This window comes from Sapajus apella, unplaced genomic scaffold, assembly GCF_009761245.1.
Source record: "Sapajus apella isolate SASKATOON/1434 unplaced genomic scaffold, GSC_monkey_1.0 scaffold46, whole genome shotgun sequence".
Classification (NCBI taxonomy): Eukaryota; Metazoa; Chordata; class Mammalia; order Primates; family Cebidae; genus Sapajus; species Sapajus apella.
In genome coordinates, this window is record NW_022436986.1 from 17995670 (window position 1) to 18067758 (window position 72089).

The following is a 72089-nucleotide window of genomic DNA, read 5'->3' on the forward strand; positions in this document are numbered from 1 at the left end:
TGAGACCCCATCTCAAAAAAAAAGAAAAAAGTTAAAAAAAATTGTATATATGTATATGTCTTTTTTATTTACAATCATTTTTCTCATTTTGGTTATTCATTTCTTTATATAGCTCCAGATTTCCATCTGACATCATACTCCTTCTGCCTGAAGAAGTTCCTTTAGCAATTTTTAATGTGTAGGACTTCTGGCAATAAATTATTTCAGCTTTTGCTTACCTGAAAAAATCTTTAGTTTGCTTTGTTTTTGAAAAATATTTTGGATGGGTAGAAAATTCTGGGTGTACAACTTTTTTTATTTTTTATTTTTTGAGCTGGAGTCTTGCTGTCGCCTAGGCTGGAGCCCAATGGCGTGATCACCGGTCACTGCAACATCTGCCTCCTGGGTTCCAGCAATTCTTCTGCCTCAGCTTCCTGAATAGCTGGGATTACAGGCAACTGCCACTGTGCTCAGTTAATTTTTGTATTTTTAGTAGAGATGGGTTTTTGCCATGTTGGTCAGGCTGGTCTTGAACTCCAGGCCTCAAACTCCCGGCCTCAAGTGATCGGCCCACCTCAGCCTTCCAAAATGCTGGGGTTATAGGCATCCAGCTGCACTTTCCTCACTCTTGGCAATGTTTTAGTCTTTCTTCAGGACCCAGGTGACCTTCTCCATGAAGTCTTTCTAGACTTTCTGAAATAAAAGTAATCACTCCCAACTCCCCCCAGGTTTTTCTCATACCTCTATATCAACACTCATTGCATTACAATAATACATATTTGCATTTCTCTTCCACAGCTGACCATGAACTTCTCCAGGGGCAAAAAAAGATTATTTTTAACTTTGTATCCAAAGTATAGAACACTGTGTACTTGGAACATCACATATTTTATTTTACTATTTTTTTTTTTAAGATGGGGTTTCACCATGTTGGCCAGGATGGTCTCGATCTCCTGACTTCGCGATCTGCCCTCCTGGGCCTCCCAAAGTGCTGGGATTATAGGCATGAGCCACCTTGCCCAGCCCACTATTATTTTATTATTTTGAGACAGAGTCTCACTCCGTTGCTCAAGCTGAAGTGCAGTGGTGTGATCTTAGTTTACTGCAATCTCCACCTCAGCCTCCTGAGTATCTGGGACTACAGGTGCAGGCTAATTTTTGCATTTTTTTGTAGAGGTGGAGTTTCACTATGTTGCCCAGTCTGTCTCTAATTCGTGGGCTCATGCAGTCTGCCAGACTCAGCCTCCCAAAGTGCTGGGATTATAGGCATGAACCACTGTGCCCAGCCTTATATTTATACATATGTATACATGTATGTGTGTGTATATATATGTATAGATATATGTGTGTATGTGTAGATATATATGTATGTGTGTGTATATATACTAAACAAAAAAAAAAAAAAAGAGAGACAGGATCTCACTATGTTATCCAGGGTGGTCTTAAACTCCTGCATTCAAGTGATCCTCCCACCTTGGCCCCCAAAGTGCTAAAATTACCACATGAGCCACCATGCCTGGCCACCTGGTATATTTCAATATTTGTTGAGAAATAAAGGAAAGTAAATAACTAAATAGAAAATCCATTAATTTGTTTACTTTATCATCTTAATAGTCTTAATAATTTTGCTCAGTGTTCTCCATTACAGAGCAAATGACTGTTAATAATGGCTCCCAAGTCCAAGGGACCCCAAAATAGTTAAGGTGGGTGGGCAACTGAATTTAGCCATGGGCTTATGTTATAGGGAAGGTCCTAATTATGGTTTCTGTTTCCTTGTATTGTAAAATGTGTTGTTTCGTGCTTTTTCATGTTTTCAACTTTACACCTACAATGATATAAAAGGCTAAAAACAATCAGACATGATTTCCAAACTATAAAATTACTAGACTAGGGGAGGATGCATCTTTTTCACAAAATCATTCTTAGTTCAGTACCAATTTGTGCAAATGTTATAACATTTTTTTTGCCAATTCTGAGCTTTAAAAAATAATACTTTTCATGTCACAGGCTTTGGGGCCAGGTTAAAAATAATAATAATAATATTTTTATGTAAACTGGACTCTGAAAACTTTGCCTCATGTTAATCCTGATGCATTTTATTCTATTTTATGAGGTATTTATTGCCAAAAATAGTTTAAAGACTACTTGATATCAGTTTCATAACCTCAGAATGCTAGTTTGTGTACCTTTCTAATATTATGGTGACTTGTAGGGAATATTTTCTTTCAAGGCCAGAAATTAATTTTTCTCATGGAATAAAAGTATCTTTGTTTGCTCTTTACTATTTAATTATATTTCTCCTATTTCTTACAATTGTCATCTAATTCCATTTGTTTCTGATTGACTACAGCAGATCTATTAGTAAGAAGATGAGATCTACAATATATTCTGGTTTGTGTAATAACTAAGAATTATAAAGTATTGTATGCTTCTGTCACAGGGACTAATCTGCCAAAGATAAATCCTTCTAATAGCTAATTTTATTTTTTTATGGGTTGAAACAGTAAACGGAGAAATAGAGAAAGCAAAAATTAGTAATCTAGATGAAATGAGACAGGAAGAATGTACTTTCTCTATTAAGGAATAATAATAAAAAAAACTTGATATCCATGTTCCTGGAATTGTTATAAATATTTGACATATGATAACTTGTTTAGTCCTCACAACAACCCATTTATAGACAAAGAAACTTAGGCAAGAAGCTGGGCACAGTGGCTTACACTTGTACTCCTAGCTCTTTGGGAAGCCAGGACAGGAGGACTGCTTCAGGTCAGAAGTTCAAGACCAGCCTGGGCAACATAGCAAGAGCCTTTCTCTACAAAAAATAAAAAAACTAAGGCAAGAGAGGTTAAGTGACTTGCTTAGGTTACACAGTATTAAATGGTGGAACTAGAATTCAAACTCAGTCAGTCTGACTTTCACAGTATTCAGGTTTAGCTGATGATCTACACTGCATCCTAAAGCAAAGCATTCTTAAGATAGAAATGGTATTTTTGTACAGATTCTAAAGTCAGGAGGTCTAGTTTATCTTAACAGCCTTTGTTTCTTAGTAAATGTTAAATTCATGTTTTAATTATATTGTTGGTAATTCTGTAAAATGTTACAATAAGAAACAGATTTTTTTGGAATTTTCCTGAATTATGTTGTGAGAAAAAAGCACTTACGAAAAAGATTGGTCTTTTAAATTCTTGTTGTTGTTTTAAATTCCACTTGTTGTTTGTGCTGTTAATGAATAGTTCTGCAATGACATTCTGTTTCATAAAATTCCTCTTAACGGAAGCAAATGATACGGTGAAAGGAAAGAGCAAGATGTTTAAAATCCCAGCACACCGTAACAGAAAAACATGATATACCTTCCAAAGTCTCAGATGGTGAAATTGACTTTCCTAAATTTCAGATGTCAAAGTATACATTACAGTGGTTATCAAACTAAATAATGCTAGACCAAAATCTACTTTGCAAACTGAATTTTGAGAGTTGAACATCTACTATATGTTGTTTAAATTAACTCGGTACTGTACTTGCTTACTTAAATAGCATTGACTTTGGAGTCTGACAGAGCCAGGTCCAAACTCCATTGCTCTCACTTAATTGAATGTCATCTGGGTATTTAACTTAATCTTTTTGGCATCTAACTATACATTTTATGACTGTTATGAAAATCAAGTTAATAATTAAATAATTTCCCAAGCATTCCCAAATATATGTTTCCATGTTCAGTAAATACTAGTCAATCTCTCTCCACAGTAAACTTACCAAGTTTGTTTACAGACACATGCAAGCTGCATACATAATCTAGGTGAAGATTTTAGCATTATGAACTTAAATAAACTAGAACAAGTCATAAGTATCTAAAAAGAAAGAAATTTCAAAAAATATTTTTAAAAAGATAATAGTTGAGGCCGGGTACAGTGGCTCAGCTTGGAATCCTATCACTTTGGGAGGCCAAGATGGGTGAATCTCTTGAGTCCAGGAGTTTGAGACCAGCCTGGGCAACATGGCAAAACTCCAACTCTACAAATAATGAAAAAATTATGCAATGAGCTTAGATCATGCCACTGCACTCCAGCCTGGGTAACAGAGTGAAACTCCATTTCAAGTAAAAGAAAGAAAGAGAGAGAGAGAGAAGAAAGAAAGAGAAAGAAGGAAAAGAAAGAAAGAAAGGAAGAAAAAGAAAGGAGAAAAAAAAATTAGGCTGGTGTGGTGGCAAGTGCCTGAAGTCCCAGCTACTTGGGAAGCTGAGGTGGGAGGATCACCTGAGCTGGGAGGTCAAGGCTTCGGTGAGCCATTATTGTGCCACTGCACTCCAGCCTGGGTGACAGAAGGTGTGTAAGTGCTCACAAGTTGCTAAACCCTGGGATCAGATGGCAAACTAGTAATTTTTTTTTTTTCTTTTTAAGACAGAGTCTTGCTCTGTCACCCAAGCTGGAGTGCAGTGGCACGATCTTGGCTCACTGCAACCTATCTCAAAAACAAAACAAAACAAAAGAAAAAAAACAATTGATATTTACACAGGGCATATTTGAACATCTTTTGAATTTAGCTTCCTTTAAGAATGAACATTAGGTCAGGCAAAGTGGCTCACGCCTGTAATCCCAGCACTTTGAGAGGCCAAGGTGGGCGGATCACGAGGTCAGGAGATAGAGACTATCCTGTCTAACACAGTAAAACCTAAAACTACTAAACTACAAAAACTGCAAAAAATTAGCTGGGCATGGTGGCACACGCCTTTAGTCCTAGCTATTTGGGAGGCTGAGGCAGGAGAATCTCTTGAACCCAGGAGGCAGAGGTTGCAGTGAGCCAAGATCATGCCATTGCACTCCAGTCTGGCCAACAAGAGCGAAACCTCAAAAAAAAAAAAAAAAGAATGAACATTAATCGGCCAGGCGCAGTGGCTCATGTCTGTAATCCCAGCACTTTGGGAGGCCGAGACGGGTGGATCATCTGAGGTCAGGAGTTTGAGACCAGCCTGGGCAACATGGCAAAACCCGGTCTCTACTAAAAATACAAAAAAATTAGCCAGACATGGTGGCGCACACCTGTAATCCCAGCCACTTGGGAGGCTGAGGCTGAAAAATTTCTTGAACCTTACAGGAGGAGGTTGCAGTGAGCAGAAGACATGCCATTGCACACCATCCTGGGCGGCTGAGAAAGACTCAGTCTCAAAAAAAAAAAAAAAAATGAATGAACATTAGTGGTTTATCCTAGGAAATTATGGACTGAAACAAAATTAAATATAAAATTTTAAAAGAAAAATGAGTATGTGATTTTATTTATTTGAGACAGAGTCTCACTCTGTTGCCCAGGTTGGCATGCAGTGGCACATGAGCTCGGCTCACTGCAACCTTTGCCTCCCAGGTTCAACCAATTGTTCTGTCTCAGCCTCCCGAGTAGCTAGGATTATAGGTGGGCACTACCATGCCTAGCTAATTTTTGTATTTTTAGCAGAAACAGGGTCTCACCATGTTGGTCAGGCTGGTCTTGAACTCCTGACCTCGTGATCTGCCCACCTTGCCCTCCTAAAGTGCTGGGATTGCAGGCATGCCCAGCTGAGTATGTGATTTAAATATATATATATATATATATATATATTTTAATTAGGCATTTGGATATGAGTTAGCATATCAGGGGATAATAACATGAACTCTAGTAAACTCTAGTCACTCCCTTGGACCACACCCATCTATATAAACGCAGGATACCAGCGGTTTATCCAGATCAGGTTCTGAACTGATACTTTGCCTAGAACCTTTGTATCATTTAAAAGCAATTTAGGGTAACACGGTATCTTAGGATCTGAAGGCTTTTACAAAGTTACCATTTCATGCATAACAAACCAATGTAAGTTAATCACCTGAGCTGATAAACAGTTCAGGTATTTTTTTCTACTTAATTCCAAACATGCTTGGCATTAGCACCACAAATTTCATGTCAATTGATTCTAACTTTGTTTATGAAACTTCAAATTTACTCCATTTCTGGAGGATCACCTTGTTTTCACCTTACTTTTTACTTTTTTATAGGGCTGAAAATTTATGGTATACCTATCTTTAAAAAATAACACATTAACCACAGAAAATTGAATTGTGATTTTTTAAATGTTTATATGAAAAATTATTTATAATAATGATAAAGATGGAAAATGCATTTGATATTGAGATGAAAATTAAGCTGTTGACTGTCAAGTAGAGTATACACTTTGGAGTAGGTCTTTGGGGTGTGATTAGTTGAACTATGTAATTAACTCTTTGGCTTAATTTTATAAGATAAAGGAGGAGGTATGGGAGTTAATGTGTATTCTTTCTTACAAATAAAATAACATTTAAAAATATTCACAGACAAAGGAGAAAGCTACGGAATTTTCTCCAGAAAATTTCAGAAGTCACTGAAATTTTTCCAGTGACTTTTGTCAATAGGTAAACATTTTATTTATTCATTAGTCAACAAATATTTATGTGCCCACAAGGTACTAAACCCTGGGATCTGATGACAAACTGGTAATTTTTTTTTTTAAGACAGTCTCACTCTGTCACCCAAGCTGGAGTGCAGTGGCATGGTCTTGGCTCATTGCAACTTCTGCCTCCTAGGTTCAAGAGATTCTCCTGTCTCAGCTTCCTGAGTAGCTGGGATTACAGGTGCCCACCACCATGCCCAGCTAATTTTTGTTTTTTGTAGAAATGGAGTTTTGCCATGTTGCCCAGGCTGCTCTCAAACTCCTGGGCTCCAGCAACCCTCACAGCTTGGCTTCCCAAAGTGCTGGGATGACAGGCCTGAGCCACCTCGCCTAGCCACAAACTGGTATATCTTATTCAGACATTTATAGCATTTCCAATTTTATACACATATTTGTATAAATATGTATGTAGAACACCTTTAGTAGTACACTCTTTAATTTTTTTAAGACTTTACTTTTCAGAGTAGTTTTAGGTTTACAGCAAAACTGGGCAGAAAGTACAGAGGGTTTTCATATACCTCCTGCATTCCCTCCACCAGCCTCCTCCACTATTAACATCCTGCACCAGAGCGCCATATTTATTACAATTGGTGGACATATATTAAACACATCATTATTACCTAAAGTCCATAGCTGACATTAGGATTCACTCTTGGTGGTGTATTTTCTATGGGGTTTGACTTACATATGACATGTATACACTATTATAGGATCATACAAAATAGTTTCACTCACGGCCCTAAAAATCCTGTCATCTATTTGTCCCTCTTTCCTCTGCTCCATAGCAACCTTGGATCTTTATACTGTCTTCATACTCTTCCCTTTTCTCAAACTGTTGTTTTAAAACGAGGTTTGGGTAAACATAGTTTAACCAAGGTCAAGTATAATATAACTGATCTTTACTGATTATATTCAATTTAGCAAATTTGTCAACTCTTAAGAATATCTACTTTCACATTTTTTGGCCTCATTTTCTGTGTTCTTATTGATCATACTGTATAAAATCTTTCGTTGTAAGGTTCCAGAAAACATTTTTGAAAAAAAAGCAGAATATAACAAAATGCTTAAATTAAGCAATTGGTGTAGTTCCTCAAATCTAAGAGGGCATTTAATTATAAGATGTAGCACTATTTTATATATCACTAAGATGCACTATTATTTTATATTTGAGTAAGAAAAAACACATGCCATTGGCTGGGCGCAGTGGCTCTGGCCTGTAATCCCAGTACTTCGTGAGGCAGAAGTAGACAGATCACCTGAGGTCGGAAGTTCGAGACCAGCCTGACAAACATGGAGAAAACTCTTCTCTACCAAAAATACAAAATTAGCCTGGCGTGGTGGCACATGTCTGTAATCCCAGCTACTAGGGAGGCTGAGGCAGGAGAATTGCTTGAACCTGGAAGGTGTAGGTTGTGGTGAGCCAAGATTGCGATATTGCACTCCAGCCTGGGCAACAAGAGTGATTCTCCACCTCAAAAAAAAAGAAAAAAAAGAAAGAAAAAGCATAAATAATGTAAACTCACCTAGGCTGAAGAAACAGTCCCAGCATCTTCTTGGAATGACTTAAAATGAGGACAATTAGTTACCTTAATACCCAAAGTGACATTTCTTTCCATTTTAGAGCTGTGCAATTAAAAATTTCTAGTAGCTAGCCACAGTTAAAGTATTTAAAAAGAAAGGCCAAGCGTGGTGGCTCACGCCTGTAATCCCAGCACTTTGGGAGGCGGAGGTTGCGGTGAGCCCAGATTGCACCATTGCACTCCAGGCTGGGCAACAATAGCTAAACTCCGTCTCAAAAAAAAAAAAAAAAAAAAAAAATTAGCCTGGTGCTGTGGCAGGCACCAGTAATACCAGCTACTCAGGAGGCTGAGGTAGGAGAATCACTTGAACCCGGGAGGCGGAGGTTGTCGTGTGCCAAGATTGTGCCCCTGCACTCCAGCCTGGGTGACAGAGTGAGATTCCGTAACAAATAAAAAAAAAAAAAAAAGGAGAAATTAACTTAGTGATTTATCTAATTTAATGTAATATATCCAAAATATTATCTATTCAACATGCAATCAATATAAAATTTACTAAGTAGATGGTCTTCCACATCTGGTGTACTGTTTATACTCAGCTCCAAAGAGGGGCAAGCTGCCTTTCCAACCCTCACTTAGCCACACGTGGCTACCGTATTGGACAGCAGTCTTAGGGGATTTCAATATCAACGGATTCTTTAATTCTGAGTTTGAGAATTTCTTTTTATAATACACACGGTTGCTAAGGCGCATGAAGATTATTTTACTCTCGGGTCCGTTTTGATCCAAGATACTACTGAATTAAAAGCAGTTAACAGGGAAGGCAATGGGCAACCCTCGCGCCCAGGAACGTGGCCTGGAGGAGGGCCTGGCTGCTCCTATCAGTGCCCGGCGGGCAAGCTGCAGATACGGCGTTGGAAGTTGGATTTCGAGACGAGCTCCTGCAGTTGCCCGGAACCCGTGTCTTTTTCTGGGGTACTCGGGAGCAGCAGGGCGGGAGGCAGGGAGAGCAGCCTCCTGGCCAGACACAGGGTCCCGAGCCGCCACTGCCGCCGAGGCAGCCGGGCACAGGGCCGCAGCGCTTCCCGCCTTGGTGGGCGGCAGCGGGAGGCGGGAGGCGGGAGCAAGAGGAAGCCCGGCCAGCGTCCCGCGGGCAGCAGGACACACTCTCCCCGGCGCGCTCGCGCCGGCGCCGCAGCGGGCGCGCGGGCGGCAGGGTGGGCGTGGAGCGGTGGGGGTACCGCCCCTGGGAGAGGCGGGCGCCGCGGTTCCGGGGGCGGGGCGCGCCGGGGAGTGGGGCGTGAGCCGCCGGTTTTGATTAGTGCGCGGAGCTGCGGCGGCGGAGCCAGGCGGCGAACCTGCTCGGCCGGGGTCCCGGCGTTGAGACGGGGAGGCGGCGGAGGTGCTGGCTCGCAGGTTCCGGCCGGCGGCCGCCAGGGTCGAAAAAGGCGAGCCGGAGCGCTGGGCCGCGGTCGCCCAGACCGGAGCCGGGAGACCGCAGCGCCCGCAACCACCCGCGAGCGCGCCGGGGACAGCGCGCGGGCGAGAGCGTGCGGGCGGGGGCGCGCAGGCCCTGCCCGCCCCTTCCGTCCCCACCCCCCTCCGCCCCTTCCTCTCCCCACCTTCCTCTGGCCTCCCGCGCCCCCGCACCAGGCGCCCACCTTGTCCTCCTCCTGCGAGAGCGCTGTCTGTGTTGGCAGCCGGAGCGGGCCGGGCCGGGCCGGCGGGCCGGGGGATGGCGCTGCTGGACCTGGCCCTAGAGGGAATGGCCGTCTTCGGGTTCGTCCTCTTCTTGGTGCTGTGGCTGATGCATTTCATGGCCATTATCTACACGTGAGTGAGGGACAGCAAGAGGGGCGCGGGGCAGGGGTCCGGGCCTCGGGGACAAGCGAGAATGGGAAACGTTTGCGCTTTGGAGGGGACCGAGCTCGGGTGGGGGTGGAGAAAGCTGATCCTCACGCTGTTGTCCCCGTTCCTTCACCTCTTGGGCCGGCGGTGGCGGTGGGCTTCGCGAGGGAAAAGTGTCGGGTGAGGGAAGGGTTTGCTGGGTTGCAGGCGACTGCACAGCCCGGCGAAAAGAGACTGCTCTTACGTGTCAGGCGGAAGGTGGTGTCTCGGTTTGACTGTGCTGGGGTTTCGTGTGATTTTCATCTGGGCCGAGATGTATGGTGTATTGTTTTTTTCCCCTACCTGGGCCACGTTTCTGTTAGGGTGTTGATTGTGTCCACTCTTCTGGGAGCTGCTCACAGCTATCTGGACACCTCCCTGTGGATTTTCTTCTTCCTGGAAAGGCTCTATACGCTTAGGTAGGTGTGAAGCACCTGTCCACCCTGAAAAATGCCCACGAAATCTCCGAGCTGGCGTGATAGCTTTGAGTCCTGTCAGTTCGGACATCTCAGCGTGGTTTTCTTCCTTTTTCCAATTCCTCGTTTTATTGTTTTATGTGGATTTGTGCTGTCCTCTCCGCCAGCCACATCTTTTCATTTTTGCTTAACAAATACTTCTTGAGGCCTACTAGATAATTCACTGTTTTTGGGCAGGGGACACGGTGATGAGCAGGACAGAATTCCTGTCCTCATGGAGCTTTCATTCTAGAATGAAGAAGCCAATAAAATCCAAATAAGGTTATGAGATTTTGATGACACATATAAGTAAAATAAAACTGGGTGATGGGATGGATGGAGACATGGGATATATGGCTAGTTTGATATATTCATTGTTGAAGGTGAAATCTTCCTATGTAAAGAAATGAAAGAATTATATAGAGCACATTGCTGATGTCGATTCACTTGGATTTTTAGTCTGGGAAAAAAAGGAACAATTGTATATAGTAATCGTTACTGTGAACTAGAATAGAATATATGTTAGTGGAAGAGACTTTAAGAAATTAGTTACTTTTAGGTGTTTTTTTTTCTTTATTTTTTAATTTTGTTTCTTTCTCATCTGGTAGACAAAGATTTTTTTTTTTTTTTTTCCTTTTTACTGTGGTAAATGTGTGCCTTTTCTTTTGGAAACACTGTATTTTATTAGTCTAGTGTGGCAGTTCCTGGTACTGAGAAAGATGCTGCTAGGTACAAGATACACTGATATTTATTTGAAAGTGAAAGAAAACGTGCCATTTGGATATTGTTGACTTTAGTTTTTGGAGTTTATGACGTTAGTCACTGAGCACATTCCAGAGTTCATTTAAAATATATGAGTTCTTTAAAAAATTGCTAGTTTTCACAGTCATGAATTTCTACTATGTAAGGAAATTATGCAATAGAGAGGGATAAAGAAGAAAATTAAAACGTGTGCACACCAATACTACATTACCATGTTAACCTTTTGTGACTGTCTTTCCAATTACATTTCTTTGTGTGTGTGTGTGTGTGAGAGAGAGAGAGAAAGAGAAGGAGAGGGGAGAGGGGGAAGAAAGAAAAGGACTATGTTATTATTATCATCTGTAACCTGCTTTAAAGGTCATCTATTTAATAAATGTTTCTAGAGAAGCTGTTTTGTGCAAGGCACTGTTGTAGTTGCTGGAAGTAAGAGTGAAGAACAAACATCCAAGGCCCGTATTCACATGGAACTGCCCTGTAAAATGTCATGACCATTTTTTTCATGTCAACTGTATGATCTCTGCATCATTTGTAATAGATGCATGATATTTTAGTTTACCGGGTACTAAGATTTCCTTATTGTTAATGATGGATGTTTAGATTATTTCCAATTTATCTAGATTGCAGACAACACTGTGATGAATTTATATGCATACATCTTTGAGAAATGATCTCCTTAGTTTAATTTCCGAAAGGGGAATTATTGGGCCAGAAGTGGTGCACATTTTAAACTTTGATATATTTTGGCCCCATAGAAATGTTATGTATATTCACAGTCCTGGTAACATTGTATGATGGCGCCATTGTGCCTTACAAACACTAAGTAGCAGACATTTCACTGTTTTTTGTTTTCCATTCCTTTAATTACTAGTTACATTGAGCACTTTTTAAATATGTTTACATGCTAGTTACATTTAGATGTAAATTACATACTCATAAGCCTTTGCCTGTGCTGTTGTCTGTTGCTAAATCCATCTTTGTGATATAAAGGTTGTTTTTCTGTTACCTGTCATATATAGCATTCTTTTCCCCAGTCTGTTTTTTGTCTTTCAACTTTGTACATATATTTGACATGGAGAAAAGTGTGTGTGCATGTCTGTTTTTGATAGACAGATCTTTCTGTTTCTTTTACATTTTCTAACTCTTATAATTTTTGTATCTTCTTTATTCCTCCAAATTATTATATATGTTAGTCTCTGTTTTCTCTTAGTATTTTTATTTTTTTCTTAATTTTTTCACGTATTACTCTTTTTTTTTTTGTTACATGTATTACTCTTAATTCACCCAGTATTTTACTTTGTTATATGAGAGCCAGAGCCCTAATTATAGTTTTGTCTAAATATTTAGGTACTTGTCCAAAATTACTTATCAAATGATTATTTGATTATTCCACTATTTTGAAATATTTTTATTACAGACTAAATTTTTCTTTATACTTGACCATGTTTCAAAGCTTCCATTGCCATTTCATATATGTACTAGTTTTTGTACCAGCATCCATTGTTTTTGTTTTGTTTTGTTTTTGAGACAAGGCCTCACTCTCTCACCCAGGCTGGAGTGCAGTGGCACAATTTTGTTTTCCCAGGCTCAAGCCATCCTCCTGCCTCAGCCTCCCAAGTAACTGTGACTGCCACCACGCTCAGCTCATTTTTGTATTTTTTTTTTTTTGAGACTGAGTCTCGCTCTGTCGCCCAGGCTGTTGTGACTGTGTGCAATGGTGAGTGCAGTGGCGCGATATCAGCTCACTGCAACCTCCACCTCCCGAGTTTAAGCAATTCTGCCTCAGCCTCTTGAATAGCTGGGATCACAGGTGAGTGTAACCACACCCGGCTAATTTTTGTATTTTTAGTAGAGACAGGGTTTCACTATGTTGGCTAGGCTGATCTCAAACTCCTTACCTCAAACTCCTGACCTCAAGTGATCCACCTGCCTTGGCCTCCCAAAGTGCTGGGATGACAGGCATGAGCCACCGTACCTGGCCCATGTTTGTGTTTTTTTGTAGAGATGGGGTTTTGCTATGTTGCCCAGGCTAGTCTCCAACTCCGGAGCTCAAGTGATCCACCCACCTCGGCCTCCTAAAGTGCTGGGGTTACAGGCATGAGCCACTGTGCCTGGATTTGATATCTTTCTTATTGAAGTAAAAATAATTCCCAGTTTAATAGTGAGTTGTTTTCAAGCAGGGACGAAGCATTTTTCCCTCTTCCTCTCTCTACCATACTTGATCAAATTGCAAATTTGACATTTCAGCATTTTGAAAAGGAAGGTTAAAGAACTTCGGTAATAATATTTTGGTTAAAGAGTATTTTATTAAAGAATATATTTTCTGAATACATGTCCTATGTCTTGTCACATCTTTTCTTGAAATTAGGTGAAGTATAAATATATTAAAATTAGCTGATATTAATATTCTCCTAGAAACTTATGCTGGCAATTAGTGGAAATGGAGCCTATTTTCAAAACTTTATATAGCTCTATATCTGGTTGTCAGGGTAAAGAGTGTAATCTGGCCAGGCACAGTGGTTCACACCTATGATGCCAGTGCTTTGGGATGCTGGAGCAGGTGGATCACCTGAGGTCAGGAGTTCCAGACTAGGCCAGCCAACATAGCGAAACCCTGTCCTTACTAATAATACAAAAAAATTAGCTGCGCATGGTTGTACATGCCTGTAATCTCAGCTACTCGGGAGACTGAAGCAGGAGAATCACTTGAACCTGGGAGGCAAAGGTTGCAGTGAGCTGAGATCACACCATTACACTCCAGGCTGGGCAAAAAGAGTGAAACTCCGTCTCAAAAAAAAAGAAAAAAGTGTAATCTGTAGGCTCCTACTTTTTAAGTATGTCTATATAAATACTGTAATACAGTTGCTAAGAAAAAGTGTAGAATATTTTATAAACCAATTTGTTATTAAAAAAATTAAATACAGTGTCTAATGGTATCTCGATTCAGTTTTTTAAATTGTATCTTCTTAAAATGAGATAAAGAGATAAATGTTGACCACATGGAGCTGAATTTTATTGATACAGTGAACAACTCTTGTTCAGTCAGATTATTTGTTCTGATTTCACAAATGTCTTACAATTCCTGTAAGCCTACAATTTAAAAAGTTTTGTGACAACTTATAACTAGAAAACCATTATTTCCAGGGTTTTGAAACCATCTCTGCTCACTGGTGTCTCAACCTACAGCTTTGCTCCTTTCCAGTTTTAGTATTGAACCAGTCCTTAGTCATTTCTTAATGTATTTGAGATGGCAGATGTTTGTAGGATTTCTGCCTACAATGTTAAAGGTAACGTTCAGATTAGAATCATTCCAAATTCAAGAGTTGTATTCTTGAGATTGAAAATTTCCTAAAAATAACTAAAGATTATAGCCTTGGCAAGTTAAATAGCCTTTATGGGCTAAATGTGTGTGTGTGTGTAAGCCCTAGTGTGGTTTGATAGCTTGGGGCCCGAGCTGAAATCGTATAAAGTCTAGAACTGGTGGTAGTCTTTCCCTTTTAGCCCCTGGGAGCCATGTAGCTGCGTGATGATGGATAAGCGATCTAAGCAGAAACCTTGCCTCATGCTCTCTCCCCATCCCACCCACCTCGGATCATTATTATTTCCCTGTGTACATGAGGTCTTAATGTTTAGCCCCAGGCTTTATCTTTTGACTGGTGGTGCCAGGCTAGTGTGGAAATAATTTGTGTGTCCTTAAATATTATTTACCCTCAAGTAAAACAGAGGTCCTTTTACCTGGAAGGGTGTGTGTGTATTTTTTTCTTCTTTGAGACAGGCTTTCACTCTGTTGCCCAGGTTGGAGTGCAATGGCACAATCTCGGCTCATTGCAACCACCCCATCCCAGGCTCAAGTGATTCTCCTGCCTCAGCCTCCTAAGCAGCTCCCAAGTAGCTGAGACTACAGGCATGCCTGGCTAATTTTTGTGCTTTTTGTAGAGATGGGGTTCCACCATGTTGCCCAAGCTGGTCTTGAACTCCTGGACTTAGGCAATCCAACTGTCTCAGCTCCCAAAGTTCTGGGATTACAGGCGTGAGCCATCGTACCTGGCCCCCTGGAGACTTTTTAAGACTTTAAAAAGTTTTTTAAAAATATTTTTAAAGTTAATTCTGCTTTCTACAAACATATTTCCTTTATTTATTTATTTATTTATTTTGAGACAGTCTTCTCTGTTGCCTAGGCTGGAGTCTAGTGGCTCACTCACGGATCACTGCAGCTTCCACATCCCAGGCTCAAGCAATCCTCCTACCTCAGCCTCCCAGGTAGCTGGGACTACAGGTGCATGCCATCATGTCCAGCTAATTTTTGTTACCCGGACTGGTCTCAAACTCTGGGCTCAAGTGATCCCCCCAACCTCGGCCTCTTGAAGTTCTGGGATTAGAGGCGTGAGCCACTGCTCCCACCCCAAATATGCTCTTTCTAATGTATAGCAACTTCAATACCTGATACATAGTTTTTGAGTGGAATTTGCATCCTCGTTGTATCAGGTAACTGCAATAAACTACCTCTCAAAAACTGATTGTGTTTTTAATGTAAGTTCTAGCATTTTGGAATATTAGTTTTAGTTAGTATGATCTTTGCCTTAAATTCATGAATGCATTGGTGTTCTGAGACTTAGTGGGATGTAAATGGAGAATGTCTTTTCTGGGTTTAGTCCTGAGGATGCCCTTGGATTGCGGTCAAAAGTTGATCAGTCAGGATCGTTGCTGCAGGGCTACTTTCGGGAAAATGAATGAGGCAATTCAGCAATTAAGCCCCTTTAACCTGAGCCTGGGAAGATACAGAATTAGACTATAGTGTGGTAGCTTTAAAGAGCAAAGTGAGGGGCAATGGTGGGGAGGGAGAGCATCAGGAAGAATAGCTAATAGATGCTGGACTTAATACCTAGGTGATGGGATGATCTGTGCAGCAAACCACCATGGTACATGTTTGCCTGTGTAACAAACCCACACATCCTGCACATGTATGCCTGAACTTAAAAGCTGAAGAAAAGAAAAAGAGCAAAGTGGAAATTGCAAGATTTTAAAATTCAGTGATGGTTCTATTGATTCATTATCCTCCCCTTTCTCTCTGACATCAGTGCAGTACACCTTCATATCTACCCTAGATATTGAAATTATGTCTACTCGCTGGTGTCTCTAGCTGCAGCCTTGCACCCCTTCAATTTTATATTTCTTATTGTAGCCTTTATGCTTCTGGGTTACTAATCTTGGATCACAGTAGCTTAAAATCTTACCATGAGAGACACGCACAGCTCTGTAGGAGTTGGGCCATCCCTGTGTTCCTGTTTCTTCAGCAATGTTGTATTCCTGGCATTTCCCTGAATGTGCCTCGTGTGCTTTCTCTGGAATTCTTTCCTTCCTTTCTTTCTTCTTTCTCTTCCTTCTTTCCTTCCTTTTTTCTTGTTTAACTCCTACTTATTCAAGTCATTTTAGACTTTAGTTCCTTATTGGGTTAGGTGGCCCTTCTTATGTCTCTCCATGGTACCTTAGATTTGCCATCTAAATTGCAAATCTGTGTTCAGTTGTCTTTTTTCCCAGTTAGATTGTAAGCTTTTGTGGGTAAGGCTTAATGTCTTCTTTACTACTGTATGTCGGGTGTCTACTGGGCATTCAGTTATTACTTGTTGAGTGAATGATCTTTGAGTTTCTTCGGTAGTATTAGTAGATTTTTGCTCATTCATTAATTCAGTCTCAGTTTGAGGCCATTGTGATTTGAGGCAGATGGCCAGAATTTGATTTTCAGTAGCCATAGACATTAATGAAATTAATTGGACCAAATGGACTCTTTATCTCACTATGCCTAAACAATTAAAGTAGAAACAGACTTATATCCATAACTTGAGTTTATCCATAGATTTGTTGTACATCTGACCCCTTCCTTCCCTTCCCCAAGATTCCTGAAGGCCTGCCTTGCCATATGTACATTTACATTTAGATCTGTCCCTTTGGAAAATGCAGAGCCCACCACTGTCCTGAGTGGGTCAACAAAGACAAATTAGCAGTATCCCCTACTTTTCCCCCCTCCACAGAGGTTTTTTTTGTTTGTTTGTTTGTTTGTTTGTTTTTAATGGAGTTTTTCTCTTGTTTCCCAGGCTGGAGTGCAATGGTGTGATCTTGGCTCACTGCAACTTCCACCTCCCAGGTTCAAGCAATTCTCCTGCCTCAGCTTCCCAAGAAGCTGGGACTACAGGCATCCACCACCACGCCTGGCTAATTTTTTGTAGAGACAGAGTTTCACCATGTTGGCCAGACTGGCCTTAAGCTCCTGACCTTATGTAATCTACCCGCCTGGGCCTCCCAAAGTGCTGGGATTACAGATGTGAGCCACCGCACCCCTGCCAGAATTTTCTTTTATACACAAAATAGTTTAAGCATTGAGTTCAGATTGAAAAGGGTAGCTTTAGGGAATTATGTAGAAGAGGATAGAGATGGTCTCATTAGTTTCCCTTTGGTGGGAAAAGAGTGGACTTTGAGTTGATGGTATGTTTGAGGATGTTCTGTATTTTTGAGCACTTTCTGGTAGGTTCATATCTTCTGCTTGGTGCCTTTCTTAGTTGTTAGCAGCAAAATATCATGCTCTACCCATTTCCTGTACACTAGAACTAACCCTATCATCACCAAAGGGTTAATGAGTTGGGTTTTTGTTGTTGTTTGGTTTAGGAAATTAATAAAGATCTCCTATTTGTTGTCTTTTTTTTTTTTTTTTTTTTTTTTTGAGACAGAGTCTCACTTTGTTGCCCAGGCTTGAGTTCAGTGGCTGTCTGCAACCTTCATTTCCTGGGTTCAAGCAATTCTCCTGCCTCAGCCTCCCAGAGTGCTAGGATTACAGGCTTGAGCCACTGCACCTGGCCATCTTTTGTTTTCTATGGTGGTGACATCTTTTATATTCTATAGTGTGTAAGTCCATTGTCTAGTGGGCAGAGTTTGTGTTTTCCTGTAGAGCTAACTCACTATTGGTTATTTTGCCTTCTGTAGGAGATTTTATGTTAGCACAGTTAAGCTTGCACCAGAAGGTGTGCTTTGCATAGCTGATGAAGCCCATTTTGAAGCAATATTTTTTTGAAATGAGAAGTGCTGTATGTAGTAAATTGATCATGACACATACTGATGATAAACAAACAGTAATACAAAGGTCATTAGTCACTAGAAGTTGCTGGCATGGACTATGTGAAGTAAGGGACCTGCTGATACAGCAATCAACCTAATTTTACATGAAATATTAACAAGCTTTGTGACGTGGAGCAGGGAAGATGAATTCCTAGAGTCAGATAAATTGGTTTAGCAGAACCACGCATCAGAATTATAAAAACAACACATTCTAGGACTTAAACAAGGTGAACTTTGCCCTTGTGGAATTCATTTTCTTGCTTAGAAACGAGTGAAATTCTCTTTTTTTGTTTTTTGAGACAGAATCTCACTTTGTCACCCAAGATGGAGTGAAGTGGTACAGTCTCGGCTCATTGCAACCTCTGCCTCCTGGGTTTGAGTGATTCTCGTGCCTCAGCCTCCCAGGCAGCTGGGACTACAAGCACGCACCATCACGCCCTTCTAATTTTTGTATTTTCAGTAGAGATGGGGTTTCATCATGTTGGCCAGTCTGGTCTTGAACTCCTGGCCTCAAGTGATCCGTCTCTCTTAGCCCCACAAAATACTGTGATTACAGGTGTGAGCCACTGTACCCTGCCGAGTGAAATTCTTATTTTTTTATTTTTATTTTTATTTTCTTTTATGGTAGCCAGTATGTAGCTACTGAGTGAAATTCCTGTGCCTCACTTGTGAAGAGCTGTATTAAGGTTGCTGCAGAGGCTGCTTCTCGCCATGTGAAGGGGAAGAAGCCCACCCTCCTTGCTAAAGCCAAATTTGAACACAAAACTGTAAAAGAAGTTATTTAAAAATCACACACACCATTAAATCAAAAATTGTTGAGTGAGAAGGAGCAGGGGTTGAGACTAAAAGATAGGAAGGATAAAACAAATAAGCCAAAATGATGAAAAAGACAGTAACAATTGTAGACACTAGGATGTTGGGAAACCAAAATCAGCTAAGTTCAAATAAGGCCATCCTGTCAGTTCAGAGCTTGAAAACCCTTGTGCAGGGAGGCAATTAAGATTCATCAAGCTGCTGGGTGTGGTGTCTCATGCCTGTAATCCCAGCACTTTGGGAGGCCAAGGCAAAAGGATCACCTGAAGTGAGGAGTTCGACTCCAGCCTAGCCAACATGCGAAACCCCATCTTTACTAAAAATACCAAAAATTAGCCAGGCATGGTGGCACGTGCCTGTAATCCCATCACTTTGGGAGGCCAAGGCGGGAAGATTGCCTGAGGTCAGGAGTTTGAGACCAGCCTGGCAAACATGGCGAAATCCCATCTATACAAAAAATGTCAAAAATAAGCCAGGTGTGGTGGCGTGTGCCTGTAATCCCAGCTACTCTGGAGACCTGCTCATGAGAATTGCTTGAGCCCTGGAGGCAGAGACGGTAGTAAGGCAAGATTGCGCCACTGCACTCCAGCTTGGGCAGCAGAGCGAGACTGTCTCCAAAAAAAAGATTCGTAAGGCTAAAGCAGCTATAAAGGCCAGCAGAACCCCTGAATATTTCTTCCTGTCCCTTGGAGTTCTTTGAAGCGTTCCCCAAATAGATGTCCTTCTAACTCACAATGGAAAGCAGGACCCTGAAGGCCTCTCTTTTGCCCATGATTCATCTCTCATAACCTTTTGGACTTTAGGCAGGTCTAAGTTACTCTGATCAGACACCCCAGATAGTACCTGTGTTCTTTGTCCCAGCTGCTAGCGCGTATGGCCCTGCAGCAACCTGCTTTGACCACCTCCACTCCCTGGCCTTGATGGTAGTGCTGCCTTAATTACATTAATTTTTTTTAAGGTATATAGAGTGATTCTATCTCCTGATTTTAAATTGACTTTAGAAATAATTCCTCAGGAAAGTGATGCATATATTGAAAAATGGCTGGGTGTGGTGGCTCACGCCTGTAATCCCAGCACTTTGGGAGGCCAAGGCGGGCAGGTCACTTGAGGTCAGGAGTTTGATACCAGTCTGGCCAACATGGTGAAACCCTGTATCTATTGAAAATACAAAAATTAGTTGGGCTTGGTGGCACACACCTGTAACCCCAGCTACTTGGGAGGCTGAGGCATGAGAATCACTTGAACCTGGGAGACAGAGGTTGCAGTAAGCTGAGATCCCATCATTGCAGACTCCATCTCGAAAAACAAGGGAAGCCAGGACTATGGAGCATCTTTGCCCAACCGAGAACTCAGCTAATAGTTTAAAAGGAGAAATCAGCAAAAAAAAAAAAAAAAAAAAACAAAAAAACCCAAAAAACAAAAGCCCAAACAAACAGTAATAGCCATTTTTGATGGGTAATAGTTAATGATATTTAATGTTTCTTACTGTCATACTTAACATTGCTTTACACTTTTGGATAATGTCTATAGAACATTAAATTTGTTCTTAAATACATGTAATTTTCAATATAATGTTAACCTAAATATTGGACATAATTTAAACTGTGCATTAGATGTGTTCATTCCATTTCACCTCTTTAATTTTCTTAATACACAAGAGTTGGTTTTATTTATTTGTTTATTTTTTAAAGCCCACCGTAATGACCTAATAGAAATATATAGGAAAGAGTCTTTCACAGTTTTCCAGTCCTTCCTTTTTAAAGGGTACATGAATCTCATCAATATTTGATATCTCTAAATCTCTTATCAGAATTATGGTAATTCAGAGAAGTTCCATTTGATGGAAATTATCCTTGAAATTAGCAGGTTTTTTTTCTTTTAACCAGATAATAATAGCTATCATTGCATGTTTACCTTGTGGCTTGATCTCATATATTCCTCACAACTACCAATGAGATAGGTACTATTATCCACACTTAAAAAAAAAAAGGTAAGATAAAGAAGTAACTTATCCACAGACACACAGCCAGCAAGCTGGAATAGAAACCCAGGCACCTGCAGCCCAGGTTCTGTATATTATATACTGCCAGTATATATATACTGCCAGAGGTAACCTAAAATGACCCTGGAGGTAATCCATAGAGATAGGGTATCTGTACAGGAATTTCTCCAGTTGCTATGAATCTTAGTTTCTGATAATTGGCAACATTTAGTTCACTGTGGAGACAGCGCCTATCCATTCTCGTCTACTCTTTCACATCCTTACACCACTTGTACTGCTCCTTCACAGGCCCCACACTTTGAGTCATCTTATAACAGCTGATCCTTCTCAAAGTTCCCACCTTGGCTTTTTTCTTTTTTCTTTTTTTTTGAGATAGGGTCTCGCTCTGTGACCCAGGTTGGAGTGCATTAGTGCTATCATGGCTCACTACAGCCTTAACCTCCCAGGCTCAAGCAATCCTCCTACCTCAGCCTCCTGGGTAGCTGGACAACAGGCACGGACCATCACGCCTGGCTAATTGTTGTATTTTTTGAAGAGATGGGGTTTTGCCCTGTTGGCCAGGCTGGTTTCGAACTCCCGAGCTCAAGCAATCCGCCTGTCTTGGCCTTTACAAGTGCTGGGTTTATAGGCCTTTTCCATTCTTCAGTCATCTAGTCTTTCTAGACCTGTGGTTGTCAACTTTGCACTATGGAGCCACATCGAGGGCTTAAAAAAAAAGAAACAACTGCTGCCTGGATCTCACCCCTATAGACACGGTTAAATTGGTTCAGGCATCAGTATTTTTTAAACTCCCCAGGTGACACGGATGTGCAGCCTAGGCTGAGAATGACTGCCCCAGGCTGTCTGTCCATAGTTGTGTCCAGCACCTGGCCCCTCTTGGCTTCATTTACTTCTCCACATAGCCCAGAGCCCACAGTTCATCACTTCATTATCTTGCCTCTTGCCTCACTTCATACCTGTCTGCCCTGTTATCCTGAATCCATCTAATTATAGCTGCTCAACTTTGAAAATCCTGCAGAGGGTGATCGCACAGCCATGTGGACTAATACTACTTACTACACATTGGGAGTCTCAGGGCTCAGCTAAGCCCGCGTGTGGTGCTGCCTGGCAATGCTTTTTTTTTTTCTGTGTTGAGCTCTGACACTTGTCACTTACAAAACCTCTCTAAATCTTCTCCGTTCTACCGCATTCTTGGTAGATGACTTTAGCTCCTTGTTTTTGTTTTTTTGAGACAGAGTCTCGCTCTGTAGCTGAGGCTGGAGTGCAGTGGCACGATCTTGACTCACTGCAACCTCTGCCTCCCAGGTTCAAGTGATTCTCCTGCCTCAGCCACCTGAGTAGCTGGGATTACAGGTGCGCACCACCTCGCCTGGCTAATTTTTGTATTTTTAGTAGAGACGCGGTTTCACCATGTTTGCCAGGCTTGTCTTGAACTCCTGACCTCAGATGATCTGCCCACCTTGGCCTCCCAAAGTGGCTGGGATTACAGGCTTGAGCCACCATGTCTGGGCCTTTCACTTATTTCTGATGCCTTTCTGGTTTGTGTGCCTCTCTTTCTTTTGGACCTTTGTAATATTTTTCCCTTGCCTTCCATATCCCCTGCCTGTACTTTATTCTCTTAACTTCTATAAATACGAAAATGATCCTGGTTGCTTCCTTTTAGCCTTTCATGGTTATTTCTTGTCTAAGGGATGAGCTCCAGGCCTTTTCAGCCTTGTCTGTGAAGTCACGAAGAATTTATAGCAGAGATGAGTCTTAAAGCAGTGCTGCTCAAGCTTGAGTGTGCCTGTGAATCACCTAGAGATCTTGTTAAACTAAAGATTCAGATTCAGTACTTCTGGGGGGTGAGGCCTGAAATTCTGAAGTTCTGAAAAGCTCCCAGGTGATGCCAGTGCTGCTGGTCCGTGGACTGCACTTGGAGTATGAAAGTCTGGAAGGACTGCCTCCTAGGAATAGTTAGATGCTTCCATCTGTCTTCTCCCAAAGTGTTCTAAACATACTTTGTTGAGAGTCTGTATCACACTGCATTTGCAGAGTCTTGTACAGACTTTACTTCTGAATGAGAGGTGGCCTGTGCACGTGAGAACCACCTCTCCTGTTAACACATGGAAATGCTGTCATGATTAGACACTTATACACCCAGAGGCTGAAAATATGAAAGGGAAATCTCCACATTCCAGAAACCAAGAGGGAATGTAAAGAAGTGGGTTGGTCTTGTCTGCCAATTTGAATCCCAGTGGGGATTTTATTTATTGATATTTCTTCTCATTATTGGCCATATTTTCCTGATTCTTTACATGCCTGGCAATTTTTTAATAGATGCCAGACATTTTGAATTTCACTGTGTTGGGTGCTGGATTTTTTTGTTTTTCTGGACTCTTGACTCCAGCTCTTCAATTCATTTTCTCTCCCTCCCTCCCTTCCCTTCCTCTCCTCCCTCCCTCCCCTTCCTCCCCTTCCTCCCTCCCCCCTCTCTCCCTCCCTCCCCCCTCTCTCTCTTCCTCCCTCCCCCTCCCTTCCTCCCCCACTCCCCCCCTTCCCTTCCCTCTCTTCCTCCCTCCCTCCCTCCCTCCCTCCCTTCTTTCCTGTCTCTCTCTATTGCCCAGGCTGGAGTGTAGTGGCACAGTCTCAGCTCACTGCTGCCTCTGCCTCCAGGGTTCAAGTGATTCTCCTGCCTTAGCCTCCCGAGTAGCTGGAACTACAGGCATGTGCCACCACACCCGGGCAGTTTTTGTATTATTAGTAGAGATGGGGTTTTACCATATTGGTGAGGCTGGTCTTGAATTCCTGATCTGTGATCCACCCACCTTGGCTTCCCAAAGTGCTGGGATTACAGGCATGAGCCACCGTACCCTGCCTTTTTTTTTTTTTTTTTTTTTGAGATGGAATCTTGCTCTGTTGCCCAGGCTAGAGTGGAGTGGTGCAATGTTGGCTCACTGCAACCTCACCTCCCAGGTTCAAGTGATTCTCCTGCCTCAGCCTGCCCTTAGCCAATCGAGTAGCTAGGATTACAGACACATACTACCATGCCTGGCTAATGAGTTTTTATATTTTTAGTAGAGATGGGGTTTTACCATGTTGGCCAGGCTGGTCTTGAACTCCTGACCTCAAGTTATCCTCCTGCCTTGGCCTCTCAAAGTGCTGGGATTACAGGCATAAGCCACCATGCCCAGCCTACCTTATTTGTTTTCTGTGTCATAGGAATCACTGTCCTCCTTTGCTTGATATCCAATACCTTCAAAACTGCTGTCTCCTGTTTTTTTTTTTTTACTGATTGTTTGGTTGTTTCAGGCGGGAGAGGATAAATCCAGTTTGCGTTTCTTCATCTTTTCCAAAAGTTGAAGGCTTGTGGGGTGGTGGGAAGAGTAGGGTTTTTAGTACTAGTGTGAAGACAGAGACAGTGCGGTACACTAATTGCAATAATCCCAAACTGTAAGCAACCGAAACAGCCATCAACAGAAAGTAAAGTGTGGTGTATTAGCAAAAGGAATACTATCCTGTAACAAGAGTGAATAAATGATAACTAAATGTAACAGCATGGATGAATCTCACAAACATAACGCAACCCAAATAGGTCAGACATGAAGATACATCCTATGGGATTCCATTTATATAAAACTTTAAAGCCAGCAAAACTGATCTGCATTGTTAAAAGTCAGGATGGTGAGTACCCTTGAGAGAAGGGCAGTACGTGGAAGGAGACACGAGGGGACCTCTGAGGTTCCGCTAATACTGTTTTTTGATCTAGGTACTGGTTACATGAGAGTTTCACTTTGAGAAAATTCTTTAAGCTGTATGCGTGATTTTATAATATGTACATTATGCATCAATAAAAAGTACCCCACCACCACCACTTCTCCAACAAAAAGGTCAAGGCTGCAAGCCAAATGCGTTATAGGAAGGTAAGAACTGGATTCCCGGTATAGAACCTGGAAAGCAAGTCATCTGCCCTAGGCTGAGGGTGGAAACGGACACCCATGAGAAAGCCTGTGCAATGTGTAGGAATCATAGGCTGAAGTTCATATTGTCTAGGAAATGCAGAAACCCTGATCTGAGACACTAAAAGTAAAACTGGTTGGAAACCAGTAAAACCTGTAAGACTCTGTCCGAGCCACTTATAATACTGGCCCACTTTAAGGACTCCACCATTGAGGCCACTTTTGAGACATTAGGCAATTGATCACAATGCCTGTTCGTCTTTTTTTCCTTCCTTCCTTCCTTCTTTCCTTCCTTCCTTCCTTCCTTCCTTCTTTCCCTCCCTCCCTCCCTTCTTCCTTCCTTCCCTCCCTCCCTCCCTCCTTCCTTCCTTCCTTCCTTTCCCGCCATTTTTCCCTTCCTCTTCCTTTCCCTCCCTCCCTCCCTTCCTTCCTTCCTTCCTCTTCCTTCCCCTCCCTTCCCCTCCCTTCCTCTCCCTTCCTCTCCTTTCCTCTCCCTTCCTCCCTCCTTCCCTCCTTCTCTACCACCCAGGCTGGAGTACAGTGGTATTATCTTGGCTCACTGCAACCTCCACCTCCTGGGTTCAAGTCATTCTCATGCCTCAGCCTCCAGAGTAGCTGGAATTACAGGCATGTGCCACCACACCCAGCTGATTTTTCTATTTTAAGTAGAGACGTGGTTTTGTCATGTTGGCCAGGCTGGTCTTGAACTCCTGACCTCAAGTGATCGCCTGCCTCATCTTCCTAAAGTGCTGGGATTACAGGTATGAGCCACTGCACTGGCCCAGAAGGCTGCTGCTGACCTTGGAAACTTTATTTTGAAAAAAAAAAAAAAAAAAAAAAAATCACTGGGATTTAAAAATTTTTGAAAAAATTTACTGAGATTTAAATTTTTTTTTTGAAAAAAATCACTGGGATTTAAAAAATTTTTTTTGAGAAAAATCACTGGGATTTTAGAGCTTTTTATTCTGTCATCCACATCTCAAACTCTTTCATGATTTCTGTGTAGAAATCTGTAGGTTGGTTTCCAACACAATGGTCATGGCCAGAGGCGTTGTTTCTATCTGTGGAATGATGCTCCAGAGCAAAGCTTTGTTGACATCTGTAAGAGTTTTGTAAGAAGAGCTTCTCGGCATGTGCAGCCGAACTTCCCCATTAAGCCACAGCTCCTTGACAGTAGGGAATTCACCTGTTGCTTGTTGCTTCTCCAGTGCATGTGATAATGACTAGTGTACATTTGGGGCTGTAAATATGTTGTTCAGTAAGTGACTGCAAAGTAGTCATGGAGTACCACTGTGTGCTGAGCCAAGGGCTAGTTTGTTTTTTTGGTGACCTAATGGATATTCTTTTATTGTTTTGGCAAGCATTTCAAGTAATTTGTACCAAGTGGCTTTGTTGGTTGCATTACGTAAGTCAAAACGGTATTCTTCAAGGTAGGATCTTGATCCCTGGGGGTATACTACGTGCTGCCTGTTGGGTTTTGGAAACAAAATATTAGACAGAGACAAGAACAGAGGGGAGGCACAATTTTTTTTTTAAAGGTCCTGTGATAGTCTGGCTTATTTTGAGTAGAAATTTCAGATACAGTATTTGACAGTTCTCTTCATCCATAAACCTAGAGAGGGCTTTGTGGCTGTTGGGAGAGTCAGAATGAGTCTATGATAAAATACCCCATTCTCAATACAAAAAGTTCTTCAAAGGAAAGGAGGTGTATCTAAGAGTATTCAAAGTAAAACATCCTGGGAGAAGGGAAATACTCAAATGTAATCGCCTCTAGACGATTCAGTACTTTAGATGATCTTTGTTGCTGCTGTGTTTAATATAAAGCCTTGCCACGGGCACTGAGATTATTAGTGCGTCAGATTTCTCTGTTATTTGGTCAGCATTTCACCTGCATGTTTTATTACAGTTTAATGGCACTTAAAGATCACACAGGGGGACCAACAGATAAAAATCTCCGGCATTTTAGAGCTGCTTATTCTGTCCTCCACAGCTCAAACTTTTTCTTGATTTCTGTCTTTGCCTGTCCCTCTCTCTGGGCTGCATTCTGGGTAGTTTCTTCTAATCTAGAGTCCAAGTCTTTCATAAACTGTGCGTATGCAAGATTCTGTGTTACTTATCTTTGGAGTTTCTGATGTCAGTGATCATAACTGTCATTTCTAGAACTTGTGTGGTTCTTTTCGTATTATTTGTGGTCAAATATGATGATTCTCCTCATTTCCTTCTCTTCTCTTGGGTTTTGTTCGGGTACACAGGGAGGTTGCATTCTGGGCCCAAACCCATATGGTGAGGTGTTCTCCAAGAAGGCTTTTTTCTTTTTTTGTTTTTGTTTTTGTTTGAGACCGAGTCTCGCTCTGTCGCCCATGCTGAAGCGTGGTGGCGCGATCTCAGCTCACTGCAGACTCTACCTCCCAGGTTCAAGCGATTCTCAGGCCTTAGCCTCCCGAGTAGCTGGGACCTCAGATGCATACCACCGTGCCTGCTCACATTTTGTAATTTTTAGTAGAGACGGAGTTACACCATGTTGGCCAGGCCGGTCTCAAACTCCTGACCTCAAGTGATCCGCCTTTGAAAGCGCTGGGATTGCAGGCATGAGCCACTGTACCCGGCCTGACTTTTTTCTTTTATTCTGTTTCACTGAGGATTGAATCCAAGATTAAATAGCATCCGCATCTTCCCTCTGTGGACCAGGATTTTTCTGCTTGCCTTTCGGGAGTCCAGATTTATGCAAAGCTCAGAACAGTTGTCCTGTCATTCTTGTCTCAGGCTTCTCTCCATCTGCAGGTCACCAGGGACCAATAGATGGTCAGGAGGCAAGCATGGGCTCCAGAACGCACTGAGAGATTTTTTCTCATTTCTGACCTTAGAGACTCTTCTTTATTTTCCTAATGATTAAATTGTGTATTTAAAAACATGCTTTTATAACACTTGTATTAAAAAGGAAGAGAGAAAAGTATCTATTAATATGTACATATATAATACATACCATAAATATGTATATATATTTGTATTTTGACTTGTACATGCATTTTTAAAACCTCTGGAACAACAATAAACTAGTAATGCTGGGGACGCAGTAATGGCAACAGGAAGATGTGGGGGCAGTGGTGACAGATTTCTTTTATGAGACCCTCTTAATATTTTTAGTGATTTGAACCATGTGAATATATTACCGGTTCAGGGGCTGGACGTGGTGGCTCATGCCTATAATCCCAGCACTTTGGGAAGCCAAGGCAGGAGGATTCCTTGAGCCCAGGAGTTCAAGACCAGCCTGGGCAATATAGTGAGATACCATCCCCATAATAGAATAAAAAATTAGCCTGGTGTGGTGGCGTGTACCTGTCGTCCCAGCTACTGGGGAGGCTGAGGTGGCAGGATTGCTTGAGCTCGGAAGATGAAGATAATCATGCCACTGCACTCCAGCCTGAGCAACAGAGCAAGACCCTGTCTCATATGTATGTATCTGGTTCAGTCAACCAATTGTGTAATAGAAACTTTTTTCCCCAACAGTCTAGATGTTCTTTATTGGGTGGGTTTCAGGCATCTAGTCTAGTATTTGTTGGAAATAAAATAGTGACTACTTCTGTGGTTTACATATATGCATTTTAGATCATGGTTTTGCCTGTGTCTAGTTTTCTAGATGAACTCTGTAGATCAATATTTTCCAAACTATCTGTGGCAAAGCAGTTGTTCTTTAAAATTTTCCAATCTGGCCAGGTGCATTGGCTCACACCTATAATCCTAGCGCTTTGGGAGGACAAGGTGGGGCCGATCACTTAAGATCAGGAGTTTGAGACCAACCTGGCCAACATGGTGAAACCCTGTCTCTACTAAAAATACAAAAAGTTACCTGGGCATGGTGGTATACGCCTGTAATCCCAGCTACTTGGGAGGCTGAGGCAGGAGAATCAATTGAACCTCCACTGCACTCCAGCTTGGGTGGCGGAGCAAAACTCTGTCTTAAAAAAAAATCCAATCTGTCATGAGCTGATATTTTGGTAAACTATGCTAAAAATAAATTGCCAATCACATGCTTGATGTCATGGCAATGTTAAATTGCTATACAAGTTTCTAAAACGTTTCACTTAATTGTTTCCCATTTGCAAACCCATAAAAAGCAACTGCTGGACCAGACCTCACTTTAAGTAACACTGCAATAGACAGTGCTCCAGTATTTTCTGGTACTTGGTGTATCAGAAGTTGATGTCACTTGTTCTTTAAACTTCTTGTTGATTTTTACGTTTTTCCATTGTAAACCTGGTGTGTGTATGTGTGTGTGTGTGCGTGTGTGTGTGTATGTGTCTGTGTGTGTGTGTGTGGCTTGTGTGTATGTATATAAAACTGTTTGTATAGCTTTGTCTAAAACATTAGATGTTTGCTGCAGCACACACCCGCCTTAGTTAGAAACCAAGCGTGTGGCTAACTCATCTGGGTTGTGGCACTTGTGTCCCTCCAAGTCATTCCTAGTTTAATGGTGGATTTTATGAAATCAAGATGCATTGATGCAAGGATTTTTTGATCATCTAGAAGTTCTCATTAGTTGATTTTCACAGTAAGTCAGAGCTGCCATCTGGCTGGCAGCAATTGTAAGGTACCGTTGATGTCAGAGATGTTAAAATGTGGAATAACATGTGTCTTAGAATATCTTGCAGATGGACCCATGATCATTCTAGTGTCTAATTACTGTCAAATGCTTGGAGACTTGCTTATGAGAAGTACTTGCCATGTACTTACGAGAAGTAGGAGGAAGCCTTCAGTGGCTTCCTTTAGAAACTTCACCACTGTACTGAGTGGCATCTTGTTGTGACAGCCTGATGGGCACGTTCTCTCTTCTCCATCATTGCTTCTGTTTTTTTGAGACGGAGTCTCACTCTGTTGCCCAGGTTGGAGTGCAGCAACACAATCTTGGCTCACTGCAACTTCCACCTGCTGGGTTCAAGCAATTCTTCTGCCTCAGCGTCCTGAGTAGCTGGGATTACAGGCACCTGCCACCATGCCTGGGTAATTTTTTTTTTTTTTTTGGTAGAGACAGGGTTTCATCATGTTGACCACGCTGATCTCAAACTCCTGACCTCAAGTCATCTACCTGCCTTGGCCCCCCAGAGTTCTGGTATTACAGGTGTGAGCCACTGTGCCTGGCTGGCATTGCTTCTTTCATTAGGAGCCCTGCTGTGCTACAGCATCCTTGCAATGGACCAGCAGTGAGAACATTGGCCATTTGGCCACTTATCTGTTAACTGGTGGCACTGGTATGTCTTCCAGTGTTGTTAATAGACATTTTTCTCATCATCGAGTTTTTTCCTTACTTTCAGCTTCGTGCTGTTCTACGCCTGCCATTCTGACCTTCTTAACATTGGGAGTTCCAGTTGTCACATTACTTGCTTGCCATGCTGTCTGCTTGACACTTCTTTGCATTGTGTATTATCTCACTGCAAAGAAATTTCTCAGAAAGTTCTGGTTATTTTTCCATAATTTTCTGCTGCAGATGGGGTTATATTTTATCTGCTTTTGCAGTTCTGTGGCCACTTCAGTGGCAATTTAAGATGAAGAGCAATTAATCTTCGTGCTAACACTGCCATTCATTTCTTCACCATGTATTTTATTGAATGCCTGCGCTATGCCTGGCTGGCATGGTTCTGTGAACACAGCAATAGTCAGAAAGTAAGTACATCAGGGGTATTCAATCTTTTGGCTTCCCTAGGCCACATTGGAAAAAGAATAATTGTCTTGGGTCACACAAAATACACTGACACTAACAACAGCTGATGAGCTAAAACAAAAAAAAAATGGCAAAAATCTCATAATGTTTTAAGAAAGTTACAAATTTGTGTTGGACTGCATTCAAAGCCATGCTTACCTGGTTCTACTTCCCTTCATGTTCAGATCTTCTTGTAGAAAGATGTCAACTTTCAAAAATCTTAACTTAGAATTTAGTGATTTATTGATAGCATGTAAGTGCTTTGATTGGATACATTTGATCTAATGTATTCTATAGAAATAATTTATTTATCATTTGCCTTTTAGCCGATTACACCTCAACAAGAAGGCAGCTGACAAACAGCCTTATAGCAAGCTCCCAGGCGTCTCTCTTCTGAAACCACTGAAAGGGGTGGATCCTAACTTAATCAACAACCTGGAAACATTCTTCGAATTGGATTATCCCAAAGTAAGTACAGTGTTGAATTCATTAGGAATGGGCTAGACGGTGGTTTTTTGTTTTCTTTTGTTCGCTTCATGATAAACATTTAGGGATTTCAACACTATATAAGGTGAAGGTACTAAAAATTCATGATGATGTTGGCCTCATCAAATATAAGCTTTGGTAGTAGTCATCACAGAACAGAAATTGGGTTGAGGAAGGGGTCTAACCACCTATATGTCGGTGTGAAGTAGAGGTCCCTGAGCATACCTTCTGAAACTCACACATTGTCAACTGCCTGGTAGTCTGATAATAAAAATGTTCTTCCATAAGAGTTGGATGTGAGCAATAGGAAGAAGAGACAAGGAGGCAAGGAGAGGGAGAAAGCAGTGTTAGTGGTCTGAATGAATTGCAGAACAGCTAGAACCGAACATGGCTTCCCCGGAGACATTGGCTTTGAGCCCAAAATAGATTACAGTTAGTGGTAAGGTAGGGTTTCATCTTACCTCATTTATAATTTCCTTACTGTTCTGATTTTAATAGCTAATTGTGTTGCTTATACCATTTATCTATGTAATCCGCCTGTCTATAAACTTAGTATACTCCCTTAATTAGGGAACTTCCAGTTTTCTTGAGATGAAAGTATTCTTTTTATCACTTTCCTTTAGTCCACCTGTAGTTTCTTCGGAGAACTTAATATTCTTTGATTTTGCACTTAGCTTTACAGCAGTTTTTTATTAAATTGCGTATTTGAGACACTGCCTTTGAAAGGGCATTTTGGTGGTAACAGATCACTTGGGAGAAGAACGTGTCTTTAAGCTTCTACCCACTTGACTTTCAGTACAGTTTAATTTCCCTTTGCGGTCTCTGTTCACTTGCCTCAGTTTTTGCCCTATTGCCTCAGTTTTTCCATAGCTATTTTTGCTACTGGGAGAGTCAGCCCTCTTAATTTTTTTAGACAGGGTAGCTCAAACAGAAGGAAGATGATGTGCACACTGTACTTCTCACGGTGACTGGTTTTCATGTTCTTATTTCTTTTCTTTTAGCCTTTATTTTTCTCGGTAGCACCAATGAAAAGAATAGAGAAGACACAGATGTGATAGCCTTAATGCAGCCCCTATTAAGTAGGTAGACATGAGTATCATTCAGTTATTTTTTTTAGTGTTTTTATATTATTGCTTTGGAGTTTTGAAGTTTAGAAGCCAATTTTGGAGTATTAGAAGCTATTTTGAAGCAAAAAATTATATATTCTAGTTTGTGTGTGTTTATATGTTTAATAATTTTAGAGATTTGAATTAAATACATGTGTTAACCATTCAATCAAATATGTAATTAAAAAAAATAATAATATACATAAAGAAGTTAAAAAAACAAAAAAGCTATAATTGTATATACTTGTTTTTTCAAACTAAAAAATGTAAGAACATGGTTTTCTGTAATTCAGAAAGAATGATATAAATAAAATTAATTGTAAAATATTCTTTGCAGTAAGAAAAATGGAAGATTTTCAAGCTCCATAAAAGTAAATGCAAAGGAGAATTAATGTTTATGACTGAAAGAAGTTTTTCATTGATTAGAGCATAGCTTAGAATCATATGCATTATCATTGTGAAACTGAATCTCACATTTCAGTTTTTTAACCGTCATCTTTCGCTTTCCATTCAGTCACTCTTAAAATTAGTTATGGAATTTTTATGTTGTAGCACTTTTGAGATGATAGTTACGGGATTTAAATGTTTGAGGAAGTTAGTGAGGAGTTTAGTTGTAGAAAGAATTTTTTTTTTTTTAAAGACAGTGTCTTGCTGTGTCACCTAAGCTGGAGCATAGTAGCACAATCATGGCTCACTGCAGCCTCAGCTTCTTGGGCTCAGGCAGTCCTCCCACCTCACCCTCCCTAACAGCTGGGACTATAGGTATGTGCTGCCACACCTGGCTGATTTTTGTATTTTTTGTAGAAAGAGGGTGTTGCCAAGTTGCCTGGGTTGGTCTTTTAACTTCTGTGTTCAAGCATCCTCCCACCTCGGCTTCCCAAAGTGCTAGGATTACAGGCCCGAGCCACCAGGCCCCACCGAAAGAATTTTTAAAAGTAACCCTGGGAATATATGTATCCATTGACTCTGAACATTTCTAATGACCCCATAACTGATTTCTTCTGAATGAAGAATTTGGCTGGGCATGGTGGCTTGTGCCTGTAATCCCAGCACTTTGGGAGGCTGAGGTGGGAGGATTGCTTGAGGCCAGGTGTTCAAGACCAGCCTGGGCAACACAGTGAGACCCCACCTTCAAAAAAGTAAAAATTAAAAAATTTTGGAAATTACAGTTTAGAATGATCTCAAGAGCTCTCGGTTTCACTTAGAGTAGTAGTTCTTTTTCCATTTAGTTATCTCATTTAAGTTGGTTGACATTCATTGTAAAATGAATAACAGCATCTACAGGAGCTTATTTTATTCTTTGTTAGTACAGAAATTTGTTTTCTAATTATACAAGTATATTTAGCTGTATAAATAGAAAGTTTGGAAAGCAGGGGAAAAGTGCAAAGTACCTGCAATCTAAGGGATTGATCTCACAACATTTTATTTACTTTGTAAAAACCAAATACAATGGCAAATGTTCTACAGGAGACTAAAGTTAAGTCACTGAAATCACACATATCTGAGTGTGAACAGACAGGGCATTTGTGTCACCAAGGAGTCAAGGAGACACAAAATAAACATTTGTATGACTGCCAGGCGCAGTGCCCTTTCTTATTTGCATTTTGCCTGGTGTGAATGTCGTTTTTTACCAGAATATGGAAATGTCATTTTGGACATAACTTTCTCCTCTAGTATTCCATGGGGACCATCGGAGGCCATTTGGGGGAAAATAATAGAACATATGTTGAAGTTTTAAAATTTTATTTAATTTTGGACATGTGTAAGAAAATTTGCAACTACTGGTACTTGCTCTGAATTTCTAGGTTTCAATTTTGGTGAGACTATATTAGTTGCCCTGAAAGATCTCTGTGCTGTATATATCTTACAAATCTACTTTTATACTGGTACTCATTCCTTGGGAAGACATAGAATGAGAACGTGATGCAGTTCATTTTCTACAACACTGAGCATTCGTTTGACACCAGCATAGAAGGGATTTGGGGAGAAATTAAGCAGTAGCAGGAAGATTTAGTAATCTGCATCTAAAGTGGCTTTCTGGCTTTACTTCAGTAAATTCTGGCCATGTGAAGAATACCTAAATTATCAGTTGTTAACAGAGTGAAGCTACCGTTAACTATGATTTTTTTTTTCTTTTTCACAATTACAGAATTGACTGTTGTTTGTTTGTTTGTTTTGAGACAGAGTCTTGCTCTGTCACCCAGCCTGGAGTGCAGTGCCACAATCTCGACTCACTGCAACCTCCACCTCCTAGGTTCAAGTGATTGTCCTGCCTCGGCCTTCCAAGTAGCTGGGATTACAGGCATGTGCCACCATGCCTGGCTAATTTTTGCATTTTTAGTAGAGATGGGGTTTCACCGTGTTGGTCAGGCTGGTCTCGAACTCCTGACCTCAAGTGATCATCAACCCACCCCAGCCTCCCAAAGTCTGGGATTACAGGCATGAGCCACTGCTCCTGGCCCACAAATTTCTTTATTGGCAATTTTTGCTGAGATTATATGTAGTGGGCAAACAATTGCTTTTATGCTCATAGGCACTGTAAACATTTTATTTCTACTTTTTACTTGTGTATGCTTATCAGTGGAAGTAAATAAAACAGACTTTGTCATTATCTTGAGTTAGTTAGCTTTATTATGTTTTCATGGTCTTAATTAAACTCCCTTCTGTGCTTAAAAACGTTCAACCAGTTTTATGTTGTCATTTTTCATTTTTTGGGTTTTTTTTTTTTTTTGAGACAGAGTCTTGTTCTGTCACCCAGGCTGGAGTACGGTGGCATGATCTCGACTCACTACAGCCTCCGCCGCCTGGGTTCAGGTGATTCTCCTGCCTCAGTCTCCCGAGTAGCTGGGACTACAGGCACGCGTCACCACACTTGGCTAATTTTTTGTATTTTTAGTAGAGACAGGGATTCACCGTGTTGCCCAGGCTGGTCTCAAACTCCTGAGCTCAAGTGATCCACCAGCCTTGGCTTCCTGAGATGCTGGGATTATAGGCATGAACCACCGTGCCCAGCCATTCTACCATTTTTAGAAAAGATTTGGTAGGAAATTTGTCATTGAGTCAGCATGAATTTATTACCACTTCTGAAAAAAAAAATCACTACTTAGGATACATATCCTACAAATAATAGAGTAGTACTTTTGTATGTTAAGGACAAATACTTTAAAAATTTTGTTGTTACTGAATGGAAATTTAGGGTTTCAGCTTAGGATTTTATAAATCCTGGCTACATGTCAGATCACCCCAGAGATTCTGACTCAAAAGTCTAGAATAGGGGCCAGTTCTCTTTTTTAAAATAAATACCTCAGGGTAGTTTTTTTCTTTTTTCTTTTTTCTTTTTTTTTTTTGAGATGGAGTTTTGCTCTTGTTGCCCAGGCTGGAATGCAGTGGTACGATCTTGGCTCACTACAACCTCCGCCTCCCAGGTTCAAGCAGTTCTCCTGCCTCAGCTTCCCAAGTAGCTGGGATTACAGGCATGCACCACCATGCCCGGGTAATTTTGTATTTTTAGTAGAGACAGGGTTTTGCCATGTTGGACAGGCTGGTTTCAAACTCCTGACCTCAAGTGATCCACCTGCCTCAGCCTCCCAAAGTGCTGGGATTACAGGCATGAGCCACTCTGCCCAGCCGTTTTTTTTTTTTTTTCTTTTGAGACAGGGTCTCACTCTGTCAACCAGGCTGAAAGGTAGTGGTGCAGTCTTTGGCTCACTGTAGCCTCAACCTCCTGGGCCCAAGCAATCCTCCTACCTCAGCCTCCCAAGTGGCTGTGACCACTGGCATGCCCCACCATCCCATCTAATTTTTAAATTTTTTGTAGAGGCAGGGTCCCACCTTTTTGCCCAGGCTGCTCTCAAACTCCTGGGCTCAAGCAGTCCTTCCACCTTGGCCTCCCAAAGTGCTGGGATTACAGGCGTGAGTCACCATGCCCAGCTCCCAGGGTAATTTTGACACAGCTAGGCAAGTGTTAAGAAGTGCCTTTCTAGGCTGGACATGGTGGCTCACACCTGTAATCCCAGCACTTTGAAAGGCTGAGGCGGGCGGATCACCTGAGGTCAGGATTTCGAGACCAGCCTGGCCAGCATGGTGAAACCCCGTCTCTATTAAAAATATGAAAATTAGCTGGGTGTGGTGATGGGCACCTATAATCCCAGCTACTTGGGAGGCTGAGACAGGAGAATCACTTAAACCCAGGAGGCGGAGGTTACAGTGAGTTGAGATCGCCATTGCACTCCAACCTGGGTGACAAGAAACTGTCTCAGAAGAGAGAGGAAAAAAACCCTTTCTTAATTTACTATTAAAGTCTAAACAGCACTGCTGAAAATAAAATTGTGGCTATTTTGGGTATTTTCATAGGTATAAAGCTAAGCATGCATTTAAAGATAGTAAATGTGTCCATTCAAATCAAATTCTGTTTTGTTTCAGAAAGTTATGAAACAGAAAGTATAATCTTACTTTTTCCTTTTCATCTGAAGAATTTGGAAGGGCCCTTTAAATTTATTATAATGCGATTTTATATGAAATTTGTTGTACCTTCATGAAATAATATTAAGTGTAGAGACAAAGCTTCTAGAGAAAGATTGTGTGTTTATTTGACCTCCTTTTGATGTCACTTTTTACTCTGCTAAGCACACTGAACAGAGTGAATCTTCAGTAATGATGGTCATGGACAAGCTTGACATCCAGTTAATTCCTAGGACAGTCCTATCTGGGAATGGCAAGACTGCAGTTGTGGGCACTGCCAGTCTCCTCCTTATTTCTTCTGCTTGCAAATAGGCTCCTAATCAGGAGAAGCTTCACTCCATTAAAGCAACACTTGTTATCATAAGTGTTTGCATCCATTGTGAATGCCCTCTTTTAAAACTTTGGATAATACAATTGCTTGATTCTTTCTGTGCTTTTTGTTCAATCAATAAATGCTAGTAAGTGCTTATTTTTTTAAGAATTTAATTTGCATGCAATGCTCTTTGACTAGTATGAAGTGCTCCTTTGTGTACAAGATCATGATGATCCAGCCATTGATGTATGTAAGAAGCTTCTTGGAAAATATCCAAATGTTGATGCTAGATTGTTTATAGGTAAGTAACAAATAAATTCTTTAGTAACCATTTTGCATTGATACTATTAATTATCAGTAATCTCTGCATTGAACTAAAGATTAAAGTGTTAGCCATGTTTTTTAGAATACTGAAAGGTGTTTACATCCTTTTGAGAAAAGTTATAAAAACAAAGATTTTTTTCATAGATGAACAAAATCGCCCACAAAAATAATATTTTTTCTGTTAGACATGAGGGTCTGTTATTTTTATTTCTTCAGTATTTTAAATATGTGCCCTTTTCTGTATCTTACTGACTATAATTGGAGTGAATGATAGAATTCACTTTTATTATACTACGAGAAGGATATTTTTCCAAAAGCCTATAGGCTTTTTAAAGACTTGTTAGAGGTGTGTTTGCCATTATTATTATTATTTTTAACATCAACTGATGTGATCTCTCTAAAAAATAAGTAAGTCATATACACTGATATCAGAACTTTGCTATTTGAAGATAGGGCAATGATTCAAATTATTACCTTAAAATGCAAATTTGAAAATTAATATGTTTAGCATACTTACAAATTAATCAGGACCATTACAAATCTAACATCAACTCCTGGTCAGCGATGCTCATTCTTCACATGCGCTATGTTAAATTATTTGCTATCAATATTTATGTTTTTCTGTGTGTATTTTTTTTTTTTTTTTTGGAGACAGAGTTTTATGCTTTTGTCACCCAGGCTGGAGTGCAATGCCACCATTTGGCTCACTCCAATCCCCACATCCCGGGTTCAAGTGATTCTCCTGCCTCAGCTCCCTGAGCAGCTGGGATCACAGGCGTGTGCCACAATGACCAGCTAAATTTTTGTAGTAAAAACAGAGATGGGGTTTCACCATGTCTGTCAAGCTGGTCTCGAACTCCTGACCTAAGGTAATTCACCCGCCTTGGCCTCCTGAAGTGCTGGGATTACAGGTGTGAGCCATGGCTCCCAGCCATTTGTATTTATATTTAATAAATCTTTATTAAATTTTTGTAGTCTTTACTTGCATGGCTAACACCTTAAATCTTTACTAAATATAATCTCACTGTATTTATGAATTTATACTGTTTTAATTATAGCTTCAAAATGACGCCTATAGGCCGGGCATGATGGCTCATGCCTGTAATCCCAGCACTTTGGGAGGCCGAGGTGGGTGGATCACAAGGTCAAGAGATGGAGACCATCCTGGCCAACATGGTGAAACCCTGTCTCTATTTAAAAAAAAAAAAAAAAAATACAAAATGACGTCTATAGCTTTTTTCCTTTAGGATTATTTCTTACATTGACAAATAAAATTTGTATATCTTTTTGGTGTACAGCATGATGTTTTGAAATACACACACACACACACACACACACAGACACATTGTGGAATAGCTAAATTAATTAATGTTGTATTACTATACATATTTATTCATAGTGGGAAATCTCTCAGCAGTTTTCAAATATACAACACGTTGTTGTATACTTTCTCACATACTTTTAATTTATTTGCAGTGAGAAATCTGCTCTCGATCATTTTGAAGTATACCATATATTGTTGTTAGCTATAGTTGCCATGTTGTACAATTGCCATTATATATTGACTTATACGTAACTACTAAGGCAAGGACTTAAGAATTTAAAAAAGTGAAACAGTAAATTTTTAAAGATAAATGATACAGTTTTCCTTTTGAGCATGGACAGTTTTTTCTTAAATATATTATGAAAAATAGAGAATGTTAAATATGAATATATTTTCATTTTAATTATTAAATATGCAAGTACTTTTCATTATACTAGAAAGTATTTTTAATGTTCTATAAATCTTTTACTACTGTACCTTTACATTTGTAGGTGGCAAAAAAGTTGGCATTAATCCTAAAATTAATAATTTAATGCCAGGCTATGAAGTTGCAAAGTACGATCTTATATGGATTTGTGATAGTGGAATAAGAGGTGAGGTTTTTAAATTTATTTTATAAAACTATTAATTTGAAGATAAAATGCTAAAAGTAATCTGCAGATTCATTCATGAGTCCTTTTTATTTGCCTAAAAGAGTAATTTATTTCATCATTATTTCATGGTAATATGTCCAAGTATGCTTACTAAGATTTTGATTTTTTTAAATCCTAAACTAGAATGTTACATGTATTAAAATGTTTTTATTTTGAAGAGAAAATTTCAACTATTAAACTAGTCGTGGTTCATTATGCAATCTGCAAGCTTTCTCATGGGTGTAACTTTTCCCTTGTTTGCCTGACACTTATCTTTAATGTGTTTTGGTTGCATAATACGCTGTCTCACAAAGGGACAAAAATTAATAGGTGCATATCTTACTAAACACGTATACTTATTAGACTATACAGATGGCTTTTTACTTAAATGATTTTAGCAGGAAGCCTTTTATATACTAAAATTATAATTTGCATTTTTAAACACTTACAGTTTCAGTGTGCTATAACATTTTGTTATATTCTAATTACCTTAAGTTTCTCAACCCCAAAACTATTCACATTTTGGGCTTTGTTGTGGGAGCTATCTTGTAGGATGTTTAGCAGCATCCCTGGTATCTACCCATGAGATGCCAGTAGTACCCCCTTCTTAGTAGTTGAAAGCAAAGATATCTTCAGATGTTGCCAGATGTCCCCTGTGGGGCAGAATTGCCCCCAGTTGAGAAGCACTGACCTAGAATCTGAGTATTTAAGGTCCACGTATGGCTGGGTGCAGTGGCTCACGCCTATAATCCTAGCACTTTGGGAGGCCGAGGTGGGTGGGTCACGAGGTCAGGAGTTTGAGGCCAGCCTGGCCAACATGGTGAAACTCCGTCTCTACTAAAAAAAAAAATACAAAAATTAGCCAGGTGTGGTGGCACGTACCTGTAGTCCCACCTACTTGGGAGGCTGAGGCAGGAGAATCGCTTGAACCCGGGAGGCAGAGGTTGCAGTGAGCTGAAACTGCACCACTGCATGTCAGCCTGGGCAACGACCGAGACTCCATCTCAAAAAAAAAAAAAAAAAAAAAAGTCCACGTACAACTTTTCGTTATACAGTAGATTTAGTTCTTAAAGACTTGGAGGAAATGAAAAATAAGGTCATGTAACATGATATGTATGCTATTTAAAGATTGGCCAATAATTAAAATTTTTCATTAGCTTAGAATGCAAATTAGAAAATGAACATAAATGTCACATTCCTATGAATTAATCAGGACCGTTACCAATCTGTCAATTCCTGGTCAGAGATGATGTTCATTCGTCATATTTGCTCTCTTAAATTATTTACTATCATGTTTTTCAGTGTACAAATCTCTGTTCAATATAATCACATTCCATTCCCATTAGTGCTATGAAATCTGTTACAGCAAAAGTAGTCTCATTTCCTATGGTTGGAGAGTAGAGAAGCCAGCACAAGAACTGAGGTCCTTTTATTTAATTTATTTTATTTTATTTTTTGAGATGGAGTCTCGCACTGTCACCCAGGCTGTAGTGCAATGGTGTGATATCAGCTCACTGCACTCTCTGTCCCCTGGGTTCAGGCAATTCTCCTGCCTCAGCATCCGGAGTAGCTGGGACTACAGGGGTGTGCCACCATGCCCAGCTAATTTTTTTTTTATTTTTAGTAGAGATGGAGTTTCACCATGTTGGCCAGGATGGTGTTGATCTCCTGACCTCGTGATCCACCTGCCTCAGCCTCCCAATGTGCTGAGATTACAGGCATGAGTCACTGTGCCCGGCCAAGAACTGAGGTCTTTTATCCTCTGCCCCTGAACCTTTTCCACTAGGACACATTGCCCTTATTCCAATTTAGAAGTTCCAACAGGGGGTTACCTTTTCAAAGTATATCGATCGTATCTCTGGTACATAATAGGTATATCCTGGCCTAAAAAAAATGTATAAATTAGGCCTTTTTGAAATTTTGTATTCTCAGAAAGGTGGTTGAGATTCATTTTATTTGATCCATATGTTTAAAAGAATGTATTTTTATTAAGAATTTAATAGCAGTTCACAAAATATATTTTATGTTAATGGGCATTCTACTAAAAAGAATTTTTTTTTCTTTCCCCCTCTCTGCCATTTTTTTTAATTATAGTAATTCCAGATACACTTACTGACATGGTGAATCAAATGACAGAAAAAGTAGGCTTGGTTCACGGGCTCCCTTACGTGGCAGACAGACAGGGCTTTGCTGCCACCTTAGAGCAGGTGAGTATGGTGATTATAAATCATGTTCATGTTATCAGACCCCTAACCTCTTAGAAGCTTGAGACTATGAGAGTTGGAATTAGGTATCTCAAGTTAACTGTAGTAAGTCCATTTGGGAACCTGCTGTGTTCTAGAATCCCTGAGTTGAGAGCAGCTGTTTTCCTTAGTGAGGAAATTCTTGGGCGCCTGACCATACCCTGGCAGTAAACAGCTGTGCACAGGAAATGCCTGTGGTCTTGTTGCCAGCTGAACACAGCCTAACCTCCTAGCTTGTAGTAGTCACTTCCAGTTTTGGAGTTCAAGTCTTTATATTGTTTTTTCAAACATTTGATCTGAAAAGAATCCCCCTTTTTTTTTGTAAACAGAGTCTTGCTCTGTTGCCCAGGCTAGAGTGGAGTGGCGCAATCTCTGCTCCCTATAACCTCCACTTCCCAGGTTCAAATGATTCTCCTGCCTCAGCCTCCCAAGTAGCTGGGATTGTAGGTGTGCTACCACACCTGGCTAACTTTTGTATATTTAGTAGAAATGGGGTTTGACCATGTTGGCAATGCCAGTCTTAAACTCCTGACCGCAAGTCATCCACCCGCCTCACTCTCCCATAGTGTTGGGATTACAGGCGTGAGCAGCTGTGCCCAGCCCTGAAAAGAATCTTTTAAAAATATCACAAAGTGGCCTAGGAGGGTGGATCACAAGGTCAAGAGATCAAGACCATCCTGGTCAACATGGTGAAACCCCGTCTCTACTAAAACTACAAAAAAAATTAGCTGGGCATGGTGGTGCGTGCCTGTAATCCCAGCTACTCAGGAGGCTGAGGCAGGAGAATTGCCTGAACCCAGGAGGCGGAGGTTGCAGTGAGCCGAGATCGCGCCATTGCACTCCAGCCTTGGTTACAAGGGCAAAACGCCAGTCTAAAAAAAAAAAAAAAAATCACAAAGTGTTTCAAATGTACGGAAAAGAAAATTTATTCATATAAGTCCTTATAAAATCCATTTGATGTTCTTTTAAAACATATTTCTAATAATTATCTGAGAAACTTACGTTTTCATTTTATTTTTTCTCCAACTTAGAAATAGTAACATGCATAGGAAACTGTAAATAATGCAAAAGTATAAGATGCAAAACAAAAAAACCAACAACTGCCAAGCTCAAGTGGCTCACGCCTGAAATCCCAGCACTTTGGGAGGCCAAGGTGGGTGGATCACCTGAGGTCGGGAGCTGGAGACCAGCCTGACCAATATGGAGAAACCCCATCCCTGCTAAAAATACAAAATTAGCTGGGCATGGTGGCACATGCCTGTAATCCCAGCTACTTGGGAGGTTGATCTGGGAGAATTGCTTGAACCAGAGAGGTGGGGATTGCAGTGAGCCGAGATTGCACCATTGCACTCTAAGCTGGGTAAGAAGAGCAAAACTCCATCTCAAAAAAAAAACAAACCTAAAACCCTAACAATATGAGAAAGTTTCTGTTTTTAAAAATAAAGATTTCTTATAAAATTATAATATTTGGGCACTTTGGAGTCTATTTTTTTCTTTTTTTTTTTCCCTCTGGGCCCTTTAGAAAACATTGTTGAGGTATTACTCTAAAAGTAATTTGCATCTTATTTTTGTGACTTTATAAGCTTTTCCCATATCATTGATAGCTTTTCATAAAAGTAGTTTTTACTGCCAGGTGTGGTGGCTAATGCCTGTAATCCCAACACTTTGGGAGGCCGAGGTGGGTGGATCACCTGAGGTCAGGAGTTCGAGACAAGCCTGACGAATATGGAGAAACCCCACCTCTACTAAAAATACAAAATTAGCCAGGCGTGGTGGCAAGTGCCTGTAATCCCAGCTACTTGGGAGGTTAAGACAGAAGAATTGCTTGAACCTGGGAGGCAGAGGTTGCAGTGAGCCAAGATCTGGCCATTGCACTCCAGCCTGGGCAACAGGAGTGAAATTCCGTCTCAAAAAAAAAAAAGAAGAAGAAGTAATTTTTATTGACTGTATCTCATATGTGTGTCCCATGCTTGAGTTAATCATTCCTGTACTCTTCAACGATTGGGAGGAATAATTTGTTATAATGTTATAAGGACGGATACCTGATATCAGTCTTTAAATATGTCAACTTGCTCTTAAGCATATCTGCATTTATATTCTTTTGAATTGCAGTCTTATGATTGCCACATATCTGAAGGAGTAAAGGTACATTGTGGGAACTTGCATCTGACCTTTGGCAGTTTGAACCATGAGCTCTTTCTTAATATTGCCTATAAATATATTTGTCCTACTGCAAGAAATTGTTAGTTTTAGATATCAGTACTTTTGTTTAGAGAAAGAAACGGAGTAGCTGCTTTAAAATAAAATTCAATATATTCTAATATACCAAATTGTGTTCTTATCTTAGAAATAGCCAACTTGATATAGATGTCAATAAAGTCTCCATGATGCATATGTCAATAAACATCTCCCACAATATACTTACTCCCTTAGTGTAGGTTTAATCTCTGGAAGTCACACTGCCATACTTAGTTGGCATTGAATGAATCATTCTCAGCTATAAAGAAATCCTGGGAGCATTCAGCTCAGTGACTAACGTCTCCTTCCTAAGATCTCACTTAATAACTGCTGAGGAATTAAGATGTGTGCCTTTGTTCTTAGAAGTCAGGTTTGATTCAGTCCCACAAACACTAGGGCTTCACTGGAGTCTGGGTTCAGGGTAGGTAGCAAGAATCATAATCTTAATTGCCTCTTAGAATTCTCTTGCTGTGTACTGTGTGTGTAACTCCTGACACTGAGAAAGACCACTACTCTTTATTTCAAGCTAATTAGAAAAGGCAACATATCTGACATGTAAATAATAAATGGGATTTTATATCTGCGAAGTAAAGTGATGACAGTCCTTTTCTACATTGATTTATAAGCCTATATATCTTATGACTTCAGAGTATATGTAGAGAAAAAGCAGTAGGGGTTGAGAGCGAATTTTGGTATCCTTGTTATGAAAAATACATTGAAAAAATAATGAGGAAATTGGGAAGAATCTTAGTGACTAAGAGAGAGGCGGTTACAAGAGGATGCAAGAAAAGGAATTAAGAAATAGGATTGTCCTGCCTGCCCGACCCCCACCCCCCGCCGAAAAAATAAAAGGAAATAAAGAAATAGGATTGTCCTGAAGGTTGATACACTTATTGGTGGTGTGTGTATGCATGCATGTATATACACATATATATACAAAATATATTTGTATATTAATCCAAGTAAACTAAGTAGATGTGTGTGTATATTTACGTAGGCAGCCTGAAAACAAGATACATTAAATATTTGTTAATATTTTATATGTCAATGAGTGATATTTTTCTTATTTTGTATCTAAGTTAAGTTTTATTTGGATGCGTTTTTAGATTACTAACTATACTTGCTCTATGAAAGCAATATTGTGTACCATTTTTTTATTCAGATAGTTTACCTAAGAATAATAGGATATTCACTCAGTCATACTTTTAAAAAATCAATGGGAAAAATGTTTAAAAGTTTATACACACCATGCTTTTAACGTGAAATTCTAATCGTATACATTTGTGGTTTTTTTGGGCAGGTATATTTTGGAACTTCACATCCAAGATACTATATCTCTGCCAATGTAACTGGTTTCAAATGTGTGACAGGAATGTCTTGTTTAATGAGAAAAGATGTGTTAGATCAAGCAGGAGGACTTATAGCTTTTGCTCAGTACATTGCTGAAGATTACTTTATGGCCAAAGCGATAGCTGACCGGTAAGACAACTAAATGAAGCCGTAGTATTTTTATTACCTAACTTCTGTTGGTTTATTCTTTTTGTTCAACCTATAGATTAGGGTTAATTTAATTTTACTTTTTTGCTAGTAAGCACAGAATAGGTCAGTAATATTATTACTTCGTTTTTAAGACGGAATCTTGCTCTGTCACCCAGGCTGGAGTGCAGTGGCACGATCTTGGCTCACTGCAACCTTTGCCTCCTGGGTTCAAGCAATTCTTGTGCCTCAGCCACCAGAGCAGCTGAGACCACAGGCATGCATCACCACACGCAGCTAGTTTTTGTGTATTTAGTAGAGATAGGGTTTCATCATGTTGGCCAGGCTGGTCTTGAACTCCTGACCTCAAGTGATCTGCCCACCCCAGCCTCCCAAAGTGCTGGGATTACAGGTATGAGCCACTGCAACCAGTAGATCAATTTTAGAGAGTAATTCATATTCTAATTCTACATTTGTAGCTATTTACTAATGAATCAAGTAAGCCTCTACATTTTTCAAATTAATGTGTTTTAAAGTGATTAAAAGGAAACTTCTCTGTGATTAGAATTTTTACTATATAGATATAAATTTCTATGTGTTTTAGAAGAATTAAAACTATTAGTGCAGTAATAAACCAGGAGGTTAAAATTTAAAGACTATCATTTCAAAATTTGAAATTTATCAGTGATACTTTGCTAAGAAGCCTCTGAAAGATTTATATGACTGGCTTAGCATTTCTCTATCACAAAATATTTGTTTGTTTTTAAAGGGGATCACTGCCTTGAGTGATAAATTTTTTTAAATTTTTTAAAAACTGAAGTGTGTTTTAAGTAAAAATTCTGTCATGATTGTGTTCTTGTGGTTTATGGTTTCCTAGTGTCTCCCATGAGATCCATAATGCCACTTTCTGTGTGCATTTCTTGTTGAATATTCACACAACTTTGTTGTTGTTGTTTGGTTAGCAGTCATCAGAGACTAATCTATTAAATACAGAACCCTCTCCATTTTTTTCTGAATGACTGCATTTTAAGTTTCTTAAACCATAAAGAAAGGAGGGTAGTTTCATCTAGTTCTTAGATGGTGCCATCATGGGCCAATGTAATTGCTGAAACATCCATATGTATGGTAGACCTTAAATAGTGTGCTAATCCTGAAAACTGGGCTCACCTTGAATACTAGCAGTTGCCCGGTCTTGATAAACGCATAACCAGTTATGCTTGCATGTGTTCATCATCATAACTTATTTTCTAATTGTCTTAATTTTCAGAGGTTGGAGGTTTGCAATGTCCACTCAAGTTGCAATGCAAAACTCTGGCTCATATTCAATTTCTCAGTTTCAATCCAGAATGATCAGGTAAATCAACTATTTTCTTTTTATACTTAGTTAAAAGGAAAGGTTGGGGTGGTAATTTTTACAGGGTTTAATATAGTTAAATACACCTAAAGTTTAGATTTTTGTTTAGTTCCAGCAAATAGAGTTTAGCTTCTGTGTTTAAGGTAAGTTTAATGTCAAAATATATGTTCTTTGCTGTATAACACTGAAAGCACTCAATACAGAAATGCTGAGGCTGAATTTTTTAATATGCTGAGTCTCTGTTTTCTAACTTTCTGTGCTGATTAAATTTTATAATCTGCATTCATCAGCATATAGGCCATACAAATGAATTTATAGACATTTTTCTTTGACATCCTATACAAAAATAAAAAAGAGAGTCATTAAAAAAAATTTGGGGTTGGGTGTGGTGTTTCCCAACACTTTGGGAGGCCAAGGGGAGAGGATCTTGTTTGAGCCCAGGAGTTCAAGACCAGCCTAGACAACATAGTGAAACCCTGTCTCTACAAAAAATGCAAAAATTAGTCAGTGTGTATGGTGTTGTGTGCACCTGTGGCCCCAGCTACTTGGCGGGATGAGGTGGGAGGATCACTTGAGCCTGCGAGATTGAAGCTGCAATGAGCACCACTACACTCCAGCCTGGGTGGCAGAGCAGAGCCCCATCTCAAGTTTTAAAAAAAAAAAAAAAAGTTTAAAGAGAATGGCCTTTCCATCACAAGGTAAAAAAGTTGATTATTTTTTGGGGGAAAAAACAAATTAGTCTTGTAACCAGACTTTGTTTTTTTATTTATTTTTTATTTTTTGAGACAGGGTTTCACCATGTTGGTCAGACTGGTCTCAAACTCCTGACCTCAGGTAATCCACCCTACTTGGCTCTCAAAGTGCTGGGATTATAGGCATGAGCCACCATGCTGGGCCTACCAGACTTTGTTTTAAAGAAAATCCTTTTTGTTTTTCTAGGTGGACCAAACTGCGAATTAACATGCTTCCTGCTACAATAATTTGTGAACCGATTTCAGAATGCTTTGTTGCCAGTTTAATTATTGGCTGGGCAGCCCACCACGTATTCAGATGGGATATTATGGTATTTTTCATGTGTCATTGCCTGGCATGGTTTATATTTGACTACATTCAACTCAGGGGTGTCCAGGTATGTGTAGGCATGAAAAGGTTGGCAGTCACTTAGTGGAACTAGAACTGTTTTAATTTAGAAAAAGTTGAAGAAGATCTCTCTGAGCTATTCTTCAGCTTCCCATTGTAGGTTAGTCTCAGGTTTGAACATTACTTTCTCTAGTGGAATGTCGACACAAAACTTAAGTTGATTTACAGCTTTCTATTGGCTATATAATCACTTTTAAGGTTCCAAAAGCATGAAGTTAATCAAATCAGTGAGTATTCAAACTAATAATATATTAAGATAGCAGTTATTTCAATGCTTCTTCTATTAACAATTAGCATTTTCTTGAATAGTATAATATGGCAGCTAAATTACATAAGGAAGCAGACTTGATTTTACATAGTATACTTAGAAAAGTGAAATCTAGGCCGGGCGTGGTGGCTCACACCTGTAATCCCAGCACTTTGGGAGGCGAAGGTGAGTGGATCACCTGAGGTCAGGAGTTCAAGACCAGCCTGACCAACATGGTAAAACCTCATCTCTAAAGAAAATAAAAAATAAAAAGAAAGAAAAAGAAAGGGAAATCTAAGAATGTAATGTTTTAACTCTGTCTTTAGTTTGACAGTGAGTGAATCAAAAATTTTTCCCATTCCTAGGGTGGCACACTGTGTTTTTCAAAACTTGATTATGCAGTTGCTTGGTTCATTCGCGAATCCATGACAATATACATATTTTTGTCGGCATTATGGGACCCAACTATAAGCTGGAGAACTGGTCGCTACAGATTGCGCTGTGGAGGTACAGCCGAGGAAATCCTAGATGTATAACTACAGCTTTGTGACTGTATATAAAGGAAGAAAGAGAAGTATTATAAATTATGTTTATATAAATGCTTTTAAAGATCTGCCTTCTGTAGTTTTATCAAATGTATGTTTTGGTATCTGTTCTTTAATTTATTTTTGCATGGCACTGCATCTGTGAAGAAAAAAAAAAAAAAACACATCTGTAGTCTTGGCCAAATGATACAGTTTATTTTGTGGAAGTAGAAAATCAAGAGGATTGGTTCTAGGAACCTGGGTTTGTTCTTCATTGTTGTTTATTTTTTTAAAATAAATAAATATAGAGATGCTCTGCAACAAACACTATGACAGTATCCTTCAGTAGAGAAAGTTTCTTATTTGTGAGTACACTCTTTTAGAACATTTACGGGCAGGATGGTAGCAGCTTTGCTTTAGAGTTTAGAAGAGATTAGAAGGAATGACGATTCGCGTCCAAAGCGAATGGTATTATGCAGTGAGCGACTCATGTGGAGGTACTAACTGAGAAACTTTTTCATGCTTTATGCCTACCTCTTGTAGTTGTTGCAGAGCAAATGTAAATTGTAATAAGGTAGCTAGGCCTTGCAGAAACAAGCAGAAAAACTTAAAATAATAATAATAAAAGAGCTGAAATCTAGTATTTATATGAATCTGTGAGAGAGATTTTTTTGGTCTCACTGCAATGAACCAAAAGTGGCTGAGTTTGGTTTTTAATTGTAGCCATGTATTGAAGGCATCCTTTGACCAACTCTTGTTGGTTCTGTCTTGAACCATTGTTAATCACTGTGCTGTAATTAGTATAGCTAAATCTTTTCCTTCCCTGCTCCTCCCCCAGCCCACCCCATCTTTCCTTAACATTTTTTCAGGGGGGGTTGGGAGTGGTTTTGTTTTAGTGTGAGTGGACGTTTTGATAGTTGTAAGGAAAAAAATGCATTTCAGACACATTTCACACATGAGCTATTTTCTTACACAGTATGTCTTATTGTTAATAAGAATGTAATTTCATGATACAGGTATTTCATATCTTTTTTAAGTCAGTCAATATTCTAGCCATCAATAAATAAATTGCAGTAGAGTATTAAGAGGGGACAAGATGAGTTTACTCTTAAAATTAATCAGTATCAAACTAAGTCTACTGTGTGTGTTTTTTTTTAAAACTATTATAGTTAGTCTAGTCTTATTTAAATTGGGTTTTTGTATTCCAGTTTATATGACAAAGTAGACTAGATCAGCGCTGGTTGTAAATGCATGCTGTACCTCACTCTTTTCTCCCCATCATGCCGCTAAACTTGCTTGTCAGGTTGTGCTTAAATTGTGGTGAACTGGACTTGTTTTTGTTTTGTTTTGTTTTGTTTTAAAAAAACAACAAAAATGTAAGGGACAGTGCATAAGCCTTTCCTTTGTTTTTGTGGTGGTTTTGCTTTTTCTTCAAGATTGGATGGCATGTTGTCCATAGGAATGCCTACTGCAGGGCTAGCACTGGCAATATGGCAGCTTTAAAAGTTACAACAGTCTCCATGTCAAAGCATAATGTGTAGCATATTAGCAATAACTACATATTTATCGAAAACACTTTTTCACTTTACTGAGCCAATTCATTTAATTGTCTAATGTCTATATCCATGGTTTAAATGGCAACATATATATAAGTATGTGTACACATTATGTTTATGCTTTTCTCTGGGCCAAACTGCTTCATCCTTTTTCTTTCTTTCTTTTTTTTTTTTTTTTTTTTTAGCCTTATGATGAATTTGTTTGAAGGGCATTTTCTTTATGAACAAAGGCTTGGATGCATATTCCTTTCTTTCTGTGAATGGGTATTGTTCCCTGAGGAAAGTTGCACAGTGAAAACCAGTCTGGTTGTGACCCACTACATGTTTTATTGTTTTTAATCACTATTACCTGAATTGAACTTTGCTCACCGTGTTCGTACTTGTTGGTCTGTTTAATGAAGTTTGGTTGATGCCATCCTTTGCACTGCCGAAGTGTAATCTTGTGTATTACTTAGCTTTCTGCTGATCTCAGTATGGGCAGTGTAACAACAAAACCAAAATGGCTGGACAGACTTCTTGTGTTTTATAAATATAAAATAGGACTGTTGTGTAGGTGTGTTCAGTGTGGTAGTGGAGTATTTTCTTAATGTAAACCTTCACTTAAACAGAGTGATTCTTTGTTTAGCAAGCTTGGAGTGATGATAAAATGGTAAGAAATAAATGTTGAAGACAGCATCACAACAGAACTATAGGAGTCTAAATTTAATAAATAATCTTTAAAAAGAAATCCAGTGTCTAGGATATACCATGTTTTATTATTTAAAATCATTGTCTTAAATTTTTTGTTCAAAAAATAAAAATTTGAATACAATCAAAACATTAGCAGTAGTGTATTTTTTTTACTCTTTTCTTTTATATATTTATAAATAGCATGCTCCACCATTCACATCAGAATTATTAGAAGAGTTCTATCAAGTATTTCTTTTGAAATCTTCCTTTTACCTGAGCTACAAGCAGTCCTGTGACTTAAAGTATGGCTTTTCTACATTGGTTGCTTGTTAAAATCACCTGGAGAACTTGTTAAAATCACACACACACACACACACACACACACACACACACACACACCCACCCCGGACACCCTGGGCCCTACCTATCATTCTACTGTGAGGACATTCAGAAAAGAGCCAGTGGGCCGGGCACGATGGCTTACACCTGTAATCCCAGCACTTTGGGAGGCTGGAGCAGGTGGACCACCTGAGGTCAGGAACTCAAGACCGGCCTGGCCAACATAGCGAAACCCCATCTTTACTAAAAATACAAAAGTTAGCTGGGCATGGTGGCACGTGCCTGTAGTCCCAGCTACTTGGGAGGCTGAGGCAGAAGAATTACTCGAACCCAGGAGACAGAGGTTGCAGTGAGCCGAGATGATGCCACTGCACTCCAGCCTGGATGATAGAGTGAAACTCGGTCTCAAAAAAAAAGAAAAAAAGCCAGTGGTCCTTTTGTCCTTCCCCTCCCCCCCGCCGGGCTCACAACTTGAACTTACCCTTTTAGATCTTACCACTCTAATGGCTAGGAAAGGTAAATCCAAAGGAAGAAATGGAATAGTATTTACTTGAGACCCAGGTGGGAGATGGACCTTATGTACTTTCCAAGGCCAGGTTTCTCCCAAGCTAGAGGCCTTCACAGGCTTGTTTTACCACCATCCCATGAGAAAAGAATGTTCTTAACTGGAGAACAAATCCCAAGGTAGGAAGGAACTGCTATCAGCTGAATATTTGTCTCTCCACAGTTCATATGTTGAAACCTAATCCCCAATATGAGGGTCTTTCAAGGTGAGGCCTTTGGTAAGTGTTCAGAGCCTTCATGATGGGATTGCTGCTCATAAAGGAAAGCCCAGAGAGCTTTCTTCCCTCTTCCGCCATGTGAGGATATGGCAAAAAGGTGACCAGCTATGAACCAGGAAGTCAGCTTTTACTAGCCACTGAATCTGCCAAAGGCTTGATCTTAACCTTTCCAGCCTCCAAAACTGAGAAGGTTCTGTTGTTTATAACCCACCCAGTCTATGGTATTCTGTTATAGGAGCCATAAGAGACTAAGAAAATCTAAAAGGGATGTGGCCCAGTAAACAAACTCATTCCTTCTTATTTGTTTACATCTAAAGCTACAGTTTAAGAAATGATCAACGCAAAATCGAGTATGTCTTAGAATTTAATAGCTAGGTGGAGCTTGAAGATCCCTCGCCCTTATTTTAGAGTGAAGAAGCTGAGACACCCACAGTGAGAGCTGTGATCATACAGTTAGGTAGGTATGGCCCTGGTGGCAGAGCTGGGAGTAGCCCCTCTATCTGGTTCCAGTGTGGTGGTATTTCTCCACTGGATCACATTGTTTAAATTTATACACTCGCTTTAACATTTGCATAGCCCTCAAGGGGGAAAAAAAAATCACGGTTTTAATAACCATCTGTATTCTAACTCAAAAATTGTTCTAGAGAACCAGATTCAAACCTGCAGAACAAGAATGTAAATTAAAGCTCATTTAAAGTGAAATGCTTTACATACATGATTGATAGAGAAGATTAATACATACCACAAGACTGTGTTCATGAGAATGAAAATAGTTCAGACCTTTTCTTCTGAAGTTTATCAAGATGTAGTGCTTGCGTTATTTTTTATTCCTTTCAAGTTATAGCTTATGACCGTATCAACTTCATCTCATTGAAAAGAAAGCAAACATCACAAAATGGTAAGCACCTCTCTGCAGAGCTGCAAGGATATGTTTTAGTTGAATAATTTGCTTTAAAAATATTGATACCTAAAAGAAAGTTTAAAATTGCTATCTTAGTATTTTCTAAAAACAAAAATGCATACCTTTAACAGATCCCTGAACAGCTACTTGCCTTAGAACCAGAATGTGCTAAGCCTTTCATGTGGCCCTCCTCAGATCTGGGAGAAATTGACAGAGAGGGGGGTGTCTGTGGAATGCTTTCATGTGGTTGTGCTGTTTAGACTAATCGTCATTAAGACATCCACATTAATAGCATGGACTTGTAATTATCTAATTTAAGCAATTTAGGGATATCATTTATTTCTCTACAGGACTGTGTATCTGCGCCCCTCCCCTGCTGCCTGCACACCTCCCAAAGGGTCATGTCACCTTTGTTTCCCAACCCTTGTCACCAGCTGTGAAACCTCTATCATTTCCCCTCAGGGCTGACCAACACCAGGCCAACCTAAGGAACATGCTGGAGAAATCCAGCAGACTATTATTGTGCAGCCCTGGAGCAGGGGAAGGGAATGGGTTAGAAGTGGTGACTTGGGGGTAATTTCCCTAGAGGTTATGGCTGAGACAGTGAATATAACCAAAGTCAGTCAGCGGGTGACAACTAAAGACAGAATCGTGGGGGACCTATTTAGAGAGATAATGGAAGAAAACATCTAGGAAAAGAGGCTGCCAAACCTGGCAATTTGGTAACTATGGGACTTTAGGTAGCTTCCTTCATCTTTCTAAGCTGAGCTTTCTTACAGAATGGAGATATTAAAGCACCTTCTGAGGTGGTAGAGGTGACTCAACGAGGTCATGTACATAAGCATAGGGACATTTAGTGCCTTTTTCCTCCCAAAGAAAAAGAAACAGTAAAAGGAGTGCCACAGTTACCTTGGAAAGAGATTTCAAGAAGGAAGTGGTCACGGGAGGGGCTGTTGGCCGTAAAGGATGAGAAGAGGGCTGTCAATTCTGCGGCAGGAAACTCCCTGCAGTCGCTAGTGTGGGTCTCCACCATAGTCATTGTCTCAGATGTTGAGAGACGAAGTGTCTGCGTGGGAATAATACAGCTTCTTTATGAATGATTTTTCTTGTTTTATGCAATACTTTCTTTTTTTTTTTTTTTTTTTTTTGAGACAGAGTCTTGCTCTGTTGCCAGGCACTAGGCTGGAGTGCAGTGGTGCGATCTTGGCTCACTGCAACCTCCGTCTCCCAGGTTCAAGCAATTCTCCTGCCTCAGCCTCCCGAGTAGCTGGGACCACAGTTGTGTACCACCACGCCCAGCTAATTTTTGTATTTTTTAGTAGAGATGGGGTTTCACCATGGTCTCGATCTCTTGACCTCGAGCTCCGCCTGCCTCAGCCTCCCAAAGTGCTGGGATTACAGGCATAAGCCACCTTGCCTGGCCTTTTTTTTTTTTTTTTTTTTTTTTTTTTTTTTTAAGAGACAGGGCCTTGCTATGTTGCCCAGGCTGGAGTGCAGTGGCTATTCACAGGTACAATCCCACTACTGATCGGCACAGGAGTTTTGATCTGCTCTGTTTCTGATCTGGGCTTGTTCACCTCTCTTTAGGCAACCTGGTGGTCTGTCCCTCCCAGGAGGTCACCATATTGATGACGAACTTACTGCAGACACCCAATCGGCACAGCGCACCACAGCCCAGAACTGGGCTCAAGTGATCCTCCAGCCTCAGCCTTCCAAGTAGCTGGGACTACAGGCACGAGCCACCGCACCCCGTAATGATACATTTTCTACAGTGAGAGACAAAGGGGTGGGGCTTTCAAAGCCAGAAATTGCGCCTGACTCTGAAAGCACCCATATGACTCTGATGCCAAGGAAACATTTTAAGAAAGGCAGCTCCCAGGAAGCCAGTTCAGCAGAGTGGAAGAAGCAGAAGTCACATGTTTTAGGTTTGGCTGCATGTGAAAAAGACATGAAAGCTATGGGTACAGATACTTGGAAACTGCAACAATGATTTATTTCCACCCAAGGTCCCAGTAATACTAAAGCCAAGAAACTAAGTCGGACTTGAATTTGTGAGAAATGTCCTAAGAAGTTGGGTCAGTGAGAGATGATGCCGGGGAATTGCCCATCCCCATCTTCCAGTCTCCTGACGTTATTCTAGACCATCTCCCGACAGCATAATCAGCATCTGTGAAGCAGGTGTGGGAACCCCAGCCCTGCCCACAGTCCGCCCCTTTTCATTTTGTTCTGATTCACTTATTTTTGCTCACATTGCTTGTTTTGCTTCATGCTTTGTCTCTACATTGACTTAGAGCTTGACTTCTGACTTCAGCTGCTTTCTCTGACCCCGTGTTCCTCAGTCTTACTCAAAGTCCAGGAAAAGGTGATCCTAATTTTCTATCACTGTTTCACATCACCATCTCCAGCCTGAGCTCTCCACCCCCAACCCAATGCCTCACTCTCAACCAGCCCACTCTTTTCCACGTGGAACCAGAGCTTCCTTGCTATTTGCTTACCCTGAAAGTTTCTCTCCGTTCATCATCACTGTCTCTGCCTATGGGGATACTCTCTTCCTTTATTGTTGGTTTTTTCTTTTTCTTTATTTTTCTTCTTTTTTGAGACAGAGTGATCTCACTCTGGCACAATCTTGGCTCATTGCAACCTCCACCTCCTGCATTCAAGTTATTCTCGTGCCTTAACCTCCTGAGTAGCTGGGATTTCAGGTGTGCGCCACTACATCCAGCTAATTTTTTATTTTTAGTAGATATGGGGTTTCACCATGTTGGCCAGGCTGATCTCAAACTCCTGTCCTCAGATGACTCGCCTGCCTCAGCCTCCCACAGTGTTGGGATTATAGGCATGAGCCACTGTGCCGGGTCAAAATACTCTCCTTTAAATCTCAACTCACATTCAATTCAGGACCTTTCCAGGGTTCTGTGTGCCCACGTTTTGTCCCTTTCATTTTGTCAGGCATTTCACTTAGGTGTCTGTCTACAGGTCATTTCCAGTTTTCAAGGGCCTGGACTTCGCTTATCTTAGTAGTCCTTTTTGTGCTTTTTTTCTCTTTGTACCCTTCCCTTCCCTACGGTGCATTCACATAATAGTCACTCGGGAAAGGTCTGTTGTTGACAGTCAAGCCAGAATCAAAACATTAATTCTGGCTCAAATGTCACTTAATACCTTTTCACCCTCTCATTGTGTTAGTAAGGCTTTTGCTATTTCATGCCCCCAACCCTCCACCCTCACCTTACTTAACTAAAACATTTCTCTGCACATGAGTAAATAACTAAAATTTTGTTGTTCCCTTCTGGAATCTTCTAGTTAGGTTTGGGGTTTTTGTTGTTTTGTTTTGTTTTTATAACTTTGAGAAGCCAGCAGTTTTTGGAAGGAATCAAGAGGTGACCTGTCAAACCTCTTAACGACATCTTACAAGCCCATTGATTCCTGCTGTGTTATATTTTTTAAGTCACACGTTAGTTGTGGATCATAAAAACAGTACATATTTACTATAAACCTGAAACATAAATGAACAAAAGCACTTCTAGGTAGATACTCAAGAGAACTGGAAACAAAACATGTCCACATAAAAACTTGAACATTCATCACAGCATTATTCATTATAGCCAAAAGGTGGAAACAACCCAGATGCCCATCAACTGATGAATAGATAAACAAAACTTGATCATATACAGGCAATAGGATATTATTCATTCCTAAAGAAGAAATGAAGAGCCAGGCACAGTGGCTCACACATGTAATCCCAACACTTTGGGAGGCTGAGGAGGGCGGATCACTTGAGGTCAGGGGTTTGAGACCAGCCTGGCTAACATTGTGAAACTCTGCCTCTACTGAAAATGCAAACATTAGATGCACGTGGTGGCACGCTCCTGTGATCCCAGCTACTCAGGAGTCTGAGGCACTAGAATCACTTGAAACCATGAGGCAGAGGTTGCAGTGAGCCAAGATAGCACCACGGCACTCTAGCTTGGGCAACAGAGTGGGACTCCATCTCAAAAAAAAAAAAAAAAGAAATGAAGTATAGATGCATGCTACGACATGGATGAACCTTGGAAGTGTTATGCTAAGTGAAAGAAGCCGGATACAAAAGGCCTCATAGTGTATGATGGTGTTCGTATGAAGTGTCTAGACCAGGCAAATCCATAGAGACGGGAAATAGATTAGTGGTTGCCATGGGCTGGTGGATGGGAAGAATGAGGTGTGGCTACTAACAGTACTCATTACTAACAGGGTTTCTTTTGGGGAGATAAGAATGTTTGCAAAGGAAAAATAAATATCACTCTCAATGTATTATTTCCTTCCCACATCCTGGCACGTACTGCTGAAGTTCTTTCCAGAGAAGGTGTGTGCGTTTCTCATTACTTGTCAGCCTTGCTGGGAGTCAGAATTGCTATTTTCTAAATCTTTGTAAATTTGACAGACAAAAATGTTGAACATCATTCTTTAAATATGTGACTTTTTAATGACTGGCAAGATTATTTTTTTATGTATGATTTTTAGCCATTGGAATTTCTTCCACTTCTTAATCTTATTTATTTATTTACTTTGAGACTGAGTCTCGCTCTGTCGCCCAGTGTGGAGTGCAGTGGCATGATCTCGGTTCACTACAACCTCCACCTGCCAGGTTCAGGCAATTCTCCTGGCTCTGTCTCCCAAGTAGCGGGGATTACAGGTGCCCACCACCACACCCATCTAATTTTTGTATTTTTAGTAGAGATGGGGTTTCACCATGTTGGCAAGGTTGTTCTTGAACTCCTGACCTTGGGTAATCTGCCTGCCTTGGGATCCCAAAGTGCTGGTATTACAGACTTTAATCTTATTTAAATGAGGATCCAAAGGTTTTCTTATTGCTTGTTCCACATCTTTTCTTTTTAGCTATATAAAATAAATGTGACATTGCCAAGCTGAGCCCTTCACTCTTCTAGAACCTTCACATTTAGGATGGTGTTTCCTCAGGGGAAGATAGAATAGGCCTGGGAATAATTGATTAGCATTTGTGCAACTAAATGGCCCATGGAAGTTGTCCAGAGTAAAGACCAGTCTTCCCAAATTTGCTTTCCCTCCCTCTTTTCAAATAAAACCATTTTCAGCTTTGAAGTAACAGTATTTTCAGAGTCTGTATATACCTGCATTTCTGAAATAAAGCTGACTTGGCCTTTGGGTACTGTTTTTCAGATACATTTCTGAACTTCATTTGTTACTACTTTATAATATATTTTCTAGTCTTCAGAGTTAGAATATGCTAACTGTGCAAAGTCAGTTGGGCCTTTTTTTTTTTTCTTTTTCTTTTTTTGAGATGGGGTTTCACCATCGAGGCCAGGCTGGTCTTGAACTCCTGATCTCAGGTGATCTGCCCACCTCGGCCTCCCAAAGTGTTGGGATTACAGGTGTGAGCCACCACACCCGAGAATATGCTAACTGTGCAAAGTCAGTTGGGCCATTTTTATTCCTATACTCCAGAAAAAAAATATTTAGCTAGGAATTATCTGTTCCTTAAAAGTTTGAAAGAGGCCGGTCACCATGGCTCACACCTGTAATCTCAGCACTTTGGGAGTCTAAGGCAGATGGTCAGGATTTCAAAACCAGCCTAGCCAACATGGTGAATCCCCGTCTCTACTAAAAACCCAAAAATTAGCCAGGCATGGTGGTGAGTGCATGTAATCCTAGCTACTCAGGAGGCTAAGGCAGGAGAATCGCTTGAGCCCAGGAGGCAGAGGTTGCAGTGAGCAGAGATCACACTGCTGTACTCCAGCCTGGGCAGCAGAGCAAGGCTCCATGTCAAAAAAAAAAAAAAAAAAAAGTTTGAAAGAATGTATCCATAAAACTTTATGGGCCTGGTATGTTGATAATATTTTCAGTGTATTTCATTGATAATAATCGGTTAATCAGTTCTGTGTTTCCAGAGTCAGTTTTAGTCATTTATACTTTAAAGACACATGTAGCATGTTCATAATTCTCTTCCAATGTTTTCCTTTCCTGGTCATATATACGGTCGAGCAGGAGGTTTGCAGCCCCTGTGTCAGCTGAACTTGGGCCTCTGTGATCAAAGAGCAGAGCTGCAGGCAAGTTCATCCCTGTCATGTGTCTATCGGCAGCTTCCTACTGGGAAGGAAACATGACCCTTGTTCCTCCTCCTCTTAAAACACTGTAATGGCTTGATGTTGCCATCAGGATAAAGCCCCAGCTTTTCTCACAGCAGAAAGGCCATTTTAGGTTTGGCCCCGCCAACCCCTCCAGTCTTGTCCGTCAACTCTTTTCCTAACCTGTTCGTATAAACCCTCCTCATAGTAAATGTCCTCTAGTTTCCTGACGCCTGGCCTTTTCTGCTCTGGACCTTGGTGCTTGTTGCTTTCACCTGGGTCCCCCAATTCCTCTAAGTAAGCCCTGCTCTGCCTTTGGGACTCAACTCAGAAGCTGACTCCCCCAGGAGGGCTTTTCTGACTGACACTCAGGTGGGTCTGCACCCTGCGTCTGTGCCTCCCCAGCCTCACCCTTCTTCTGCCCTAGCACTTACACTAAGTATTTTAATTGCCCCTTTAGTTGTTTGTGTTTGTCATTAGACTGGAAATGGCAAGGGCAGGGAGGGTCCATAACTTACTTGACTGTGTCCCAAGCACCTAATGTAGGATCTTCCACAAAGTCCTTTTTATGGAACGAATTAATGAACAAATAAAGGTAAGCATGCCTGTCTCACTAGCATTGAGCCTACAGTTGATCGCAGTGATGAGGTATGCAGATTGTGCAGCCAGACTTGGGCTCACTTTCCAGCATCACCATTTGCATCCCGTACCACATCCCTGTGCCTCAGTGGATACCAATGAGAGAAGTTTTGTGTTGCTATGATATGGATCTCAAGTACTAGACTCTGTCACTAAGCAAAATGTGAAAGTTTGGCTATCCATTGGACAAAGTCACTTTCTTTCTTTCTTTCTTTCTTTCTTTCTTTCTTTCTTTCTTTCTTTCTTTCTCTCTTTCTTTCTTTCTTTCTTTCTTTTCTTTCTTTCTTTCTTTCTCTCTCTCTTCCTTCCTTCCTTCCTTCTTTCTTTCTTTCTTTCTTTCTCTCTCTCTCTTTCTCTTTCTTTCTTTCTTTCTTTCTTTCTTTCTTTCTTTCTTTCTTTCTCTCTTTCTTCTTTCTTTCTTCTTTCTTTCCTTTCTTTCTTTCCTTCCTTCCTTCCTTCCTTCCTTCCTTCCTTCCTCCCTTCCTCCCTTCCTCCCTTCCTCCCTTCCTCCCTCCCTCCCTCCCTCCCTCCCTCCCTTCCTTCCTTCCTTCCTTCCTTCCTTCCTTCCTTCCTTCCTTCCTTCTTTCTTTCTTTTTCAGATGGAATCTTGCTCTGTTGCCCAAGCTGGAGTGCAGAGGTAGGATCTCGGATCTCAGCTCACTGCAGCCTCCACCTCCCAGGTTCAAGTGATTCTCCTGCCTCAGCCTCCCGAATAGGTGGGATTACAGGCACCCACCACCACACCCAGCTAATTTTTGTATTTTTAGTACAGACGGGGTTTCACCATATTGTCCAGATTGGTCTCGAACTCATGACTTCAAGTGACGTCTTCCTCCTCAGCCTCCAAAAGTGCTGGGATTACAGGTATGAGCCATCACACCTGGCCCAAAGTCACTTTTCTTTCCTCAATACTTGAAGAATTGTTTATCCTCTTGCGGAGAGCGTTGCATGATCTTTTTGAGGAGAATTGACTTTTTAAATTTAATTTATTTATATTTTTAGCTCCCAGTATGTGGAAGGGGATTCCAGAGAGCTGGAAATCCCGAGAACTTACTTTTTTTCCATGATGATTCAGAGTAAATACTCCAGTGTTTGAGGAGAAAATCAATCTGATTTATTTGAACTATTATAAATAGTGCTATTGTGGCCATTCTGACAACATATAATATTGTTCAGAATGTTAAACCCAATGGATTGATGTGCAAAGCTTAGGAAGCAGCTGCAAGACCTCATTGCATAGACCTGTGTTCCTATAAGAATAGCCCACAAAATCTGAAGGCTAAAGTGTCTGCAGCAGAGCATTGCACATACAACCTGGAATCAGATGCGCCCACATCATAGGCCACATTCAAGGGGTTTTACCAGGTTGGAATGCTTCCAGCTATTATTTATTTAGTGGACGACTGGTTCTATATAAATCAAAGACAATTTCCCAGGTGTTATCTTCTCTGGGCACTGAGAGTTGTGAGCACGTAGGTACTTAGGTCTCTCTAGAACTGGCCACGTGGAAGAGAGTTTTCTTTGTAGAGAGGGTGGACTTTGTAGGTTGTCAAACTGTAGCATGAATCAGAGTCGTCTTGAACGTCTGCAGCAATGCCCCACTGCCACGTGAGGAAAGCAAGGACTCTGCAACTTTATTAGCTTTCCCGAGGTTCTGATGCAGGCACTTCCAGCCACTCTTCCAGGAATATCTCTGTAGAGGTTTATCCCCAGGAGGATGCATGGTCTACAAGTCAAGGATGGTGGAGTGGAGGTGGGAGCCTTGTGGGCTGGGGGGTTGAGGCTCAGACCCTAGGATGTCACTCTGTTGATTTCTAAGCAAAGTGTAATAGAACATAATAGAAGTGTAATCACCAGAGGTTACAACACACAAGAATCTTTTTTTTTTTTTTTTTTTTTCTGTTGAGATAGGGTCTCACCCTGTTGCCCAGGCTGGAGTGTAGGGGTGTGATCTCGACTCACTGCAACCTCTGCCTCCTGGGTTCAAGCGATTCTCCTGCCTCAGCCTCCCAAGTAGCTGGGATTGCAGGCATGCACCACAAAACACAGCTAATTTTTGTATATATATTTTTTTTCAGTAGAGGTGAGTTTTGCCATGTTGTCCACGCTGGTCTTATGCTACTGGCCTCAAGCAATCTGCCTGCTGGCCTCCCAAAGTGCTGGGATTACAGCCCAAACCACATGGAAGAGCAGATGTTGATTCACAAGTAAGAGATATAATACCAGACGGAGAAAGTCAGGCAGAGGAAAACTTGTTGAAAAGTTAGCAGAAGGTTTTCTCTTCATATTTTTTCTCCTAAAAACTAGGATTTTGAATTTTGTCACTAGGGTGTCTGGAACTTAAAATTTTTACTTTGTTTTCATGGATTACCCCAAGGGGCAAAAAATATATGGAGGAGTACCATTGAGACTGAGCCAAAGCTGCCGAGTGGAGATAGGAAGCGCTGTCCCGAGGCTCCCACTGATTTGGGCCAACAGTGCTGTACTCGCCCATCCTCGGGAAATTCTGGAAAAGTGACAGCCCGTACTGGCTGATCACTTTTGATTTTCAGTCCCTCCCAGCTAGGACAATTCAACCACCAAATGAAGATCCAGACAGAACTCAGAGCTCATAGTTTGGTATCTAGAGATGGGGATCCAAATCTGATTGCCTTATTCCCTTGCTGTGACCATCTCTGGGTGAAGCTGATAAATTCCACTGATGTCGGTGGCACTAGAAAAAAGGTTTCACTTCTTGCATCTGAGAATAGAGACTATACTCCCAGAAACCTCAACAGAAAGTCCCAGCTGCCTGCCTCATTACTGCTGGCCCATCCAGTGGCAGTCAGTTCACTATGGCTTGAAGAAATCCAACAGCTGACTTGCAAAGGAAGCATGCAATTTCCTGGAGATAGACAAAATTGCATGACCAGATAATACGGCTAACATAGAGGCAGAATTAGTAAGAGAAAGAGAATTAAACTTCAGTTAAAACCTAATGAGGGGGAGAAACATAATGAGGACGTTTAAGAAGATACAATTAGAGCATAAAAAATGAAATTATGGAACTAAAAAGTATGGTTTGTAAATTTAGAAATTCAATGTAGAAATGAGAGAAGATGATTACTTCTGAAAATCAAATTAGTGTTTAGTGGGAACCCCATAACCAAGGGTAAAACAAAACAAAATATACTAAATACTAAGAGAAATTCAGATACAAGACAGAGGACCATTTAGGTGAAGACTTAATTGTCTAATAATAGGATTTTCAGAGGGAAAAAGAGATGGAAGAAAACCAAAGACTTGCTTCTTTAGATTTAAACGACTTCCCTAGTCCCAGGTGGGTAAAATGAGAAGACACATTTGCAGTAAATTGTCCTAAAAGAAGAAAATGGGGAAAAATTAAATAGGGTTAAGTTTCTTAACCCCAAGGATAAATTTAATGGTCATCAGCCAGAAAGAACAAGTTATTGACAAAGGAAAGGGAGTTAGACCATCATTGGATTATTGGCAATACTGAAGGTTACCAGGAGAGGGGGAATGTGATAGGAAAATCTTATATCCAGCCAAAATCTTATTGTATTAGGGCAAAAATAAGGTATTTGGGGGCATGTAGGACCTCAGAAAGTATACTACCCATGTACTCAATCTCAGGAAATTAGTCAAGAAAGTACTAAAGAAAATAAGGATGCAAAATTACAGCTTGATAATAGGAACAAGTTCTAGAGTTCTATAGGATCCATAGTTCCTGTAGGTCTAGTGTTCTGTAGGATCCCTCTAGCTAACGGCAATCTATTACACAGTTTCAAATAGCTAGAAGGAGGATATTAAATGTTCCCAATATGAAGAAATGATAAATGTTTCAGAGGATGGATATGCTAATTACCCTGATATGATCACTTTACATTATACGTATCAAAACATCACTACGTACCACAGAATATGTACAATTATTATTTGTCAATTTAAAATAATGTTTTGGTTTTTTTTGAGATGGAGTCCCACTCTGTCACCCAGGCTGGAGTACACTGGCAGGATCTTGGGTCACTGAAACCTATTCCTCCTGCCTCGGCCTCCCAGGTAGCTGGGATTACAGGCATGCACCACCACACCTAGCTCATCTTCAGATTTTTAGTAGAGATGGGTTTTCACCACGTTGATCAGGCTGGTTTTGAACTCCTGACCTCAGGTGATCACACTGCCTCAGCCTCTTAAGGGTCTGGGATTACAAAGGTGAGCCACTGTGCCCAGCCTAAAATAACAGTGTTTTATTGGTTTGTTTGTTTGTTTTAACTCAGCAATAGGGAAAGACAAAGAATACAAGAAAAGAGTGGTGAATAATGAACTTGTAATTGCCATACTCTAAACCGATGCTAACGTGACATGGAATAATGAGAATTTTAAATGAAATGAGACTTATTATGGAGAAAAATTTAATAGTCTTGGCTAAAATTCCAAATTATCTCAAAGCCTAGGAGTAGGGGTGTGAAAGGAGAAAGTGCAGAAGTAAAAGTGCTTTTAAGCTTTGTTGAGTTTATGAATTGTGAGCGAGGGGCTCCAATGCTATTCTACAGTGCACAACAAACAGCTTTACAATTGCTCCTGGCTGGGGCGGTGGCTCACGCCTGTAATCCCAGCACTTCGGGAGGCCTGCAGGTGGATGGCATGAGGCCAGCAGCTCGAGACCAGCCTGGACAACATGGCAAAACCTGTCTCTACTGAAAGAAAAAACGAACAAAAAGAAGCTGGGCATTGTGGTGTGTCCCTATAATCCCAGCTACTTGGGAAGCTGAGGCAGAAGAATCGCTTGAACCCAGGAGGCAGAGGCTACTGTGAGCCTAGATTGCACCCCTGCACTCCAACCTGGGCACCAGAGTGAGACTCTATCTCCAAATAAATAAATAAATAAATAGCCCTTTGACATGGCTATTCTGAAAATCCTTGATCTGTTCTTCCGCCAAGGATTTCTATTGGCAGTAGTATCCTCTCTCTCTCTCTCTTTGACCTAGAAGTCTCCTTTCTCTACCTTCCAAGCTCCTCTCCCTTTTTCTGTTCCTCCCCGTATTCATCTCACTTTTTACACAGGGAAAATTAACTACAGTTTGCAAATTTAGGTTCTGTGCAGCTCCAGGGCATGTAGAGCCTTCAAAGTCCAGTTCCAGAATGTGGGCTTTGTCCTGAAGGCAGCAGGAAGTAATTGGAGGTTTCAGAACAATTTCTCTGGCTGCTATGTGGAGGATGGATTAGAGAGAATGAGCTTGAAGGCATAGACACCCAGCAGGAAGGTTGTCGCTCTAATCCTAGTGAAGAATTCTGTTTCTCCCTCATTCCTATGACCTAAATGTGGCTGAAACATTTTCTTTTTAGTTTTGAAAGATCAGATGGGAATGTACCACTCACAAACTGCTCACTTTCTACAATGGGAACTCTTTCATGTTTCATACCAACCCTAAGCTTTCCTTAGGAGGGGCGGACTGCCCGAAGTCCCAGGAGGCTGACACCTAAGAAAAGTCCGGTCTGGGTACAGTGGCTCACGCCTGTAATCTCAGCAATTTGGGAGGCTTAGGCAGGTGGATCACTTGAGGTCAGGAGTTCGAGACCAGCCTGGCCAACATGGCAAAACCTCATCTCTACTAAATATACAAAAAATTAGCTGGGTGTGGTGGTGCACGCCTATAATCCCAGCTACTGAGGAGACTGAGGCAGGAGAATCACTTGAACCCAGGAGGCAGAGGTTGCAGTGAGCCAAGATCATGCCACTGCACTCCAGTCTGGGTGACAGAGCAAGACTCTGCCGCAAAAAAAAAAAAAAAAAAAAAAAAAAAAAAGTACATATCAGGATCACAGCCCACTTGATCTGACTTCCTGCCTTCACTTGACTCCTCCAGAACGTTGCTCTCCAATCTGTTCCTGCATATGACTGGCTCTCAGTCCTACTGACTTTATCTCCCTGCTCCAGTTTCCTACTCAGATTTGATGACCAGCTTGGTATTCCCCGCTGCTTCCTAACACTCAAAGCTTCATTCTGTTGTATGTTGAATGAAAACATTAGTTGAGTTCATAGCCTTATCAGGCTATTGCCAAAATTATGGCATTGATTGGAAAGAAGAAGTCAGCCTAGAAGAATTGGTTTTGGGGAATTCATGTGACTTAGAGGATCCCAAGTCCCAGTGACCCTCTCTTGCCACCAAATGCAGCTCTACTTTCTTTTCATCTTCTGTCAGGGAGCCTGTAAGCTCTTTTAGGCTGACTGATGGCCCCATGGAGTCCATGTTAGCCTCTGTGACCTGCATAGACACTCCAGATGGGTTCCCGGAAAATCTGAAGTAACTGGAAGACCATGAAAAGGGGAAGAAACGATCAGCGCCTGCGGGATCTACTTACCTTTCAGACATTCTCTACTCCTTATTCCTGCCTCAGTTGATAAGGCTATTGGACTTTGTAACCAACCTTGGCCAACCTCGTGACACCCTACCCTATGACCCCCTCCCAGCTTCCAAACCTACAATCCCCTCCCAGCTTGCAAAAGACCACCCTAAGCTGTAACTCCTGTAACTTTCCACTGCTTTCCCCACAACCTATAAAGCCAACTCCTCTCCCACACCCCTTCGCTGACTCTCTTTTCAGACTCAGCCCACTTGCACCTGGGTGAATAAACAGCCATGTTGCTCACACAAAGCCTCTTTGGGGGTAGGGGGGGTCTCTTCATTCAGAGCCCGTGTTTTAACAGAGCCCACATTGACCTGGCCAGAGGGAGTTCCCTTTGCCAAGTCTCTTCATACCGGGCATTCTTACCATCTGATTGCCTCCAGACAACAGCGAGCACACCCTTGGGGATCCGGAACTAGGACAAAAGATAAAACGTCAGAAGGATGTCAAGTATTTGCTCATTTTTATTAGCAAAACCCTGGAGAACGCCTCTGGGCATAAAGACTGGACCAAGGAAAGAGGGATGTAGATAAAGGTTAGGCTAAATTTTTTTATTTTTTATTTTTATTTTTTGAGATAGAGTCTCGCTCTGTCGCCCAGGCTGGAATGCAGTGGCGTGATCTCGGCTCACTGCAATCTCCGACTGCCAGGTTCAAGCAATTCTCCTGCCTCACCCTCCTGAGTAGCTGGGATTACAGGTATGCACCACCATGCCCGGCTAATTTTTGTGTTTTTAGTAAAGACGAGGTTTCACCATGTTGGTCAGGCTGGTCTCAAACTCCTGACCTCATGATCTGCCCGCCTCGGCCTCCCAAAGTGCTGGGATTACAGGCATGAGCCACTGCACCTGGCCCCTAGGCTAATTTTTTAAAATATGGTATTCTTTCCAGAGATTTTGGGTGAAAATACCAGCTCCAACAGTGAGGAGTGATTATAATTGTTTTTCTCAGTTGGCTGACAGGAAACTGTGATTCAAAGATAGACCATACCAAACGAAGCCAGGAGGCCAGAAATTTCTGCCTACAATGTAGAGTAAGGAACACAAAGTCAGGAAGATGGGGACTTGGGAATGGATTTATCATATGTTATTCATCCACCTCAAAATTATGCCCCTCTAGGCTGAGCATGGTGGCTTAATCCCAGCACTTTGGGAGACTGAGGCAGGTGGGTGACCTGAGGTTGGGAGTTCAAAATCAGCCTGGTCAACATGGCAAAACCCCATCTCCACTAAAATTACAAATATTAGCCAGGCATGGTGGCAGGTGCTTGTAATCCAAGCTACTCAGGAGGCTGAGGCAGGAGAATCGTTTGAACCTCAGAGGCAGAGGTTGCAGTGAGCCAAGATCATGCCATTTCACTCCAGCCTGGGTGACAGAGCAGGACTCCATTAAAAAAAAAAGAAAAGCTGGGTGCAGTGGCTCACGCCTGTAATCTAGACCATCCTGGCTAACATTGTGAAACCCCATCTCTACTAAGAATACAAAAAATTAGCCGGGCGTGGTGGCAGGTGCCTGTAATCCCAGCTACTCAGGAGGCTGAGGCAGAAGAATCACTTGAACCTGGGAGGCAGAGGTTGCAGTGAGCCAAGATCACGCCCCTGCACTCCAGCCTGGGCGACAGATCAAGACTCCGTCTCAAAAAAAAAAAAAAAAAAAATTATGCCCTTCCAGTAAAGACTAACAATACACTCATATTATGAAACCACTGAGAAATGCATTGATGCAAGGGAGCCAGAATCTTTGTAAAGCAATTGTAGGCCGTGGATGCAAATGGGACAAACTGCACTTCCTATGAGATGACAGTCTCCCTAATTCCAATAAGGGTGATGGAACCAGGAGCAGAACACACAAGTAAGGCCAAACATCAAACAAGTATATACTCGGCCTCTTCCCCCTCAACTTCTCCAAATAGACAGCTATTCATGGGGGTAGATGTACACTTAGGGAAGGAAAATATCTAAACCTTTGGCTTTGAAACAATGGGAGACTAGAATGCTGTCATTTACTACCAGTCAGTGGCGGCCTCATGATACGATTATTAAGCTTTGATTGCAATTAGCCTCTAATAAGACCCCAAACTCATCTTGCGGTTGAGTGTACAATTAGAATAAATAAGTTCAGCAGTTGCCATAATTTCTAAATTGGCTTTCTAACCCAAGTCATGAGGGCTATTACGGTAAGAAAAGCAAATTAGGCCTTTAGAGCAGCACTGTCCAATAGAAATATAATGTGAGCCATGTCTACATTTTCTAGTAGCTGCATTTTTAAAAAGTAAAAAGAAACAGGTGAAATTAATTTTAAAAGCACAGTTTACTGAACCCATGATAACCAAAATAGTATCATTTTAATATGTAGTCAATATAAAACTTATTAATGCACTTATTTTTATATGAAATCTTCAAAATATCAACCAGGCACGGTGTCTCACACCTGTAATCCCAGCACTTTGGGAGGCTGTGGCAGGCAGATCACTTGAAGCCAGGAGTTTGAGACCAGTCTGGCCAACACGGCAAAACCCCATCTCTACTAAAAATATAAAAATTAGCCAGGCGTGGTGGCACATGCCTGTAGACCCAGCTACTAGGGAGGCTAAGGTATGAGAATTGCTTCAATCTGGGAGTCGGAGGCTGCAGTGAGCTAAGATCGCATCACTGCACTCCAACCTGGGTGACAGAGCAAGATTCGATCTCAAAAAAAAAAAAAAAAAAAGCTAACAGAACTTGGAGGCCAGATATACCAGGTGTTTTTGATGGCTTGGGTAAGACCCATACGTGCCTGAAGTGAGAGTTGAGCTATGATTACGCCATTGCACTCCAGCTTGGGCGACAGAGCAAGACCCTATTTCAAAAAAGAAAGGAAAAGAAATGAGTGTTAACATCTTTCATTATTACATCTGATAACCCACTTAGATAGTTTTCATTCTCGTTTCCACAACTATGAGCTCTGCTGGTTTAGAGGTCTTAGTAACCAATGTTTCCATCAGGAGACAGGAAAATGCTGACGCTGATATCTGGGCAGATTTGAATTTGATAATGCTTTCAGTCAAACCCCAGAAATTGACTGGTAGCCATTAGAGGAAAATGAGGAATGGAGAATCATAGAATCGTGGGCCTGGGACACCCTTGAAGGAGGCCAACATCCCTGCAGGGTATCTTGCTTTGTTCCTCGGGTTGCTTTAGGATTCTGAAAACAAATCACCCTATTTTGTACTTAAAGCTTGCGTCAGGTGCCTTCGCAAGCATCCAGGCCGAGGAATGGCAGTGTATTGGGAAATGAGCTAATTTACCATATGCGTCAGGCCTGTAATCCCAGCACTTTGGGAGGCTGAGGCGGGCAGACCACAAGGTCAGGATTTCGAGACCAGCCTGGCCAACATGGTGAAACCCTGTCTCTACTTAAAAAAAAAAAAAAAAATCGCTGGGCATGGTGGCACACTCCTGTAGTCCCAGCTACTCGGGGAGGCTGAGGCAGGAGAATTGCTTGAACCTGGGAGGTGGAGGTTGCAGTGAGCCAAGATTGCACCACTGTACTCCAGCCTGGGTGACAGAGTGACTGTGTCTCCAAAAAATAATAAAAAAACTTGTACAGATCAAGATGAAAAGACTGGCTTTCTGACTGGTAAGAGACCATGGCTTGAACTCTCCAGAGTTCCTACTGTTTATTGCCAAAATTGTAGTCCTTCTATTCTGAGGGTGAGAACGTATTCTAGTAAGTTCTCTGCATGGAGAAGGATGGAATCTGATTTTGCTGAGAGTAGGCTGCTCCAACAGAGAACATGCCCATCCTCACTCTTTCAGTTAGGCACGCTTCCTTCCTCTGGAGGATTGCGTGAAGAAAAACGGAGGTTAACATGTCTGACCACACTTTCTCCCCTTCTCCCTGACAGTCTGAAGATCAGGGAACAAACTATCTTCCCTCTTCACACTGCCTTTCACATTGCAACATCCTCTGAGTCTATCAGGGGCCATCAGCTGATCCAACAATGCAATCCATTCTGATGAGAAACGAGACAGAAGAGACCTTATTTCCCTTAAACATCATAGTTGACAGACAATGGTCTTTGCTGTCTTCTCTAGAATAGTAGGTCACATGGCAATCATGTAGGAGGGAAGACAAGTAGCCTGAAAGAGCGGATATGGTATTTGGGACTGGCAGAATGAAATTAGATCAGCAAAGCCACAAGGACCCAGGGATCATTTGAGAATTTTAAAATAGGAGACATTGGGCATTGAACAATTGGTAAGACGAGCAAAAGGTGAAATACACACAGAAAAGGCAGTAAGAACATATGATCTGAAGCTACGAATGAGCAGAGATGATAGGGTCAGATGGAGAGTAAAGAGCATTATGCAGCTGGGCGAAGTGGCTCACACCTGTAATCACAGCAATTTGGGAGGCTGAGACGGGCAGATGGCTTGAGCTTAGGAATTTAAGATCAATGTGGGCAACATGGAGAAACCTTGTCTCTTTTTTTTTTTTTGAGACAGAGTCTGGCTCCGACGCCAGGTGCCAGGCTGGAGTGCAGTGGCACGATCTCAACTCACTGCAACCTCTGCCTCCCGGGTTCAAGCAATTCTCCTGCCTCAGCCTCCCAAGTAGCTAGGACTACAGGTGCGTGCCACCATGCCCAGCTAATTTTTGTATTTTTAGTAGAGACAGGGTTTCACCATGTTGGCCAGGATAGTCTTGATCTCTTGACCTCATGATCTGCCTGCCTCGGCCTCCCAAAGTGCTGGGATTACAGGCATGAGCCACTACGCCTGGCCGAAACCTTGTCTCTACAAAAAAATACAGAAATTAGCCAGGCATGGTGGTGCGTGCCTGTGGTCCCAGCTATTCATGAGGCTGAGGTTGGAGAATGACTTGAGCCAGGAAAGTGGAGGTTGCAGTGAGCCAAGATCACACCACCGCACTCCAGCCTAGGTGACAGAGCAAGACTCTATCCAAAAAAAAAAAAAAAAAAAAAAAAAGAACATTTTGCAGGTGGAGATGTGAACAGCAGAGAAAAAGATGGAGAAGCTGAATCAAAAGGATGGTGAGGCACTAAAGCAGCAATTGGCTCCTCCTGCTGCTGAAGGAAGGGGAGTGACCACCCGGTTGCTAGACCCACACACGGCCATCCTCAACCTTTTTGGCACCAGTAGCCAGTTCCATGGAAGACAATTTTTCCACAGATGGGGTGGTAAGTTGGGGCATGGTTTCAGGATGATTCAAGGCATTCTGTTTGTTGTTCACTTTCTTTTTTTGGGTGGGGGGGTTGGGGATGAAGTCTCTTTTGCCCAAGCTGGAGTGCAGTGGCATGATCTCAGTTCAATGCAAACTCCAGCTCCTGGGTTCAAGTGAATCTCCTGCCTCAGCCCCCCAAGTAGTTAGGATTACAGGTGCCTGCCACCACGCTCGGCTAATTTTTGTATTTTGAGTAGAGACGAGGTTTCACCATGTTGGTCAGGCTGGTCTTGAACTCCTGACCTCAGGTGATCCACCTGCCTTGGCCTCCCAAAGTGCTGGGATTACAGGTGTGAACCACTGTGCCAGGCCTTTATTTCTATTGTTATTACATTGTAATATATAATAAAATAATTATACAACTCACCATAATGTAGACTCAGTGGGAGACCTGAGCTTGTTTTCCTGCAACTAGATGGTCCCATCTGGGGGTGACGGGAGACAGTGACAGATCATCAGGCATTAGGTTGTCATAAGGAGCGTGCAGCCTACATCCCTCTCATGTGCAGTTCACAATAGGGTTTGTGCTTCCATGAGAATCTAATGCTGCTGCTGATCTGACAGGAGGCGGAGCTCAGGTGGTATTGTGAGTGGTGGGCCAGGGCTGTAAACACAGATGAAGCTTCGTTTGCTCACCTGCCTCTTTCTGTGCTGCCCAGTTCCTAATAGGCCACAGATTGGTACTGGTTGGGGACGCCTGCTGTATAATCTTCCCATTACCAAGCTACGCTCTAGGCCTGGGGGATGGGGGAGTGTTATGTATAAAATTTTTCTTTTTGGTGCCACAAAGAAAAATTAGTACTGGGACAAAGGATCTCTCAGCAAAGCAATTCTTTTTACTTCCTGCACAAAGGGTACTCCCACTAGCAATCTTGCCACGAGAGTACAATGAACAAAGGAAAGCAGACATATTTATTTCTTACACATTTGGGGTGGTCCTTACTGCTGTGTCTGATCTCCATTGGCTGGAGCCAGACCTCACAGTCTAAACTAAAACCGGATTGGCTAATAATTTGAAG

At 41.1% G+C, this 72089-nt stretch overlaps 1 protein-coding gene across 1 annotated transcript; it reads left to right on the plus strand.

Moving 5' to 3' along the window:
* Positions 1-9222: 9222 nt before the first annotated feature.
* Positions 9223-50753, plus strand: UGCG (UDP-glucose ceramide glucosyltransferase). The gene is made up of 9 exons (XM_032240346.1): positions 9223-9783; positions 30933-31074; positions 37171-37273; positions 39112-39213; positions 41347-41459; positions 45034-45212; positions 46477-46563; positions 47503-47692; positions 48316-50753. Exons 1-9 carry the CDS (start codon positions 9686-9688, stop codon positions 48484-48486), a joined length of 1185 nt encoding a protein of 394 aa, XP_032096237.1. The 5' UTR covers positions 9223-9685; the 3' UTR covers positions 48487-50753.
* Positions 50754-72089: the final 21336 nt, after the last annotated feature.

Bases quoted from the DNA above. Each gene is read 5' to 3' on its own strand.
- UGCG (XM_032240346.1), top strand. From the start codon at position 9,686: ATGGCGCTGCTGGACCTGGCCCTAGAGGGAATGGCCGTCTTCGGGTTC. The intron at 31,075-37,170 runs GTAAGTACAGTG...CTCTTTGACTAG, and splicing joins TCGAATTGGATTATCCCAAA to TATGAAGTGCTCCTTTGTGT. The intron at 47,693-48,315 runs GTATGTGTAGGC...TCCCATTCCTAG, and splicing joins TTCAACTCAGGGGTGTCCAG to GGTGGCACACTGTGTTTTTC.